The sequence below is a fragment of the Triturus cristatus genome, chromosome 12 (genome assembly GCF_964204655.1).
Source record: "Triturus cristatus chromosome 12, aTriCri1.1, whole genome shotgun sequence".
Classification (NCBI taxonomy): domain Eukaryota; kingdom Metazoa; phylum Chordata; class Amphibia; order Caudata; family Salamandridae; genus Triturus; species Triturus cristatus.
The window spans coordinates 177,647,773-177,719,861 of NC_140595.1; positions in this window are offsets into that span (position 1 = coordinate 177,647,773).

Here is a 72,089-nt window from a genome sequence, read left to right on the forward strand (position 1 = left end):
GGTGGTTATCTCTTCCGTCAAAAATCGGGCGTTTTCGCTTAAACAATAAAGGACTACAAATGTTATTTAATTCACTTCCCGTGGAGGAGAAACACTTTTTAAGGCCTCAGAGTGAGAAAATTGGCCATTTTCATTCACTTTTACCCATTTCTCAAATCTTGTGTTTAGGGCCCCTGGAAGCTTGAAAATCACTTTAAACATCTCAATTTATCTTTAAACATGATTTTCCATGTACAAATGTGAATTGTAGTTCAGAGAGGCAACATTTTAAAATGGACCATTTTTTTAGTTTCTGAAGCATGTCGTAAGGGGGGGGTGGTTATCTCTTTCGTCAAAAATCGGGCGTTTTCGCTTGAACAATAAAGGCCTACAAATGTTATTTAATTCACTTCCCGTGGAGGAGAAACACTTTTTAAGGCCTCAGAGTGAGTAAATTGGCCATTTTCATTCACTTTTACCCATTTCTCAAATCTTGTGTTTAGGGCCCCTGGGAGCTTGAAAATCACTTTAAACATCTAATTTTATCTCTAAAAGTGATTATCCACGTACAAATGTGAATTGTCGTTCAAAGACGCAACATTTGAAAATGGACCATTTTTTTCGTTTCTGAAGCATGTCGTAAGGGGGGGTGGTTATCTCTTTCACCAAAAAACAGGCGTTTTTGATTGAACAATAAAGGCCTCGAAATATTATTTTATTCACTTCCCGTGGAGGAGAAACACTTTTTAAGGCCTCAGAATGAGTAAATTGGCCATTTTCATTCACTTTTAGCCATTCCTCAAATCTCGTGTTTAAGGCCCCTGGAAGCATGAAAATCACTTTAAACATCTCAATTTATCTTTAAAAGTGATTTTCCACGTACAAATGTGAATTGTAGTTCAAAGAGGCGACATATGAAAACGGACCATTTTTTTAGTTTCTGAAGCATGTCGTAAGGGGGGGTGGTTATCTCTTTCATCAAAAATTGGGCGTTTTTGATTGAACAATAAAGGCCTACAAATGTTATTTATTTCACTTTCTGGGGTGGAGAAAAACTTAAGGCCTCAGAGTGAATAAATTGGCCATTTTCATTCACATTTACCCATTCCTCAAATCTTGTGTTTAGGGCCCCTGGAAGCTTGAAAATCACTTTAAACATCTAATTTCATCTCTAAAAGTGATTATCCACGTACAAATGTGAATTGTAGTTCAAAGACGCAACATTTGAAAATGGACCATTTTTTTTCGTTTCTGACGCATGTCGTAAGGGGGGGTGGTTATCTCTTTCACCAAAAAACTGGCATTTTTGATTGAACAATAAAGGCCTCCAAATGTTATTTTATTCACTTCCCGTGGAGGAGAAACACTTTTTAAGGCCGCAGAGAGAGTAAATTGGCCATTTTCATTCACGTTTACCCATTTCTCAAATCTTGTTTTTAGGGCCCCTGGAAGCTTGAAAATCACTTTAAACATCTCATTTTATCTCTAAAAGTGATTATCCACGTACAATGTTAATTGTAATTCAAAGAGGCAAAATTTGAAAACGGACCATTTTTTTAGTTTCTGAAGCATGTCGTAAGGGGGGTGGTTATCTCTTTCGTCAAAAATCGGGCGTTTTGCTTGAACAATAAAGGCCTACAAATGTTATTTTATTCACTTCCCGTGGAGGAGAAACACTTTTTATGGCCTCAGAGTGAGTAAATTGGCCATTTTCATTCACTTTTACCCATTTCTCAAATCTTGTGTTTAGGGCCCCTGGAAGCTTGAAAATCACTTTAAAGATTAATTTTATCTCTAAAAGTGATTATCCACGTACAAATGTGAATTGTCGTTCAAAGACGCAACATTTGAAAATGGACCATTTTTTTCGTTTCTGAAGCAGGTCGTAAGGGGGGGTGGTTATCTCTTTCACAAAAAAAACAGGCGTTTTTGATTGAACAATAAAGGCCTCGAAATATTATTTTATTCACTTCCCGTGGAGGAGAAACACTTTTTAAGGCCGCAGAGTGAGTAAATTGGCCATTTTCATTCACTTTTACCCATTCCTCAAATCTCGTGTTTCAGGCCCCTGGAAGCATGAAAATCACTTTAAACATCTCAATTTATCTTTAAACATGATTTTCCATGTACAAATGTGAATTGTAGTTCAAAGAGGCAACATTTGAAAACGGACCATTTTTTTAGTTTCTGAAGCATGTCGTAAGGGGGGGGTGGTTATCTCTTTCGTAAAAAATCGGGCGTTTTCGCTTGAACAATAAAGGCCTACAAATGTTATTTTATTCACTTCCCGTGGAGGAGAAACACTTTTTATGGCCTCAGAGTGAGTAAATTGGCCATTTTCATTCACTTTTACCCATTTCTCAAATCTTGTGTTTAGGGCCCCTGGAAGCTTGAAAATCACTTTAAACATCTAATTTTATCTCTAAAAGTGATTATCCACGTACAAATGTGAATTGTCAATCAAAGACGCAACATTTGAAAATGGACCATTTTTTTCGTTTCTGAAGCATGTCGTAAGGGGGGGTGGTTATCTCTTTCACCAAAAAACAGGCGTTTTTGATTGAACAATAAAGGCCTCGAAATATTATTTTATTCACTTCCCGTGGAGGAGAAACACTTTTTAAGGCCTCAGAATGAGTAAATTGGCCATTTTCATTCACTTTTAGCCATTCCTCAAATCTCGTGTTTAAGGCCCCTGGAAGCATGAAAATCACTTTAAACATCTCAATTTATCTTTAAAAGTGATTTTCCACGTACAAATGTGAATTGTAGTTCAAAGACGCAACATTTGAAAACGGATCATTTTTTTAGTTTCTGAAGCATGTCGTAAGGGGGGGTGGTTATCTCTTTCATCAAAAATCGGGCGTTTTTGATTGAACAATAAAGGCCTACAAATGTTATTTAATTCACTTTCTGGGGTGGAGAAAAACTTTTTAAGGCCTCAGAGTGAATAAATTGGCCATTTTCATTCACATTTACCCATTCCTCAAATCTTGTGTTTAGGGCCCCTGGAAGCTTGAAAATCACTTTACACATCTCATTTTATCTCTAAAAGTGATTATCCACGTACAATGTTAATTGTAATTCAAAGAGGCAAAATTTGAAAACTGACCATTTTTTTTGTTTCTGAAGCATGTCGTAAGGGGGGTGGTTATCTCTTTCGTCAAAAATCGGGCGTTTTTGCTTGAACAATAAAGGCCTACAAATGTTATTTAATTCACTTCCCGTGGAGGAGAAACACTTTTTAAGGCCTCAGAGTGCGTAAATTGGCCATTTTCATTCACTTTTACCCATTTCTCAAAACTTGTGTTTAGGGCCCCTGGAAGCTTGAAAATCACTTTAAACATCTAATTTTATCTCTAAAAGTGATTATCCACGTACAAATGTGAATTGTCGTTCAAAGACGCAACATTTGAAAATGGACCATTTTTTTCGTTTCTGAAGCATGTCGTAAGGGGGGGAGGTTATCTCTTTCACCAAAAAACAGGCGTTTTTGATTGAACAATAAAGGCCTCGAAATATTATTTTATTCACTTCCCGTGGAGGAGAAACACTTTTTAAGGCCTCAGAATGAGTAAATTGGCCATTTTCATTCACTTTTAGCCATTCCTCAAATCTCGTGTTTAAGGCCCCTGGAAGCATGAAAATCACTTTAAACATCTCAATTTATCTTTAAAAGTGATTTTCCACGTACAAATGTGAATTGTAGTTCAAAGACGCAACATTTGAAAATGGACCATTTTTTTTCGTTTCTGACGCATGTCGTAAGGGGGGGTGGTTATCTCTTTCACCAAAAAACGGGCATTTTTGATTGAACAATAAAGGCCTCCAAATGGTATTTTATTCACTTCCCGTGGAGGAGAAACACTTTTTAAGGCCGCAGAGAGAGTAAATTGGCCAATTTCATTCACGTTTACCCATTTCTCAAATCTTGTGTTTAGGGCCCCTGGAAGCTTGAAAATCACTTTAAACATCTCAATTTATCTTTAAACATGATTTTCCATGTACAAATGTGAATTGTAGTTCAGAGAGGCAACATTTTAAAACGGACCATTTTTTTAGTTTCTGAAGCATGTCGTAAGGGGGGGGTGGTTATCTCTTTCGTCAAAAATCGGGCGTTTTCGCTTGAACAATAAAGGCCTACAAATGTTATTTAATTCACTTCCCGTGGAGGAGAAACACTTTTTAAGGCCTCAGAGTGAGTAAATTGGCCATTTTCATTCACTTTTACCCATTTCTCAAATCTTGTGTTTAGGGCCCCTGGGAGCTTGAAAATCACTTTAAACATCTAATTTTATCTCTAAAAGTGATTATCCACGTACAAATGTGAATTGTCGTTCAAAGACGCAACATTTGAAAATGGACCATTTTTTTCGTTTCTGAAGCATGTCGTAAGGGGAGGTGGTTATCTCTTTCACCAAAAAACAGGCGTTTTTGATTGAACAATAAAGGCCTCGAAATATTATTTTATTCACTTCCCGTGGAGGAGAAACACTTTTTAAGGCCTCAGAATGAGTAAATTGGCCATTTTCATTCACTTTTAGCCATTCCTCAAATCTCGTGTTTAAGGCCCCTGGAAGCATGAAAATCACTTTAAACATCTCAATTTATCTTTAAAAGTGATTTTCCACGTACAAATGTGAATTGTAGTTCAAAGAGGCGACATATGAAAACGGACCATTTTTTTAGTTTCTGAAGCATGTCGTAAGGGGGGGTGGTTATCTCTTTCATCAAAAATTGGGCGTTTTTGATTGAACAATAAAGGCCTACAAATGTTATTTATTTCACTTTCTGGGGTGGAGAAAAACTTAAGGCCTCAGAGTGAATAAATTGGCCATTTTCATTCACATTTACCCATTCCTCAAATCTTGTGTTTAGGGCCCCTGGAAGCTTGAAAATCACTTTAAACATCTAATTTCATCTCTAAAAGTGATTATCCACGTACAAATGTGAATTGTAGTTCAAAGACGCAACATTTGAAAATGGACCATTTTTTTTCGTTTCTGACGCATGTCGTAAGGGGGGGTGGTTATCTCTTTCACCAAAAAACGGGCATTTTTGATTGAACAATAAAGGCCTCCAAATGTTATTTTATTCACTTCCCGTGGAGGAGAAACACTTTTTAAGGCCGCAGAGAGAGTAAATTGGCCATTTTCATTCACGTTTACCCATTTCTCAAATCTTGTTTTTAGGGCCCCTGGAAGCTTGAAAATCACTTTAAACATCTCATTTTATCTCTAAAAGTGATTATCCACGTACAATGTTAATTGTAATTCAAAGAGGTAAAATTTGAAAACGGACCATTTTTTTAGTTTCTGAAGCATGTCGTAAGGGGGGTGGTTATCTCTTTCGTCAAAAATCAGGCGTTTTGCTTGAACAATAAAGGCCTACAAATGTTATTTTATTCACTTCCCGTGGAGGAGAAACACTTTTTATGGCCTCAGAGTGAGTAAATTGGCCATTTTCATTCACTTTTACCCATTTCTCAAATCTTGTGTTTAGGGCCCCTGGAAGCTTGAAAATCACTTTAAAGATTAATTTTATCTCTAAAAGTGATTATCCACGTACAAATGTGAATTGTCGTTCAAAGACGCAACATTTGAAAATGGACCATTTTTTTCGTTTCTGAAGCATGTCGTAAGGGGGGGTGGTTATCTCTTTCACAAAAAAAACAGGCGTTTTTGATTGAACAATAAAGGCCTCGAAATATTATTTTATTCACTTCCCGTGGAGGAGAAACACTTTTTAAGGCCGCAGAGTGAGTAAATTGGCCATTTTCATTCACTTTTACCCATTCCTCAAATCTCGTGTTTCAGGCCCCTGGAAGCATGAAAATTACTTTAAACATCTCAATTTATCTTTAAACATGATTTTCCATGTACAAATGTGAATTGTAGTTCAAAGAGGCAACATTTGAAAACGGACCATTTTTTTAGTTTCTGAAGCATGTCGTAAGGGGGGGGTGGTTATCTCTTTCGTCAAAAATCGGGCGTTTTCGCTTGAACAATAAAGGCCTACAAATGTTATTTTATTCACTTCCTGTGGAGGAGAAACACTTTTTATGGCCTCAGAGTGAGTAAATTGGCCATTTTCATTCACTTTTACCCATTTCAAAAATCTTGTGTTTAGGGCCCCTGGAAGCTTGAAAATCACTTTAAACATCTAATTTTATCTCTAAAAGTGATTATCCACGTACAAATGTGAATTGTTGTTCAAAGACGCAACATTTGAAAATGGACTATTTTTTTCGTTTCTGAAGCATGTCGTAAGGGGGGGTGGTTATCTCTTTCACCAAAAAACAGGTGTTTTTGATTGAACAATAAAGACCTCCAAATGTTATTTAATTCACTTCCCGTGGAGGAGAAACACTTTTTAAGGCCTCAGAGTGAGTAAATTGGCCATTTTCATTCACTTTTACCCATTTCTCAAATCTTGTGTTTAGGGCCCCTGGAAGCTTGAAAATCACTTTAAACATCTAATTTTATCTCTAAAAGTGATTATCCACGTACAAATGTGAATTGTCAATCAAAGACGCAACATTTGAAAATGGACCATTTTTTTCGTTTCTGAAGCATGTCGTAAGGGGGGGTGGTTATCTCTTTCACCAAAAAACAGGCGTTTTTGATTGAACAATAAAGGCCTCGAAATATTATTTTATTCACTTCCCGTGGAGGAGAAACACTTTTTAAGGCCTCAGAATGAGTAAATTGGCCATTTTCATTCACTTTTAGCCATTCCTCAAATCTCGTGTTTAAGGCCCCTGGAAGCATGAAAATCACTTTAAACATCTCAATTTATCTTTAAAAGTGATTTTCCACGTACAAATGTGAATTGTAGTTCAAAGACGCAACATTTGAAAATGGACCATTTTTTTCCGTTTCTGACGCATGTCGTAAGGGGGATGGTTATCTCTTTCGTCAAAAATCGGGCGTTTTGCTTGAACAATAAAGGCCTACAAATGTTATTTTATTCACTTCCCGTGGAGGAGAAACACTTTTTAAGGCCGCAGAGAGAGTAAATTGGCCATTTTCATTCACGTTTACCCATTTCTCAAATCTTGTGTTTAGGGCCCCTGGAAGCTTGAAAATCACTTTACACATCTCATTTTATCTCTAAAAGTGATTATCCACGTACAATGTTAATTGTAATTCAAAGAGGCAAAATTTGAAAACTGACCATTTTTTTGTTTCTGAAGCATGTCGTAAGGGGGGTGGTTATCTCTTTCGTCAAAAATCGGGCGTTTTTGCTTGAACAATAAAGGCCTACAAATGTTATTTAATTCACTTCCCGTGGAGGAGAAACACTTTTTAAGGCCTCAGAGTGCGTAAATTGGCCATTTTCATTCACTTTTACCCATTTCTCAAAACTTGTGTTTAGGGCCCCTGGAAGCTTGAAAATCACTTTAAACATCTAATTTTATCTCTAAAAGTGATTATCCACGTACAAATGTGAATTGTCGTTCAAAGACGCAACATTTGAAAATGGACCATTTTTTTCGTTTCTGAAGCATGTCGTAAGGGGGGGAGGTTATCTCTTTCACCAAAAAACAGGCGTTTTTGATTGAACAATAAAGGCCTCGAAATATTATTTTATTCACTTCCCGTGGAGGAGAAACACTTTTTAAGGCCTCAGAATGAGTAAATTGGCCATTTTCATTCACTTTTAGCCATTCCTCAAATCTCGTGTTTAAGGCCCCTGGAAGCATGAAAATCACTTTAAACATCTCAATTTATCTTTAAAAGTGATTTTCCACGTACAAATGTGAATTGTAGTTCAAAGACGCAACATTTGAAAATGGACCATTTTTTTTCGTTTCTGACGCATGTCGTAAGGGGGGGTGGTTATCTCTTTCACCAAAAAACGGGCATTTTTGATTGAACAATAAAGGCCTCCAAATGGTATTTTATTCACTTCCCGTGGAGGAGAAACACTTTTTAAGGCCGCAGAGAGAGTAAATTGGCCAATTTCATTCACGTTTACCCATTTCTCAAATCTTGTGTTTAGGGCCCCTGGAAGCTTGAAAATCACTTTAAACATCTCAATTTATCTTTAAACATGATTTTCCATGTACAAATGTGAATTGTAGTTCAAAGAGGCAACATTTGAAAACGGACTATTTTTTTAGTTTCTGAAGCATGTCGTAAGGGGGGGTGGTTATCTCTTTCGTCAAAAATCGGGCGTTTTCGCTTAAACAATAAAGGACTACAAATGTTATTTAATTCACTTCCCGTGGAGGAGAAACACTTTTTAAGGCCTCAGAGTGAGAAAATTGGCCATTTTCATTCACTTTTACCCACTTCTCAAATCTTGTGTTTAGGGCCCCTGGAAGCTTGAAAATCACTTTAAACATCTCAATTTATCTTTAAACATGATTTTCCATGTACAAATGTGAATTGTAGTTCAGAGAGGCAACATTTTAAAACGGACCATTTTTTTAGTTTCTGAAGCATGTCGTAAGGGGGGTGGTTATCTCTTTCGTCAAAAATCGGGCGTTTTCGCTTGAACAATAAAGGCCTACAAATGTTATTTAATTCACTTCCCGTGGAGGAGAAACACTTTTTAAGGCCTCAGAGTGAGTAAATTGGCCATTTTCATTCACTTTTACCCATTTCTCAAATCTTGTGTTTAGGGCCCCTGGAAGCTTGAAAATCACTTTAAACATCTAATTTTATCTCTAAAAGTGATTATCCACGTACAAATGTGAATTGTCGTTCAAAGACGCAACATTTGAAAATGGACCATTTTTTTTGTTTCTGAAGCATGTCGTAAGGGGGGGTGGTTATCTCTTTCACCAAAAAACAGGCGTTTTTGATTGAACAATAAAGGCCTCAAAATATTATTTTATTCACTTCCCGTGGAGAAGAAACACTTTTTAAGGCCGCAGAGTGAGTAAATTGGCCACTTTCATTCACGCTTACCCATTTCTCAAATCTTGTGTTTAGGGCCCCTGGAAGCTTGAAAATCACTTTAAACATCTCATTTTATCTCTAAAAGTGATTATCCACGTACAATGTTAATTGGAGTGCAAAGATGCAACATTTGAAAATGAACCATTTTTTTAGTTTCAGAAGCATGTTGTAAGGGGGGGTGGTTATCTCTTTCATCAAAAATCGGGCGTTTTTGATTGGACAATAAAGGCCTACAAATGTTATTTAATTCACTTTCTGGGGTGGAGAAAAACTTTTTAAGGCCACAGAGTGAATAAATTGGCCATTTTCATTCACATTTACCCATTTCACAAATCTTGTGTTTAGGGCCCCTGGAAGCTTGAAAATCACTTTAAACATCTAATTTTATCTCTAAAAGTGATTATCCACGTACAAATGTAAATTGTAGTTCAAAGACGCAACATTTGAAAACTGACCATTTTTTTCGTTTCTGAAGCATGTCGTAATGAGGGGTGGTTATTTCTTTCACCAAAAAACAGGCGTTTTTGATTGAACAATAAAGGCCTCGAAATATTATTTCATTCACTTCCCGTGGAGGAGAAACACTTTTTAAGGCCTCAGAATGAGTAAATTGGCCATTTTCATTCACTTTTAGCCATTCCTCAAATCTCGTGTTTAAGGCCCCTGGAAGCATGAAAATCACTTTAAACATCTAATTTCATCTCTAAAAGTGATTATCCACGTACAAATGTGAATTGTAGTTCAAAGGCGCAACATTTGAAAATGGACCATTTTTTTTCGTTTCTGACGCATGTCGTAAGGGGGGGTGGTTATCTCTTTCACCAAAAAACGGGCATTTTTGATTGAACAATAAAGGCCTCCAAATGTTATTTTATTCACTTCCCGTGGAGGAGAAACACTTTTTAAGGCCGCAGAGAGAGTAAATTGGCCATTTTCATTCACGTTTACCCATTTCTCCAATCTTGTGTTTAGGGCCCCTGGAAGCTTGAAAATCACTTTAAACATCTCATTTTATCTCTAAAAGTGATTATCCACGTACAATGTTAATTGTAATTCAAAGAGGCAAAATTTGAAAACGGACCATTTTTTTAGTTTCTGAAGCATGTCGTAAGGGGGGTGGTTATCTCTTTCGTCAAAAATCGGGCATTTTGCTTGAACAATAAAGGCCTACAAATGTTATTTTATTCACTTCCCGTGGAGGAGAAACACTTTTTATGGCCTCAGAGTGAGTAAATTGGCCATTTTCATTCACTTTTACCCATTTCAAAAATCTTGTGTTTAGGGCCCCTGGAAGCTTGAAAATCACTTTAAAGATCTCATTTTATCTCTAAAAGTGATTATCCACGTACAATGTTAATTGGAGTTCAAAGAGGCAAAATTTGAAAACGAACCATTTTTTTAGTTTCTGAGGCATGTCGTAAGGGGGGTGGTTATCTCTTTCACCAAAAACCAGGCGTTTTTGATTGAACAATAAAGGCCTCGAAATATTATTTTATTCACTTCCCGTGGAGGAGAAACACTTTTTAAGGCCGCAGAGTGAGTAAATTGGCCATTTTCATTCACTTTTACCCATTCCTCAAATCTCGTGTTTCAGGCCCCTGGAAGCATGAAAATCCCTTTAAACATCTCAATTTATCTTTAAACATGATTTTCCATGTACAAATGTGAATTGTAGTTCAAAGAGGCAACATTTGAAAATGGACCATTTTTTTCGTTTCTGAAGCATGTCGTAAGTGGGTGTGGTTATCTCTTTCACCAAAAAACAGGCAATTTTGATTGAACAATAAAGGCCTCGAAATATTATTTTATTCACTTCCCGTGGAGGAGAAACACTTTTTAAGGCCTCAGAATGAGTAAATTGGCCATTTTCATTCACTTTTAGCCATTCCTCAAATCTCGTGTTTAAGGCCCCTGGAAGCATGAAAATCACTTTAAACATCTCAATTTATCTTTAAAAGTGATTTTCCACGTACAAATGTGAATTGTAGTTCAAAGACGCAACATTTGAAAATGGACCATTTTTTTTCGTTTCTGACGCATGTCGTAAGGGGGGGTGGTTATCTCTTTCACCAAAAAACGGGCATTTTTGATTGAATAATAAAGGCCTCCAAATGTTATTTTATTCACTTCCCGTGGAGGAGAAACACTTTTTAAGGCCGCAGAGAGAGTAAATTGGCCAATTTCATTCACGTTTACCCATTTCTCAAATCTTGTGTTTAGGGCCCCTGGAAGCTTGAAAATCACTTTAAACATCTCAATTTATCTTTAAACATGATTTTCCATGTACAAATGTGAATTGTCGTTCAAAGACGCAACATTTGAAAATGGACTATTTTTTTCGTTTCTGAAGCATGTCGTAAGGGGGGGTGGTTATTTCTTTCACCAAAAACAGGTGTTTTTGATTGAACAATAAAGACCTCCAAATGTTATTTAATTCACTTCCCGTGGAGGAGAAACACTTTTTAAGGCCTCAGAGTGAGTAAATTGGCCATTTTCATTCACTTTTACCCATTTTTCAAATCTTGTGTTTAGGGCCCCTGGAAGCTTGAAAATCACTTTAAACATCTAATTTTATCTCTAAAAGTGATTATCCACGTACAAATGTGAATTGTCGTTCAAAGACGCAACATTTGAAAATTGACCATTTTTTTCGTTTCTGAAGCATGTCGTAAGGGGGGGTGGTTATCTCTTTCACCAAAAAACAGGTGTTTTTGATTGAACAATAAAGGCCTCGAAATATTATTTTATTCACTTCCCGTGGAGGAGAAACACTTTTTAAGCCCTCAGAATGAGTAAATTGGCCATTTTCATTCACTTTTAGCCATTCCTCAAATCTCGTGTTTAAGGCCCCTGGAAGCATGGAAATCACTTTAAACATCTCAATTTATCTTTAAAAGTGATTTTCCACGTACAAATGTGAATTGTAGTTCAAAGAGGCGACATTTGAAAACGGATCATTTTTTTAGTTTCTGAAGCATGTCGTAAGGGGGGGTGGTTATCTCTTTCATCAAAAATCGGGCGTTTTTGATTGAACAATAAAGGCCTACAAATGTTATTTAATTCACTTTCTGGGGTGGAGAAAAACTTTTTAAGGCCTCAGAGTGAATAAATTGGCCATTTTCATTCACATTTACCCATTCCTCAAATCTTGAGTTTAGGGCCCCTGGAAGCTTGAAAATCACTTTAAACATCTAATTTCATCTCTAAAAGTGATTATCCACGTACAAATGTGAATTGTAGTTCAAAGACGCAACATTTGAAAATGGACCATTTTTTTCCGTTTCTGACGCATGTCGTAAGGGGGGTGGTTATCTCTTTCGTCAAAAATCGGGCGTTTTGCTTGAACAATAAAGGCCTACAAATGTTATTTTATTCACTTCCCGTGGAGGAGAAACACTTTTTAAGGCCGCAGAGAGAGTAAATTGGCCATTTTCATTCACGTTTACCCATTTCTCAAATCTTGTGTTTAGGGCCCCTGGAAGCTCGAAAATCACTTTAAACATCTCATTTTATCTCTAAAAGTGATTATCCACGTACAATGGTAATTGGAGTTCAAAGAGGCAAAATTTGAAAACGGACCATTTTTTTAGTTTCTGAAGCATGTCGTAAGGGGGGTGGTTATCTCTTTCACCAAAAACCAGGCGTTTTTGATTGAACAATAAAGGCCTCGAAATATTATTTTATTCACTTCCCGTGGAGGAGAAACACTTTTTAAGGCCGCAGAGTGAGTAAATTGGCCATTTTCATTCACTTTTACCCATTCCTCAAATCTCGTGTTTCAGGCCCCTGGAAGCATGAAAATCCCTTTAAACATCTCAATTTATCTTTAAACATGATTTTCCATGTACAAATGTGAATTGTAGTTCAAAGAGGCAACATTTGAAAACGGACCATTTTTTTAGTTTCTGAAGCATGTCGTAAGGGGGGGTGGTTATCTCTTTCGTCAAAAATCGGGCGTTTTCGCTTGAACAATAAAGGCCTACAAATGTTATTTAATTCACTTCCCGTGGAGGAGAAACACTTTTTAAGGCCTCAGAGTGAGTAAATTGGCCATTTTCATTCACTTTTACCCATTTCTCAAATCTTGTGTTTAGGGCCCCTGGAAGCTTGAAAATCACTTTAAACATCTAATTTTATCTCTAAAAGTGATTATCCACGTACAAATGTGAATTGTCGTTCAAAGACGCAACATTTGAAAATGGACCATTTTTTTCGTTTCTGAAGAATGTCGTAAGGGGGGGTGGTTATCTCTTTCACCAAAAAACAGGCGTTTTTGATTGAACAATAAAGGCCTCGAAATATTATTTTATTCACTTCCCGTGGAGGAGAAACACTTTTTAAGGCCTCAGAATGAGTAAATTGGCCATTTTCATTCACTTTTAGCCATTCCTCAAATCTCGTGTTTAAGGCCCCTGGAAGCATGAAAATCACTTTAAACATCTCAATTTATCTTTAAAAGTGATTTTCCACGTACAAATGTGAATTGTAGTTCAAAGAGGCGACATTTGAAAACGGACCATTTTTTTAGTTTCTGAAGCATGTCGTAAGGGGGGGTGGTTATCTCTTTCGTCAAAAATCGGGCGTTTTCGCTTGAACAATAAAGGCCTACAAATGTTATTTAATTCACTTCCCGTGGAGGAGAAACACTTTTTAAGGCCTCAGAGTGCGTAAATTGGCCATTTTCATTCACTTTTACCCATTTCTCAAAACTTGTGTTTAGGGCCCCTGGAAGCTTGAAAATCACTTTAAACATCTAATTTTATCTCTAAAAGTGATTATCCACGTACAAATGTGAATTGTCGTTCAAAGACGCAACATTTGAAAATGGACCATTTTTTTCGTTTCTGAAGCATGTCATAAGTGGGGGTGGTTATCTCTTTCACCAAAAAACAGGCGTTTTTGATTGAACAATAAAGGCCTCGAAATATTATTTTATTCACTTCCCGTCGAGGAGAAACACTTTTTAAGGCCTCAGAATGAGTAAATTGGCCATTTTCATTCACTTTTAGCCATTCCTCAAATCTCGTGTTTAAGGCCCCTGGAAGCATGAAAATCACTTTAAACATCTCAATTTATCTTTAAACATGATTTTCCATGTACAAATGTGAATTGTAGTTCAAAGAGGCAACATTTGAAAACGGACCATTTTTTTCGTTTCTGAAGCATGTCGTAAGGGGGGGTGGTTATCTCTTTCGTCAAAAATCGGGCGTTTTCGCTTAAACAATAAAGGACTACAAATGTTATTTAATTCACTTCCCGTGGAGGAGAAACACTTTTTAAGGCCTCAGAGTGAGAAAATTGGCCATTTTTATTCACTTTTACCCATTTCTGAAATCTTGTGTTTAGGGCCCCTGGAAGCTTGAAAATCACTTTAAACATCTCAATTTATCTTTAAACATGATTTTCCATGTACAAATGTGAATTGTAGTTCAGAGAGGCAACATTTGAAAACGGATCATTTTTTTAGTTTCTGAAGCATGTCGTAAGGGGGGGTGGTTATCTCTTTCGTCAAAAATCGGGCGTTTTCGCTTGAACAATAAAGACCTCCAAATGTTATTTAATTCACTTCCCGTGGAGGAGAAACACTTTTTATGGCCTCAGAGTGAGTAAATTGGCCATTTTCATTCACTTTTATCCATTTCTCAAAACTTGTGTTTAGGGCCCCTGGAAGCTTGAAAATCACTTTAAACATCTCAATTTATCTTTAAACATGATTTTCCATGTACAAATGTGAATTGTAGTTCAAAGAGGCAACATTTGAAAACGGACAATTTTTTTAGTTTCTGAAGCATGTCGTAAGGGGGGGTGGTTATCTCTTTCACCAAAAAACAGGCGTTTTTGATTGAACAATAAAGGCCTCGAAATATTATTTTATTCACTTCCCGTGGAGGAGAAACACTTTTTAAGGCCTCAGAATGAGTAAATTGGCCATTTTCATTCACTTTTAGCCATTCCTCAAATCTCGTGTTTAAGGCCCCTGGAAGCATGAAAATCACTTTAAACATCTCAATTTATCTTTAAAAGTGATTTTCCACGTACAAATGTGAATTGTAGTTCAAAGAGGCGACATTTGAAAACGGACCATTTTTTTAGTTTCTGAAGCATGTCGTAAGGGGGGGTGGTTATCTCTTTCGTCAAAAATCGGGCGTTTTCGCTTGAACAATAAAGGCCTACAAATGTTATTTAAGTCACTTCCCGTGGAGGAGAAACACTTTTTAAGGCCTCAGAGTGAGTAAATTGGCCATTTTCATTCACTTTTACCCATTTCTCAAATCTTGTGTTTAGGGCCCCTGGAAGCTTGAAAATCACTTTAAACATCTAATTTTATCTCTAAAAGTGATTATCCACGTACAAATGTGAATTGTCGTTCAAAGACGCAACATTTGAAAATGGACCATTTTTTTCGTTTCTGAAGCATGTCGTAAGGGGGGGTGGTTATCTCTTTCACCAAAAAACAGGCGTTTTTGATTGAACAATAAAGGCCTCGAAATATTATTTTATTCACTTCCCGTGGAGGAGAAACACTTTTTAAGGCCTCAGAATGAGTAAATTGGCCATTTTCATTCACTTTTAGCCATTCCTCAAATCTCGTGTTTAAGGCCCCTGGAAGCATGAAAATCACTTTAAACATCTCAATTTATCTTTAAAAGTGATTTTCCACGTACAAATGTGAATTGTGGTTCAAAGAGGCGACATTTGAAAACAGACCATTTTTTTCCGTTTCTGACGCATGTCGTAAGGGGGGGTGGTTATCTCTTTCACCAAAAAACGGGCATTTTTGATTGAACAATAAAGGCCTCCAAATGTTATTTTATTCACTTCCCGTGGAGGAGAAACACTTTTTAAGGCCGCAGAGAGAGTAAATTGGCCATTTTCATTCACGTTTACCCATTTCTCAAATCTTGTGTTTAGGGCCCCTGGAAGCTTGAAAATCACTTTAAACATCTCATTTTATCTCTAAAAGTGATTATCAACGTACAATGTTAATTGTAATTCAAAGAGGCAAAATTTGAAAACGGACCATTTTTTTAGTTTCTGAAGCATGTCGTAAGGGGGGTGGTTATCTCTTTCGTCAAAAATCGGGCATTTTGCTTGAACAATAAAGGCCTACAAATGTTATTTTATTCACTTCCCGTGGAGGAGAAACACTTTTTATGGCCTCAGAGTGAGTAAATTGGCCATTTTCATTCACTTTTAGCCATTCCTCAAATCTCGTGTTTCAGGCCCCTGGAAGCATGAAAATCACTTTAAACATCTCAATGTATCTTTAAACATGATTTTCCATGTACAAATGTGAATTGTAGTTCAAAGAGGCAACATTTGAAAACGGACCATTTTTTTAGTTTCTGAAGCATGTCGTAAGGGGGGGTGGTTATCTCTTTCGTCAAAAATCGGGCGTTTTCGCTTGAACAATAATGGCCTACAATTGTTATTTATTTCACTTCCCGTGGAGGAGAAACACTTTTTAAGGCCTCAGAGTGAGTAAATTGGCCATTTTCATTCACTTTTACCCATTTCTCAAATCTTGTGTTTAGGGCCCCTGGAAGCTTGAAAATCACTTTAAACATCTAATTTTATCTCTAACAGTGATTATCCACGTACAAATGTGAATTGTCGTTCAAAGACGCAACATTTGAAAATGGACCATTTTTTTCGTTTCTGAAGCATGTCGTAAGGGGGGGTGGTTATCTCTTTCACCAAAAAACAGGCATTTTTGATTGAACAATAAAGGCCTCGAAATATTATTTTATTCACTTCCCGTGGAGGAGAAACACTTTTTAAGGCCGCAGAGTGAGTAAATTGGCCACTTTCATTCACGCTTACCCATTTCTCAAATCTTGTGTTTAGGGCCCCTGGAAGCTTGAAAATCACTTTAAACATCTCATTTTATCTCTAAAAGTGATTATCCACGTACAATGTTAATTGGAGTTCAAAGATGCAACATTTGAAAATGAACCATTTTTTTAGTTTCAGAAGCATGTCGTAAGGGGGGGTGGTTATCTCTTTCATCAAAAATCGGGCGTTTTTGATTGGACAATAAAGGCCTACAAATGTTATTTTATTCACTTTCTGGGGTGGAGAAAAACTTTTTAAGGCCACAGAGAGAATAAATTGGCCATTTTCATTCACATTTACCCATTTCACAAATCTTGTGTTTAGGGCCCCTGGAAGCTTGAAAATCACTTTAAACATCTAATTTTATCTCTAAAAGTGATTATCCATGTACAAATGTGAATTGTAGTTCAAAGACGCAACATTTGAAAACTGACCATTTTTTTCGTTTCTGAAGCATGTCGTAAGGGGGGGTGGTTATCTCTTTCGTCAAAAATCGTGCGTTTTCGCTTGAACAATAAAGGCCTCCAAATGTTATTTAATTCACTTCCCGTGGAGGAGAAACACTTTTTAAGGCCTCAGAGTGAATAAATTGGCCATTTTCATTCACATTTACCCATTCCTCAAATCTTGTGTTTAGGGCCCCTGGAAGCTTGAAAATCACTTTAAACATCTAATTTCATCTCTAAAAGTGATTATCCAAGTACAAATGTGAATTGTAGTTCAAAGACGCAACATTTGAAAATGGACCATTTTTTTTCGTTTCTGACGCATGTCGTAAGGAGGGGTGGTTATCACTTTCACCAAAAAACGGGCATTTTTGATTGAACAATAAAGGCCTCCAAATGTTATTTTATTAACTTCCCGTGGAGGAGAAACACTTTTTAAGGCCGCAGAGAGAGTAAATTGGCCATTTTCATTCACGTTTACCCATTTCTCAAATCTTGTGTTTAGGGCCCCTGGAAGCTCGAAAATCACTTTAAACATCTCATTTTATCTCTAAAAGTGATTATCCACGTACAATGTTAATTGTAGTTCAAAGAGGCAAAATTTGAAAACGGACCATTTTTTTAGTTTCTGAAGCATGTCGTAAGGGGGGTGGTTATCTCTTTCGTCAAAAATCGGGCGTTTCGCTTGAACAATAAAGGCCTACAAATGTTATTTTATTCACTTCCCGTGGAGGAGAAACACTTTTTATGGCCTCATAGTGAGTAAATTGGCCATTTTCATTCACTTTTACCCATTTCTCAAATCTTGTGTTTAGGGCCCCTGGAAGCTTGAAAATCACTTTAAACATCTAATTTTATCTCTAAAAGTGATTATCCACGTACAAATGTGAATTGTCGTTCAAAGACACAACATTTGAAAATGGACCATTTTTTTCGTTTCTGAAGCATGTCGTAAGGGGGGGTGGTTATCTCTTTCACCAAAAAACAGGCGTTTTTGATTGAACAATAAAGGCCTCGAAATAATATTTTATTCACTTCCCGTGGAGGAGAAACACTTTTTAAGGCCGCAGAGTGAGTAAATTGGCCATTTTCATTCACTTTTACCCATTCCTCAAATCTCGTGTTTCAGGCCCCTGGAAGCATGAAAATCCCTTTAAACATCTCAATTTATCTTTAAACATGATTTTCCATGTACAAATGTGAATTGTAGTTCAAAGACGCAACATTTGAAAATGGACTATTTTTTTCGTTTCTGAAGCATGTCGTAAGGGGGGGTGGTTATCTCTTTCACCAAAAAACAGGCGTTTTTGATTGAAAAATAAAGGCCTCCAAATGTTATTTAATTCACTTCCCGTGGAGGAGAAACACTTTTTAAGGCCTCAGAGTGAGTAAATTGGCCATTTTCATTCACTTTTACCCATTTCTCAAATCTTGTGTTTAGGGCCCCTGGAAGCTTGAAAATCACTTTAAACATCAAATTTTATCTCTAAAAGTGATTATCCACGTACAAATGTGAATTGTCGTTCAAAGACGCAACATTTGAAAATGGACCATTTTTTTAGTTTCTGAAGCATGTCGTAAGGGGGGGTGGTTATCTCTTTCACCAAAAAACAGGCGTTTTTGATTGAACAATAAAGGCCTCGAAATATTATTTTATTCACTTCCTGTGGAGGAGAAACACTTTTTAAGGCCTCAGAATGAGTAAATTGGCCATTTTCATTCACTTTTAGCCTTTCCTCAAATCTCGTGTTTAAGGCCCCTGGAAGCATGAAAATCACTTTAAACATCTCAATTTATCTTTAAAAGTGATTTTCCACGTACAAATGTGAATTGTAGTTCAAAGAGGCGACATTTGAAAACGGACCATTTTTTTAGTTTCTGAAGCATGTCGTAAGGGGGGGTGGTTATCTCTTTCATCAAAAATCGGGCGTTTTTGATTGAACAATAAAGGCCTACAAATGTTATTTAATTCACTTTCTGGGGTGGAGAAAAACTTTTTAAGGCCTCAGAGTGAATAAATTGGCCATTTTCATTCACATTTACCCATTCCTCAAATCTTGTGTTTAGGGCCCCTTTAAGCTTGAAAATCACTTTAAACATCTAATTTCATCTCTAAAAGTGATTATCCACGTACAAATGTGAATTGTAGTTCAAAGACGCAACATTTGAAAATGGACCATTTTTTTCCGTTTCTGACGCATGTCGTAAGGGGGGGTGGTTATCTCTTGCACCAAAAAACGGGCATTTTTGATTGAACAATAAAGGCCTCCAAATGTTATTTTATTCACTTCCCGTGGAGGAGAAACACTTTTTAAGGCCGCAGAGAGAGTAAATTGGCCAATTTCATTCACGTTTACCCATTTCTCAAATCTTGTGTTTAGGGCCCCTGGAAGCTTGAAAATCACTTTAAACATCTCAATTTATCTTTAAACATGATTTTCCATGTACAAATGTGAATTGTAGTTCAAAGAGGCAACATTTGAAATCGGACCATTTTTTTAGTTTCTGAAGCATGTCGTAAGGGGGGGTGGTTATCTCTTTCGTCAAAAATCGGGGGTTTTCGCTTGAACAATAAAGGCCTACAAATGTTATTTAATTCACTTCCCGTGGAGGAGAAACACTTTTTAAGGCCTCAGAGTGCGTAAATTGGCCATTTTCATTCACTTTTACCCATTTCTCAAAACTTGTGTTTAGGGCCCCTGGAAGCTTGAAAATCACTTTAAACATCTAATTTTATCTCTAAAAGTGATTATCCACGTACAAATGTGAATTGTCGTTCAAAGACGCAACATTTGAAAATGGACCATTTTTTTCGTTTCTGAAGCATGTCATAAGTGGGGGTGGTTATCTCTTTCACCAAAAAACAGGCGTTTTTGATTGAACAATAAAGGCCTCGAAATATTATTTTATTCACTTCCCGTGGAGGAGAAACACTTTTTAAGGCCTCAGAATGAGTAAATTGGCCATTTTCATTCACTTTTAGCCATTCCTCAAATCTCGTGTTTAAGGCCCCTGGAAGCATGAAAATCACTTTAAACATCTCAATTTATCTTTAAACATGATTTTCCATGTACAAATGTGAATTGTAGTTCAAAGACGCAACATTTGAAAATGGACTATTTTTTTCGTTTCTGAAGCATGTCGTAAGGGGGGGTGGTTATCTCTTTCACCAAAAAACAGGCGTTTTTGATTGAACAATAAAGGCCTCCAAATGTTATTTAATTCACTTCCCGTGGAGGAGAAACACTTTTTAAGGCCTCAGAGTGAGTAAATTGGCCATTTTCATTCACTTTTACCCATTTCTCAAATCTTGTGTTTAGGGCCCCTGGAAGCTTGAAAATCACTTTAAACATCTAATTTTATCTCTAAAAGTGATTATCCACGTACAAATGTGAATTGTCGTTCAAAGACGCAACATTTGAAAATGGACCATTTTTTTCGTTTCTGAAGCATGTCGTAAGGGGGGGTGGTTATCTCTTTCACCAAAAAACAGGCGTTTTTGATTGAACAATAAAGGCCTCGAAATATTATTTCATTCACTTCCCGTGGAGGAGAAACACTTTTTAAGGCCTCAGAATGAGTAAATTGGCCATTTTCATTCACTTTTAGCCATTCCTCAAATCTCGTGTTTAAGGCCCCTGGAAGCATGAAAATCACTTTAAACATCTCAATTTATCTTTAAAAGTGATTTTCCACGTACAAATGTGAATTGTAGTTCAAAGAGGCGACATTTGAAAACGGACCATTTTTTGTAGTTTCTGAAGCATGTCGTAAGGGGGGGTGGTTATCTCTTTCATCAAAAATCGGGCGTTTTTGATTGAACAATAAAGGCCTACAAATGTTATTTAATTCACTTTCTGGGGTGGAGAAAAACTTTTTAAGGCCTCAGAGTGAATAAATTGGCCATTTTCATTCACATTTACCCATTCCTCAAATCTTGTGTTTAGGGCCCCTTTAAGCTTGAAAATCACTTTAAACATCTAATTTCATCTCTAAAAGTGATTATCCACGTACAAATGTGAATTGTAGTTCAAAGACGCAACATTTGAAAATGGACCATTTTTTTTCGTTTCTGACGCATGTCGTAAGGGGGGGTGGTTATCTCTTTCGTCAAAAATCGGGCGTTTTCGCTTGAACAATAAAGGCCTACAAATGTTATTTAATTCACTTCCCGTGGAGGAGAAACACTTTTTAAGGCCTCAGAGTGCGTAAATTGGCCATTTTCATTCACTTTTACCCATTTCTCAAATCTTGTGTTTAGGGCCCCTGGAAGCTTGAAAATCACTTTAAACATCTAATTTTATCTCTAAAAGTGATTATCCACGTACAAATGTGAATTGTCGTTCAAAGACGCAACATTTGAAAATGGACCATTTTTTTCGTTTCTGAAGCATGTCGTAAGTGGGTGTGGTTATCTCTTTCACCAAAAAACAGGCAATTTTGATTGAACAATAAAGGCCTCGAAATATTATTTTATTCACTTCCCGTGGAGGAGAAACACTTTTTAAGGCCTCAGAATGAGTAAATTGGCCATTTTCATTCACTTTTAGCCATTCCTCAAATCTCGTGTTTAAGGCCCCTGGAAGCATGAAAATCACTTTAAACATCTCAATTTATCTTTAAAAGTGATTTTCCACGTACAAATGTGAATTGTAGTTCAAAGACGCAACATTTGAAAATGGACCATTTTTTTTCGTTTCTGACGCATGTCGTAAGGGGGGGTGGTTATCTCTTTCACCAAAAAACGGGCATTTTTGATTGAACAATAAAGGCCTCCAAATGTTATTTTATTCACTTCCCGTGGAGGAGAAACACTTTTTAAGGCCGCAGAGAGAGTAAATTGGCCAATTTCATTCACGTTTACCCATTTCTCAAATCTTGTGTTTAGGGCCCCTGGAAGCTTGAAAATCACTTTAAACATCTCAATTTATCTTTAAACATGATTTTCCATGTACAAATGTGAATTGTCGTTCAAAGACGCAACATTTGAAAATGGACTATTTTTTTCGTTTCTGAAGCATGTCGTAAGGGGGGGTGGTTATCTCTTTCACCAAAAAACAGGTGTTTTTGATTGAACAATAAAGACCTCCAAATGTTATTTAATTCACTTCCCGTGGAGGAGAAACACTTTTTAAGGCCTCAGAGTGAGTAAATTGGCCATTTTCATTCACTTTTACCCATTTTTCAAATCTTGTGTTTAGGGCCCCTGGAAGCTTGAAAATCACTTTAAACATCTAATTTTATCTCTAAAAGTGATTATCCACGTACAAATGTGAATTGTCGTTCAAAGACGCAACATTTGAAAATTGACCATTTTTTTCGTTTCTGAAGCATGTCGTAAGGGGGGGTGGTTATCTCTTTCACCAAAAAACAGGTGTTTTTGATTGAACAATAAAGGCCTCGAAATATTATTTTATTCACTTCCCGTGGAGGAGAAACACTTTTTAAGCCCTCAGAATGAGTAAATTGGCCATTTTCATTCACTTTTAGCCATTCCTCAAATCTCGTGTTTAAGGCCCCTGGAAGCATGGAAATCACTTTAAACATCTCAATTTATCTTTAAAAGTGATTTTCCACGTACAAATGTGAATTGTAGTTCAAAGAGGCGACATTTGAAAACGGATCATTTTTTTAGTTTCTGAAGCATGTCGTAAGGGGGGGTGGTTATCTCTTTCATCAAAAATCGGGCGTTTTTGATTGAACAATAAAGGCCTACAAATGTTATTTAATGCACTTTCTGGGGTGGAGAAAAACTTTTTAAGGCCTCAGAGTGAATAAATTGGCCATTTTCATTCACATTTACCCATTCCTCAAATCTTGAGTTTAGGGCCCCTGGAAGCTTGAAAATCACTTTAAACATCTAATTTCATCTCTAAAAGTGATTATCCACGTACAAATGTGAATTGTAGTTCAAAGACGCAACATTTGAAAATGGACCATTTTTTTCCGTTTCTGACGCATGTCGTAAGGGGGGTGGTTATCTCTTTCGTCAAAAATCGGGCGTTTTGCTTGAACAATAAAGGCCTACAAATGTTATTTTATTCACTTCCCGTGGAGGAGAAACACTTTTTAAGGCCGCAGAGAGAGTAAATTGGCCATTTTCATTCACGTTTACCCATTTCTCAAATCTTGTGTTTAGGGCCCCTGGAAGCTTGAAAATCACTTTAAACATCTCATTTTATCTCTAAAAGTGATTATCCACGTACAATGGTAATTGGAGTTCAAAGAGGCAAAATTTGAAAACGGACCATTTTTTTAGTTTCTGAAGCATGTCGTAAGGGGGGTGGTTATCTCTTTCACCAAAAACCAGGCGTTTTTGATTGAACAATAAAGGCCTCGAAATATTATTTTATTCACTTCCCGTGGAGGAGAAACACTTTTTAAGGCCGCAGAGTGAGTAAATTGGCCATTTTCATTCACTTTTACCCATTCCTCAAATCTCGTGTTTCAGGCCCCTGGAAGCATGAAAATCCCTTTAAACATCTCAATTTATCTTTAAACATGATTTTCCATGTACAAATGTGAATTGTAGTTCAAAGAGGCAACATTTGAAAACGGACCATTTTTTTAGTTTCTGAAGCATGTCGTAAGGGGGGGTGGTTATCTCTTTCGTCAAAAATCGGGCGTTTTCGCTTGAACAATAAAGGCCTACAAATGTTATTTAATTCACTTCCCGTGGAGGAGAAACACTTTTTAAGGCCTCAGAGTGAGTAAATTGGCCATTTTCATTCACTTTTACCCATTTCTCAAATCTTGTGTTTAGGGCCCCTGGAAGCTTGAAAATCACTTTAAACATCTAATTGTATCTCTAAAAGTGATTATCCACGTACAAATGTGAATTGTCGTTCAAAGACGCAACATTTGAAAATGGACTATTTTTTTCGTTTCTGAAGCATGTCGTAAGGGGGGGTGGTTATCTCTTTCACCAAAAAACAGGCGTTTTTGATTGAACAATAAAGGCCTCCAAATGTTATTTAATTCACTTCCCGTGGAGGAGAAACACTTTTTAAGGCCTCAGAGTGCGTAAATTGGCCATTTTCATTCACTTTTACCCATTTCTCAAAACTTGTGTTTAGGGCCCCTGGAAGCTTGAAAATCACTTTAAACATCTAATTTTATCTCTAAAAGTGATTATCCACGTACAAATGTGAATTGTCGTTCAAAGACGCAACATTTGAAAATGGACCATTTTTTTCGTTTCTGAAGCATGTCATAAGTGGGGGTGGTTATCTCTTTCACCAAAAAACAGGCGTTTTTGATTGAACAATAAAGGCCTCGAAATATTATTTTATTCACTTCCCGTGGAGGAGAAACACTTTTTAAGGCCTCAGAATGAGTAAATTGGCCATTTTCATTCACTTTTAGCCATTCCTCAAATCTCGTGTTTAAGGCCCCTGGAAGCATGAAAATCACTTTAAACATCTCAATTTATCTTTAAACATGATTTTCCATGTACAAATGTGAATTGTAGTTCAAAGAGGCAACATTTGAAAACGGACCATTTTTTTAGTTTCTGAAGCATGTCGTAAGGGGGGGTGGTTATCTCTTTCGTCAAAAATCGGGCGTTTTCGCTTAAACAATAAAGGACTACAAATGTTATTTAATTCACTTCCCGTGGAGGAGAAACACTTTTTAAGGCCTCAGAGTGAGAAAATTGGCCATTTTTATTCACTTTTACCCATTTCTGAAATCTTGTGTTTAGGGCCCCTGGAAGCTTGAAAATCACTTTAAACATCTCAATTTATCTTTAAACATGATTTTCCATGTACAAATGTGAATTGTAGTTCAGAGAGGCAACATTTGAAAACGGATCATTTTTTTAGTTTCTGAAGCATGTCGTAAGGGGGGGTGGTTATCTCTTTCGTCAAAAATCGGGCGTTTTCGCTTGAACAATAAAGACCTCCAAATGTTATTTAATTCACTTCCCGTGGAGGAGAAACACTTTTTATGGCCTCAGAGTGAGTAAATTGGCCATTTTCATTCACTTTTATCCATTTCTCAAAACTTGTGTTTAGGGCCCCTGGAAGCTTGAAAATCACTTTAAACATCTCAATTTATCTTTAAACATGATTTTCCATGTACAAATGTGAATTGTAGTTCAAAGAGGCAACATTTGAAAACGGACAATTTTTTTAGTTTCTGAAGCATGTCGTAAGGGGGGGTGGTTATCTCCTTCGTCAAAAATCGGGCGTTTTCGCTTGAACAATAAAGGCCTACAAATGTTATTTAATTCACTTCCGGTGGAGGAGAAACACTTTTTAAGGCCTCAGAGTGAGTAAATTGGCCATTTTCATTCACTTTTACCCATTTCTCAAATCTTGTGTTTAGGGCCCCTGGAAGCTTGAAAATCACTTTAAACATCTAATTTTATCTCTAAAAGTGATTATCCACGTACAAATGTGAATTGTCGTTCAAAGACGCAACATTTGAAAATGGACCATTTTTTTCGTTTCTGAAGCATGTCGTAAGGGGGGGTGGTTATCTCTTTCACCAAAAAACAGGCGTTTTTGATTGAACAATAAAGGCCTCGAAATATTATTTTATTCACTTCCCGTGGAGGAGAAACACTTTTTAAGGCCTCAGAATGAGTAAATTGGCCATTTTCATTCACTTTTAGCCATTCCTCAAATCTCGTGTTTAAGGCCCCTGGAAGCATGAAAATCACTTTAAACATCTCAATTTATCTTTAAAAGTGATTTTCCACGTACAAATGTGAATTGTAGTTCAAAGAGGCGACATTTGAAAACGGACCATTTTTTTAGTTTCTGAAGCATGTCGTAAGGGGGGGTGGTTATCTCTTTCGTCAAAAATCGGGCGTTTTCGCTTGAACAATAAAGGCCTACAAATGTTATTTAAGTCACTTCCCGTGGAGGAGAAACACTTTTTAAGGCCTCAGAGTGAGTAAATTGGCCATTTTCATTCACTTTTACCCATTTCTCAAATCTTGTGTTTAGGGCCCCTGGAAGCTTGAAAATCACTTTAAACATCTAATTTTATCTCTAAAAGTGATTATCCACGTACAAATGTGAATTGTCGTTCAAAGACGCAACATTTGAAAATGGACCATTTTTTTCGTTTCTGAAGCATGTCGTAAGTGGGTGTGGTTATCTCTTTCACCAAAAAACAGGCAATTTTGATTGAACAATAAAGGCCTCGAAATATTATTTTATTCACTTCCCGTGGAGGAGAAACACTTTTTAAGGCCTCAGAATGAGTAAATTGGCCATTTTCATTCACTTTTAGCCATTCCTCAAATCTCGTGTTTAAGGCCCCTGGAAGCATGAAAATCACTTTAAACATCTCAATTTATCTTTAAAAGTGATTTTCCACGTACAAATGTGAATTGTGGTTCAAAGAGGCGACATTTGAAAACAGACCATTTTTTTCCGTTTCTGACGCATGTCGTAAGGGGGGGTGGTTATCTCTTTCACCAAAAAACGGGCATTTTTGATTGAACAATAAAGGCCTCCAAATGTTATTTTATTCACTTCCTGTGGAGGAGAAACACTTTTTAAGGCCGCAGAGAGAGTAAATTGGCCATTTTCATTCACGTTTACCCATTTCTCAAATCTTGTGTTTAGGGCCCCTGGAAGCTTGAAAATCACTTTAAACATCTCATTTTATCTCTAAAAGTGATTATCAACGTACAATGTTAATTGTAATTCAAAGAGGCAAAATTTGAAAACAGACCATTTTTTTAGTTTCTGAAGCATGTCGTAAGGGGGTGGTTATCTCTTTCGTCAAAAATCGGGCATTTTGCTTGAACAATAAAGGCCTACAAATGTTATTTTATTCACTTCCCGTGGAGGAGAAACACTTTTTATGGCCTCAGAGTGAGTAAATTGGCCATTTTCATTCACTTTTAGCCATTCCTCAAATCTCGTGTTTCAGGCCCCTGGAAGCATGAAAATCACTTTAAACATCTCAATGTATCTTTAAACATGATTTTCCATGTACAAATGTGAATTGTAGTTCAAAGAGGCAACATTTGAAAACGGACCATTTTTTTAGTTTCTGAAGCATGTCGTAAGGGGGGGTGGTTATCTCTTTCGTCAAAAATCGGGCGTTTTCGCTTGAACAATAATGGCCTACAAATGTTATTTATTTCACTTCCCGTGGAGGAGAAACACTTTTTAAGGCCTCAGAGTGAGTAAATTGGCCATTTTCATTCACTTTTACCCATTTCTCAAATCTTGTGTTTAGGGCCCCTGGAAGCTTGAAAATCACTTTAAACATCTAATTTTATCTCTAACAGTGATTATCCACGTACAAATGTGAATTGTCGTTCAAAGACGCAACATTTGAAAATGGACCATTTTTTTCGTTTCTGAAGCATGTCGTAAGGGGGGGTGGTTATCTCTTTCACCAAAAAACAGGCATTTTTGATTGAACAATAAAGGCCTCGAAATATTATTTTATTCACTTCCCGTGGAGGAGAAACACTTTTTAAGGCCGCAGAGTGAGTAAATTGGCCACTTTCATTCACGCTTACCCATTTCTCAAATCTTGTGTTTAGGGCCCCTGGAAGCTTGAAAATCACTTTAAACATCTCATTTTATCTCTAAAAGTGATTATCCACGTACAATGTTAATTGGAGTTCAAAGATGCAACATTTGAAAATGAACCATTTTTTTAGTTTCAGAAGCATGTCGTAAGGGGGGGTGGTTATCTCTTTCATCAAAAATCGGGCGTTTTTGATTGGACAATAAAGGCCTACAAATGTTATTTTATTCACTTTCTGGGGTGGAGAAAAACTTTTTAAGGCCACAGAGAGAATAAATTGGCCATTTTCATTCACATTTACCCATTTCACAAATCTTGTGTTTAGGGCCCCTGGAAGCTTGAAAATCACTTTAAACATCTAATTTTATCTCTAAAAGTGATTATCCATGTACAAATGTAAATTGTAGTTCAAAGACGCAACATTTGAAAACTGACCATTTTTTTCGTTTCTGAAGCATGTCGTAAGGGGGGGTGGTTATCTCTTTCGTCAAAAATCGTGCGTTTTCGCTTGAACAATAAAGGCCTCCAAATGTTATTTAATTCACTTCCCGTGGAGGAGAAACACTTTTTAAGGCCTCAGAGTGAATAAATTGGCCATTTTCATTCACATTTACCCATTCCTCAAATCTTGTGTTTAGGGCCCCTGGAAGCTTGAAAATCACTTTAAACATCTAATTTCATCTCTAAAAGTGATTATCCACGTACAAATGTGAATTGTAGTTCAAAGACGCAACATTTGAAAATGGACCATTTTTTTTCGTTTCTGACGCATGTCGTAAGGAGGGGTGGTTATCACTTTCACCAAAAAACGGGCATTTTTGATTGAACAATAAAGGCCTCCAAATGTTATTTTATTAACTTCCCGTGGAGGAGAAACACTTTTTAAGGCCGCAGAGAGAGTAAATTGGCCATTTTCATTCACGTTTACCCATTTCTCAAATCTTGTGTTTAGGGCCCCTGGAAGCTCGAAAATCACTTTAAACATCTCATTTTATCTCTAAAAGTGATTATCCACGTACAATGTTAATTGTAGTTCAAAGAGGCAAAATTTGAAAACGGACCATTTTTTTAGTTTCTGAAGCATGTCGTAAGGGGGGTGGTTATCTCTTTCGTCAAAAATCGGGCGTTTCGCTTGAACAATAAAGGCCTACAAATGTTATTTTATTCACTTCCCGTGGAGGAGAAACACTTTTTATGGCCTCATAGTGAGTAAATTGGCCATTTTCATTCACTTTTACCCATTTCTCAAATCTTGTGTTTAGGGCCCCTGGAAGCTTGAAAATCACTTTAAACATCTAATTTTATCTCTAAAAGTGATTATCCACGTACAAATGTGAATTGTCGTTCAAAGACACAACATTTGAAAATGGACCATTTTTTTCGTTTCTGAAGCATGTCGTAAGGGGGGGTGGTTATCTCTTTCACCAAAAAACAGGCGTTTTTGATTGAACAATAAAGGCCTCGAAATAATATTTTATTCACTTCCCGTGGAGGAGAAACACTTTTTAAGGCCGCAGAGTGAGTAAATTGGCCATTTTCATTCACTTTTACCCATTCCTCAAATCTCGTGTTTCAGGCCCCTGGAAGCATGAAAATCCCTTTAAACATCTCAATTTATCTTTAAACATGATTTTCCATGTACAAATGTGAATTGTAGTTCAAAGACGCAACATTTGAAAATGGACTATTTTTTTCGTTTCTGAAGCATGTCGTAAGGGGGGGTGGTTATCTCTTTCACCAAAAAACAGGCGTTTTTGATTGAACAATAAAGGCCTCCAAATGTTATTTAATTCACTTCCCGTGGAGGAGAAACACTTTTTAAGGCCTCAGAGTGAGTAAATTGGCCATTTTCATTCACTTTTACCCATTTCTCAAATCTTGTGTTTAGGGCCCCTGGAAGCTTGAAAATCACTTTAAACATCAAATTTTATCTCTAAAAGTGATTATCCACGTACAAATGTGAATTGTCGTTCAAAGACGCAACATTTGAAAATGGACCATTTTTTTAGTTTCTGAAGCATGTCGTAAGGGGGGGTGGTTATCTCTTTCACCAAAAAACAGGCGTTTTTGATTGAACAATAAAGGCCTCGAAATATTATTTTATTCACTTCCTGTGGAGGAGAAACACTTTTTAAGGCCTCAGAATGAGTAAATTGGCCATTTTCATTCACTTTTAGCCTTTCCTCAAATCTCGTGTTTAAGGCCCCTGGAAGCATGAAAATCACTTTAAACATCTCAATTTATCTTTAAAAGTGATTTTCCACGTACAAATGTGAATTGTAGTTCAAAGAGGCGACATTTGAAAACGGACCATTTTTTTAGTTTCTGAAGCATGTCGTAAGGGGGGGTGGTTATCTCTTTCATCAATAATCGGGCGTTTTTGATTGAACAATAAAGGCCTACAAATGTTATTTAATTCACTTTCTGGGGTGGAGAAAAACTTTTTAAGGCCTCAGAGTGAATAAATTGGCCATTTTCATTCACATTTACCCATTCCTCAAATCTTGTGTTTAGGGCCCCTTTAAGCTTGAAAATCACTTTAAACATCTAATTTCATCTCTAAAAGTGATTATCCACGTACAAATGTGAATTGTAGTTCAAAGACGCAACATTTGAAAATGGACCATTTTTTTCCGTTTCTGACGCATGTCGTAAGGGGGGGTGGTTATCTCTTGCACCAAAAAACGGGCATTTTTGATTGAACAATAAAGGCCTCCAAATGTTATTTTATTCACTTCCCGTGGAGGAGAAACACTTTTTAAGGCCGCAGAGAGAGTAAATTGGCCAATTTCATCCACGTTTACCCATTTCTCAAATCTTGTGTTTAGGGCCCCTGGAAGCTTGAAAATCACTTTAAACATCTCAATTTATCTTTAAACATGATTTTCCATGTACAAATGTGAATTGTAGTTCAAAGAGGCAACATTTGAAATCGGACCATTTTTTTAGTTTCTGAAGCATGTCGTAAGGGGGGGTGGTTATCTCTTTCGTCAAAAATCGGGCGTTTTCGCTTGAACAATAAAGGCCTACAAATGTTATTTAATTCACTTTCCGTGGAGGAGAAACACTTTTTAAGGCCTCAGAGTGAGTAAATTGGCCATTTTCATTCACTTTTACCCATTTCTCAAAACTTGTGTTTAGGGCCCCTGGAAGCTTGAAAATCACTTTAAACATCTAATTTTATCTCTAAAAGTGATTATCCACGTACAAATGTGAATTGTCGTTCAAAGACGCAACATTTGAAAATGGACCATTTTTTTCGTTTCTGAAGCATGTCATAAGTGGGGGTGGTTATCTCTTTCACCAAAAAACAGGCGTTTTTGATTGAACAATAAAGGCCTCGAAATATTATTTTATTCACTTCCCGTGGAGGAGAAACACTTTTTAAGGCCTCAGAATGAGTAAATTGGCCATTTTCATTCACTTTTAGCCATTCCTCAAATCTCGTGTTTAAGGCCCCTGGAAGCATGAAAATCACTTTAAACATCTCAATTTATCTTTAAACATGATTTTCCATGTACAAATGTGAATTGTAGTTCAAAGAGGCAACATTTGAAAACGGACCATTTTTTTAGTTTCTGAAGCATGTCGTAAGGGGGGGTGGTTATCTCTTTCGTCAAAAATCGGGCGTTTTCGCTTAAACAATAAAGGACTACAAATGTTATTTAATTCACTTCCCGTGGAGGAGAAACACTTATTAAGGCCTCAGAGTGAGAAAATTGGCCATTTTTATTCACTTTTACCCATTTCTGAAATCTTGTGTTTAGGGCCCCTGGAAGCTTGAAAATCACTTTAAACATCTCAATTTATCTTTAAACATGATTTTCCATGTACAAATGTGAATTGTAGTTCAGAGAGGCAACATTTGAAAACGTATCATTTTTTTAGTTTCTGAAGCATGTCGTAAGGGGGGGTGGTTATCTCTTTCGTCAAAAATCGGGTGTTTTCGCTTGAACAATAAAGACCTCCAAATGTTATTTAATTCACTTCCCGTGGAGGAGAAACACTTTTTATGGCCTCAGAGTGAGTAAATTGGCCATTTTCATTCACTTTTATCCATTTCTCAAAACTTGTGTTGAGGGCCCCTGGAAGCTTGAAAATCACTTTAAACATCTCAATTTATCTTTAAACATGATTTTCCATGTACAAATGTGAATTGTAGTTCAAAAAGGCAACATTTGAAAACGGACAATTTGTTTAGTTTCTGAAGCATGTCGTAAGGGGGGGTGGTTATCTCCTTCGTCAAAAATCGGGCGTTTTCGCTTGAACAATAAAGGCCTACAAATGTTATTTAAGTCACTTCCCGTGGAGGAGAAACACTTTTTAAGGCCTCAGAGTGAGTAAATTGGCCATTTTCATTCACTTTTACCCATTTCTCAAATCTTGTGTTTAGGGCCCCTGGAAGCTTGAAAATCACTTTAAACATCTAATTTTATCTCTAAAAGTGATTATCCACGTACAAATGTGAATTGTCGTTCAAAGACGCAACATTTGAAAATGGACCATTTTTTTCGTTTCTGAAGCATGTCGTAAGGGGGGGTGGTTATCTCTTTCACCAAAAAACAGGCGTTTTTGATTGAACAATAAAGGCCTCGAAATATTATTTTATTCACTTCCCGTGGAGGAGAAACACTTTTTAAGGCCTCAGAATGAGTAAATTGGCCATTTTCATTCACTTTTAGCCATTCCTCAAATCTCGTGTTTAAGGCCCCTGGAAGCATGAAAATCACTTTAAACATCTCAATTTATCTTTAAAAGTGATTTTCCACGTACAAATGTGAATTGTAGTTCAAAGAGGCGACATTTGAAAACAGACCATTTTTTTCCGTTTCTGACGCATGTCGTAAGGGGGGGTGGTTATCTCTTTCACCAAAAAACGGGCATTTTTGATTGAACAATAAAGGCCTCCAAATGTTATTTTATTCACTTCCCGTGGAGGAGAAACACTTTTTAAGGCCGCAGAGAGAGTAAATTGGCCATTTTCATTCACGTTTACCCATTTCTCAAATCTTGTGTTTATGGCCCCTGGAAGCTTGAAAATCACTTTAAACATCTCATTTTATCTCTAAAAGTGATTATCAACGTACAATGTTAATTGTAATTCAAAGAGGCAAAATTTGAAAACGGACCATTTTTTTAGTTTCTGAAGCATGTCGTAAGGGGGGTGGTTATCTCTTTCGTCAAAAATCGGGCATTTTGCTTGAACAATAAAGGCCTACAAATGTTATTTTATTCACTTCCCGTGGAGGAGAAACACTTTTTATGGCCTCAGAGTGAGTAAATTGGCCATTTTCATTCACTTTTAGCCATTCCTCAAATCTCGTGTTTCAGGCCCCTGGAAGCATGAAAATCACTTTAAACATCTCAATGTATCTTTAAACATGATTTTCCATGTACAAATGTGAATTGTAGTTCAAAGAGGCAACATTTGAAAACGGACCATTTTTTTAGTTTCTGAAGCATGTCGTAAGGGGGGGTGGTTATCTCTTTCGTCAAAAATCGGGCGTTTTCGCTTGAACAATAATGGCCTACAAATGTTATTTATTTCACTTCCCGTGGAGGAGAAACACTTTTTAATGCCTCAGAGTGAGTAAATTGGCCATTTTCATTCACTTTTACCCATTTCTCAAATCTTGTGTTTAGGGCCCCTGGAAGCTTGAAAATCACTTTAAACATCTAATTTTATCTCTATCAGTGATTATCCACGTACAAATGTGAATTGTCGTTCAAAGACGCAACATTTGAAAATGGACCATTTTTTTCGTTTCTGAAGCATGTCGTAAGGGGGGGTGGTTATCTCTTTCACCAAAAAACAGGCATTTTTGATTGAACAATAAAGGCCTCGAAATATTATTTTATTCACTTCCCGTGGAGGAGAAACACTTTTTAAGGCCGCAGAGTGAGTAAATTGGCCACTTTCATTCACGCTTACCCATTTCTCAAATCTTGTGTTTAGGGCCCCTGGAAGCTTGAAAATCACTTTAAACATCTCATTTTATCTCTAAAAGTGATTATCCACGTACAATGTTAATTGGAGTTCAAAGATGCAACATTTGAAAATGAACCATTTTTTTAGTTTCAGAAGCATGTCGTAAGGGGGGGTGGTTATCTCTTTCATCAAAAATCGGGCGTTTTTGATTGGACAATAAAGGCCTACAAATGTTATTTTATTCACTTTCTGGGGTGGAGAAAAACTTTTTAAGGCCACAGAGAGAATAAATTGGCCATTTTCATTCACATTTACCCATTTCACAAATCTTGTGTTTAGGGCCCCTGGAAGCTTGAAAATCACTTTAAACATCTAATTTTATCTCTAAAAGTGATTATCCATGTACAAATGTAAATTGTAGTTCAAAGACGCAACATTTGAAAACTGACCATTTTTTTCGTTTCTGAAGCATGTCGTAAGGGGGGGTGGTTATCTCTTACGTCAAAAATCGTGCGTTTTCGCTTGAACAATAAAGGCCTCCAAATGTTATTTAATTCACTTCCCGTGGAGGAGAAACACTTTTTAAGGCCTCAGAGTGAATAAATTGGCCATTTTCATTCACATTTACCCATTCCTCAAATCTTGTGTTTAGGGCCCCTGGAAGCTTGAAAATCACTTTAAACATCTAATTTCATCTCTAAAAGTGATTATCCACGTACAAATGTGAATTGTAGTTCAAAGACGCAACATTTGAAAATGGACCATTTTTTTTCGTTTCTGACGCATGTCGTAAGGAGGGGTGGTTATCACTTTCACCAAAAAACGGGCATTTTTGATTGAACAATAAAGGCCTCCAAATGTTATTTTATTAACTTCCCGTGGAGGAGAAACACTTTTTAAGGCCGCAGAGAGAGTAAATTGGCCATTTTCATTCACGTTTACCCATTCCTCAAATCTCGTGTTTAAGGCCCCTGGAAGCATGAAAATCACTTTAAACATCTCAATTTATCTTTAAACATGATTTTCCATGTACAAATGTGAATTGTAGTTCAAAGAGGCAACATTTGAAAACGGACCATTTTTTTAGTTTCTGAAGCATGTCGTAAGGGGGGTGGTTATCTCTTTCGTCAAAAATCGGGCGTTTTCGCTTAAACAATAAAGGACTACAAATGTTATTTAATTCACTTCCCGTGGAGGAGAAACACTTTTTAAGGCCTCAGAGTGAGAAAATTGGCCATTTTTATTCACTTTTACCCATTTCTGAAATCTTGTGTTTAGGGCCCCTGGAAGCTTGAAAATCACTTTAAACATCTCAATTTATCTTTAAACATGATTTTCCATGTACAAATGTGAATTGTAGTTCAGAGAGGCAACATTTGAAAACGGATCATTTTTTTAGTTTCTGAAGCATGTCGTAAGGGGGGGTGGTTATCTCTTTCGTCAAAAATCGGGCGTTTTCGCTTGAACAATAAAGACCTCCAAATGTTATTTAATTCACTTCCCGTGGAGGAGAAACACTTTTTATGGCCTCAGAGTGAGTAAATTGGCCATTTTCATTCACTTTTATCCATTTCTCAAAACTTGTGTTTAGGGCCCCTGGAAGCTTGAAAATCACTTTAAACATCTCAATTTATCTTTAAACATGATTTTCCATGTACAAATGTGAATTGTAGTTCAAAGAGGCAACATTTGAAAACGGACAATTTTTTTAGTTTCTGAAGCATGTCGTAAGGGGGGGTGGTTATCTCCTTCGTCAAAAATCGGGCGTTTTCGCTTGAACAATAAAGGCCTACAAATGTTATTTAATTCACTTCCGGTGGAGGAGAAACACTTTTTAAGGCCTCAGAGTGAGTAAATTGGCCATTTTCATTCACTTTTACCCATTTCTCAAATCTTGTGTTTAGGGCCCCTGGAAGCTTGAAAATCACTTTAAACATCTAATTTTATCTCTAAAAGTGATTATCCACATACAAATGTGAATTGTCGTTCAAAGACGCAACATTTGAAAATGGACCATTTTTATCGTTTCTGAAGCATGTCGTAAGGGGGGGTGGTTATCTCTTTCGTCAAAAATCGGGCGTTTTCGCTTGAACAATAAAGGCCTACAAATGTTATTTAAGTCACTTCCCGTGGAGGAGAAACACTTTTTAAGGCCTCAGAGTGAGTAAATTGGCCATTTTCATTCACTTTTACCCATTTCTCAAATCTTGTGTTTAGGGCCCCTGGAAGCTTGAAAATCACTTTAAACATCTAATTTTATCTCTAAAAGTGATTATCCACGTACAAATGTGAATTGTCGTTCAAAGACGCAACATTTGAAAATGGACCATTTTTTTCGTTTCTGAAGCATGTCGTAAGGGGGGGTGGTTATCTCTTTCACCAAAAAACAGGCGTTTTTGATTGAACAATAAAGGCCTCGAAATATTATTTTATTCACTTCCCGTGGAGGAGAAACACTTTTTAAGGCCTCAGAATGAGTAAATTGGCCATTTTCATTCACTTTTAGCCATTCCTCAAATCTCGTGTTTAAGGCCCCTGGAAGCATGAAAATCACTTTAAACATCTCAATTTATCTTTAAAAGTGATTTCCACGTACAAATGTGAATTGTAGTTCAAAGAGGCGACATTTGAAAACGGACCATTTTTTTAGTTTCTGAAGCATGTCGTAAGGGGGGGTGGTTATCTCTTTCGTCAAAAATCGGGCGTTTTCGCTTGAACAATAAAGGCCTACAAATGTTATTTAAGTCACTTCCCGTGGAGGAGAAACACTTTTTAAGGCCTCAGAGTGAGTAAATTGGCCATTTTCATTCACTTTTACCCATTTCTCAAATCTTGTGTTTAGGGCCCCTGGAAGCTTGAAAATCACTTTAAACATCTAATTTTATCTCTAAAAGTGATTATCCACGTACAAATGTGAATTGTCGTTCAAAGACGCAACATTTGAAAATGGACCATTTTTTTCGTTTCTGAAGCATGTCGTAAGGGGGGGTGGTTATCTCTTGCACCAAAAAACGGGCATTTTTGATTGAACAATAAAGGCCTCCAAATGTTATTTTATTCACTTCCCGTGGAGGAGAAACACTTTTTAAGGCCGCAGAGAGAGTAAATTGGCCAATTTCATTCACGTTTACCCATTTCTCAAATCTTGTGTTTAGGGCCCCTGGAAGCTTGAAAATCACTTTAAACATCTCAATTTATCTTTAAACATGATTTTCCATGTACAAATGTGAATTGTAGTTCAAAGAGGCAACATTTGAAATCGGACCATTTTTTTAGTTTCTGAAGCATGTCGTAAGGGGGGGTGGTTATCTCTTTCGTCAAAAATCGGGCGTTTTCGCTTGAACAATAAAGGCCTACAAATGTTATTTAATTCACTTCCCGTGGAGGAGAAACACTTTTTAAGGCCTCAGAGTGCGTAAATTGGCCATTTTCATTCACTTTTACCCATTTCTCAAAACTTGTGTTTAGGGCCCCTGGAAGCTTGAAAATCACTTTACACATCTAATTTTATCTCTAAAAGTGATTATCCATGTACAAATGTGAATTGTCGTTCAAAGACGCAACATTTGAAAATGGACCATTTTTTTCGTTTCTGAAGCATGTCATAAGTGGGGGTGGTTATCTCTTTCACCAAAAAACAGGCGTTTTTGATTGAACAATAAAGGCCTCGAAATATTATTTTATTCACTTCCCGTGGAGGAGAAACACTTTTTAAGGCCTCAGAATGAGTAAATTGGCCATTTTCATTCACTTTTAGCCATTCCTCAAATCTCGTGTTTAAGGCCCCTGGAAGCATGAAAATCACTTTAAACATCTCAATTTATCTTTAAACATGATTTTCCATGTACAAATGTGAATTGTAGTTCAAAGAGGCAACATTTGAAAATGGACCATTTTTTTAGTTTCTGAAGCATGTCGTAAGGGGGGGTGGTTATCTCTTTCGTCAAAAATCGGGCGTTTTCGCTTAAACAATAAAGGACTACAAATGTTATTTAATTCACTTCCCGTGGAGGAGAAACACTTTTTAAGGCCTCAGAGTGAGAAAATTGGCCATTTTTTTTCACTTTTACCCATTTCTGAAATCTTGTGTTTAGGGCCCCTGGAAGCTTGAAAATCACTTTAAACATCTCAATTTATCTTTAAACATGATTTTCCATGTACAAATGTGAATTGTAGTTCAGAGAGGCAACATTTGAAAACGGATCATTTTTTTAGTTTCTGAAGCATGTCGTAAGGGGGGGTGGTTATCTCTTTCGTCAAAAATCGGGCGTTTTCGCTTGAACAATAAAGACCTCCAAATGTTGTTTAATTCACTTCCCGTGGAGGAGAAACACTTTTTATGGCCTCAGAGTGAGTAAATTGGCCATTTTCATTCACTTTTATCCATTTCTCAAAACTTGTGTTTAGGGCCCCTGGAAGCTTGAAAATCACTTTAAACATCTCAATTTATCTTTAAACATGATTTTCCATGTACAAATGTGAATTGTAGTTCAAAGAGGCAACATTTGAAAACGGACAATTTTTTTAGTTTCTGAAGCATGTCGTAAGGGGGGGTGGTTATCTCCTTCGTCAAAAATCGGGCGTTTTCGCTTGAACAATAAAGGCCTACAAATGTTATTTAATTCACTTCCGGTGGAGGAGAAACACTTTTTAAGGCCTCAGAGTGAGTAAATTGGCCATTTTCATTCACTTTTACCCATTTCTCAAATCTTGTGTTTAGGGCCCCTGGAAGCTTGAAAATCACTTTAAACATCTAATTTTATCTCTAAAAGTGATTATCCACATACAAATGTGAATTGTCGTTCAAAGACGCAACATTTGAAAATGGACCATTTTTATCGTTTCTGAAGCATGTCGTAAGGGGGGGTGGTTATCTCTTTCGTCAAAAATCGGGCGTTTTCGCTTGAACAATAAAGGCCTACAAATGTTATTTAAGTCACTTCCCGTGGAGGAGAAACACTTTTTAAGGCCTCAGAGTGAGTAAATTGGCCATTTTCATTCACTTTTACCCATTTCTCAAATCTTGTGTTTAGGGCCCCTGGAAGCTTGAAAATCACTTTAAACATCTAATTTTATCTCTAAAAGTGATTATCCACGTACAAATGTGAATTGTCGTTCAAAGACGCAACATTTGAAAATGGACCATTTTTTTCGTTTCTGAAGCATGTCGTAAGGGGGGGTGGTTATCTCTTTCACCAAAAAACAGGCGTTTTTGATTGAACAATAAAGGCCTCGAAATATTATTTTATTCACTTCCCGTGGAGGAGAAACACTTTTTAAGGCCTCAGAATGAGTAAATTGGCCATTTTCATTCACTTTTAGCCATTCCTCAAATCTCGTGTTTAAGGCCCCTGGAAGCATGAAAATCACTTTAAACATCTCAATTTATCTTTAAAAGTGATTTTCCACGTACAAATGTGAATTGTAGTTCAAAGAGGCGACATTTGAAAACGGACCATTTTTTTAGTTTCTGAAGCATGTCGTAAGGGGGGGTGGTTATCTCTTTCGTCAAAAATCGGGCGTTTTCGCTTGAACAATAAAGGCCTACAAATGTTATTTAAGTCACTTCCCGTGGAGGAGAAACACTTTTTAAGGCCTCAGAGTGAGTAAATTGGCCATTTTCATTCACTTTTACCCATTTCTCAAATCTTGTGTTTAGGGCCCCTGGAAGCTTGAAAATCACTTTAAACATCTAATTTTATCTCTAAAAGTGATTATCCACGTACAAATGTGAATTGTCGTTCAAAGACGCAACATTTGAAAATGGACCATTTTTTTCGTTTCTGAAGCATGTCGTAAGGGGGGGTGGTTATCTCTTTCACCAAAAAACAGGCGTTTTTGATTGAACAATAAAGGCCTCGAAATATTATTTTATTCACTTCCCGTGGAGGAGAAACACTTTTTAAGGCCTCAGAATGAGTAAATTGGCCATTTTCATTCACTTTTAGCCATTCCTCAAATCTCGTGTTTAAGGCCCCTGGAAGCATGAAAATCACTTTAAACATCTCAATTTATCTTTAAAAGTGATTTTCCACGTACAAATGTGAATTGTAGTTCAAAGAGGCGACATTTGAAAACAGACCATTTTTTTCCGTTTCTGACGCATGTCGTAAGGGGGGGTGGTTATCTCTTTCACCAAAAAACGGGCATTTTTGATTGAACAATAAAGGCCTCCAAATGTTATTTTATTCACTTCCCGTGGAGGAGAAACACTTTTTAAGGCCGCAGAGAGAGTAAATTGGCCATTTTCATTCACGTTTACCCATTTCTCAAATCTTGTGTTTAGGGCCCCCTGGAAGCTTGAAAATCACTTTAAACATCTCATTTTATCTCTAAAAGTGATTATCAACGTACAATGTTAATTGTAATTCAAAGAGGCAAAATTTGAAAACGGACCATTTTTTTAGTTTCTGAAGCATGTCGTAAGGGGGGTGGTTATCTCTTTCGTCAAAAATCGGGCATTTTGCTTGAACAATAAAGGCCTACAAATGTTATTTTATTCACTTCCCGTGGAGGAGAAACACTTTTTATGGCCTCAGAGTGAGTAAATTGGCCATTTTCATTCACTTTTAGCCATTCCTCAAATCTCGTGTTTCAGGCCCCTGGAAGCATGAAAATCACTTTAAACATCTCAATGTATCTTTAAACATGATTTTCCATGTACAAATGTGAATTGTAGTTCAAAGAGGCAACATTTGAAAACGGACCATTTTTTTAGTTTCTGAAGCATGTCGTAAGGGGGGGTGGTTATCTCTTTCGTCAAAAATCGGGCGTTTTCGCTTGAACAATAATGGCCTACAAATGTTATTTATTTCACTTCCCGTGGAGGAGAAACACTTTTTAAGGCCTCAGAGTGAGTAAATTGGCCATTTTCATTCACTTTTACCCATTTCTCAAATCTTGTGTTTAGGGCCCCTGGAAGCTTGAAAATCACTTTAAACATCTAATTTTATCTCTAACAGTGATTATCCACGTACAAATGTGAATTGTCGTTCAAAGACGCAACATTTGAAAATGGACCATTTTTTTCGTTTCTGAAGCATGTCGTAAGGGGGGGTGGTTATCTCTTTCACCAAAAAACAGGCATTTTTGATTGAACAATAAAGGCCTCGAAATATTATTTTATTCACTTCCCGTGGAGGAGAAACACTTTTTAAGGCCGCAGAGTGAGTAAATTGGCCACTTTCATTCACGCTTACCCATTTCTCAAATCTTGTGTTTAGGGCCCCTGGAAGCTTGAAAATCACTTTAAACATCTCATTTTATCTCTAAAAGTGATTATCCACGTACAATGTTAATTGGAGTTCAAAGATGCAACATTTGAAAATGAACCATTTTTTTAGTTTCAGAAGCATGTCGTAAGGGGGGGTGGTTATCTCTTTCATCAAAAATCGGGCGTTTTTGATTGGACAATAAAGGCCTACAAATGTTATTTTATTCACTTTCTGGGGTGAGAAAAACTTTTTAAGGCCACAGAGAGAATAAATTGGCCATTTTCATTCACATTTACCCATTTCACAAATCTTGTGTTTAGGGCCCCTGGAAGCTTGAAAATCACTTTAAACATCTAATTTTATCTCTAAAAGTGATTATCCATGTACAAATGTAAATTGTAGTTCAAAGACGCAACATTTGAACACTGACCATTTTTTTCGTTTCTGAAGCATGTCGTAAGGGGGGGTGGTTATCTCTTTCGTCAAAAATCGTGCGTTTTCGCTTGAACAATAAAGGCCTCCAAATGTTATTTAATTCACTTCCCGTGGAGGAGAAACACTTTTTAAGGCCTCAGAGTGAATAAATTGGCCATTTTCATTCACATTTACCCATTCCTCAAATCTTGTGTTTAGGGCCCCTGGAAGCTTGAAAATCACTTTAAACATCTAATTTCATCTCTAAAAGTGATTATCCACGTACAAATGTGAATTGTAGTTCAAAGACGCAACATTTGAAAATGGACCATTTTTTTTCGTTTCTGACGCATGTCGTAAGGAGGGGTGGTTATCACTTTCACCAAAAAACGGGCATTTTTGATTGAACAATAAAGGCCTCCAAATGTTATTTTATTAACTTCCCGTGGAGGAGAAACACTTTTTAAGGCCGCAGAGAGAGTAAATTGGCCATTTTCATTCACGTTTACCCATTTCTCAAATCTTGTGTTTAGGGCCCCTGGAAGCTCGAAAATCACTTTAAACATCTCATTTTATCTCTAAAAGTGATTATCCACGTACAATGTTAATTGTAGTTCAAAGAGGCAAAATTTGAAAACGGACCATTTTTTTAGTTTCTGAAGCATGTCGTAAGGGGGGTGGTTATCTCTTTCGTCAAAAATCGGGCGTTTCGCTTGAACAATAAAGGCCTACAAATGTTATTTTATTCACTTCCCGTGGAGGAGAAACACTTTTTATGGCCTCATAGTGAGTAAATTGGCCATTTTCATTCACTTTTACCCATTTCTCAAATCTTGTGTTTAGGGCCCCTGGAAGCTTGAAAATCACTTTAAACATCTAATTTTATCTCTAAAAGTGATTATCCACGTACAAATGTGAATTGTCGTTCAAAGACACAACATTTGAAAATGGACCATTTTTTTCGTTTCTGAAGCATGTCGTAAGGGGGGGTGGTTATCTCTTTCACCAAAAAACAGGCGTTTTTGATTGAACAATAAAGGCCTCGAAATAATATTTTATTCACTTCCCGTGGAGGAGAAACACTTTTTAAGGCCGCAGAGTGAGTAAATTGGCCATTTTCATTCACTTTTACCCATTCCTCAAATCTCGTGTTTCAGGCCCCTGGAAGCATGAAAATCCCTTTAAACATCTCAATTTATCTTTAAACATGATTTTCCATGTACAAATGTGAATTGTAGTTCAAAGACGCAACATTTGAAAATGGACTATTTTTTTCGTTTCTGAAGCATGTCGTAAGGGGGGGTGGTTATCTCTTTCACCAAAAAACAGGCGTTTTTGATTGAACAATAAAGGCGTCCAAATGTTATTTAATTCACTTCCCGTGGAGGAGAAACACTTTTTAAGGCCTCAGAGTGAGTAAATTGGCCATTTTCATTCACTTTTACCCATTTCTCAAATCTTGTGTTTAGGGCCCCTGGAAGCTTGAAAATCACTTTAAACATCAAATTTTATCTCTAAAAGTGATTATCCACGTACAAATGTGAATTGTCGTTCAAAGACGCAACATTTGAAAATGGACCATTTTTTTAGTTTCTGAAGCATGTCGTAAGGGGGGGTGGTTATCTCTTTCACCAAAAAACAGGCAATTTTGATTGAACAATAAAGGCCTCGAAATATTATTTTATTCACTTCCTGTGGAGGAGAAACACTTTTTAAGGCCTCAGAATGAGTAAATTGGCCATTTTCATTCACTTTTAGCCTTTCCTCAAATCTCGTGTTTAAGGCCCCTGGAAGCATGAAAATCACTTTAAACATCTCAATTTATCTTTAAAAGTGATTTTCCACGTACAAATGTGAATTGTAGTTCAAAGAGGCGACATTTGAAAACGGACCATTTTTTTAGTTTCTGAAGCATGTCGTAAGGGGGGGTGGTTATCTCTTTCATCAAAAATCGGGCGTTTTTGATTGAACAATAAAGGCCTACAAATGTTATTTAATTCACTTTCTGGGGTGGAGAAAAACTTTTTAAGGCCTCAGAGTGAATAAATTGGCCATTTTCATTCACATTTACCCATTCCTCAAATCTTGTGTTTAGGGCCCCTGGAAGCTTGAAAATCACTTTAAACATCTAATTTCATCTCTAAAAGTGATTATCCACGTACAAATGTGAATTGTAGTTCAAAGACGCAACATTTGAAAATGGACCATTTTTTTCCGTTTCTGACGCATGTCGTAAGGGGGGTGGTTATCTCTTTCGTCAAAAATCGGGCGTTTTGCTTGAACAATAAAGGCCTACAAATGTTATTTTATTCACTTCCCGTGGAGGAGAAACACTTTTTAAGGCCGCAGAGAAAGTAAATTGGCCATTTTCATTCACGTTTACCCATTTCTCAAATCTTGTGTTTAGGGCCCCTGGAAGCTTGAAAATCACTTTAAACATCTCATTTTATCTCTAAAAGTGATTATCCACGTACAATGTTAATTGTAATTCAAAGAGGCAAAATTTGAAAACGGACCATTTTTTTAGTTTCTGAAGCATGTCGTAAGGGGGGTGGTTATCTCTTCCGTCAAAAATCGGGCGTTTTGCTTGAACAATAAAGGCCTCGAAATATTATTTTATTCACTTCCCGTGGAGGAGAAACACTTTTTAAGGCCGCAGAGTGAGTAAATTGGCCATTTTCATTCACTTTTACCCATTCCTCAAATCTCGTGTTTCAGGCCCCTGGAAGCATGAAAATCCCTTTAAACATCTCAATTTATCTTTAAACATGATTTTCCATGTACAAATGTGAATTGTAGTTCAAAGAGGCAACATTTGAAAACGGACCATTTTTTTAGTTTCTGAAGCATGTCGTAAGGGGGGGTGGTTATCTCTTTCGTCAAAAATCGGGCGTTTTCGCTTGAACAATAAAGGCCTACAAATGTTATTTAATTCACTTCCCGTGGAGGAGAAACACTTTTTAAGGCCTCAGAGTGAGTAAATTGGCCATTTTCATTCACTTTTACCCATTTCTCAAATCTTGTGTTTAGGGCCCCTGGAAGCTTGAAAATCACTTTAAACATCTAATTTTATCTCTAAAAGTGATTATCCACGTACAAATGTGAATTGTCGTTCAAAGACGCAACATTTGAAAATGTACTATTTTTTTCGTTTCTGAAGCATGTCGTAAGGGGGGGTGGTTATCTCTTTCACCAAAAAACAGGTGTTTTTGATTGAACAATAAAGGCCTCGAAATATTATTTTATTCACTTCCCGTGGAGGAGAAACACTTTTTAAGGCCTCAGAATGAGTAAATTGGCCATTTTCATTCACTTTTAGCCATTCCTCAAATCTCGTGTTTAAGGCCCCTGGAAGCATGAAAATCACTTTAAACATCTCAATTTATCTTTAAAAGTGATTTTCCACGTACAAATGTGAATTGTAGTTCAAAGAGGCGACATTTGAAAACGGACCATTTTTTTAGTTTCTGAAGCATGTCATAAGGGGGGGTGGTTATCTCTTTCATCAAAAATCGGGCATTTTTGATTGAACAATAAAGGCCTACAAATGTTATTTAATTCACTTTCTGGGGTGGAGAAAAACTTTTTAAGGCCTCAGAGTGAATAAATTGGCCATTTTCATTCACATTTACCCATTCCTCAAATCTTGTGTTTAGGGCCCCTGGAAGCTTGAAAATCACTTTAAACATCTCAATTTATCTTTAAACATGATTTTCCATGTACAAATGTGAATTGTCGTTCAAAGACGCAACATTTGAAAACTGACCATTTTTTTAGTTTCTGAAGCATGTCGTAAGGGGGGTGGTTATCTCTTTCGTCAAAAATCGGGCGTTTTCGCTTGAACAATAAAGGCCTACAAATGTTATTTAATTCACTTCCCGTGGAGGAGAAACACTTTTTAAGGCCTCAGAGTGAGTAAATTGGCCATTTTCATTCACTTTTACCCATTTCTCAAATCTTGTGTTTAGGGCCCCTGGAAGCTTGAAAATCACTTTAAACATCTAATTTTATCTCTAAAAGTGATTATCCACGTACAAATGTGAATTGTCGTTCAAAGACGCAACATTTGAAAATGGACCATTTTTTTCGTTTCTGAAGCATGTCGTAAGGGGGGGTGGTTATCTCTTTCACCAAAAAACAGGCGTTTTTGATTGAACAATAAAGGCCTCGAAATATTATTTTATTCACTTCCCGTTGAGGAGAAACACTTTTTAATTCCTCAGAATGAGTAAATTGGCCATTTTCATTCACTTTTAGCCATTCCTCAAATCTCGTGTTTAAGGCCCCTGGAAGCATGAAAATCACTTTAAACATCTCAATTTATCTTTAAAAGTGATTTTCCACGTACAAATGTGAATTGTCGTTCAAAGACGCAACATTTGAAAATGGACCATTTTTTTCGTTTCTGACGCATGTCGTAAGGGGGGGTGGTTATCTCTTTCACCAAAAAACTGGCATTTTTGATTGAACAATAAAGGCCTCCAAATGTTATTTTATTCACTTCCCGTGGAGGAGAAACACTTTTTAAGGCCGCAGAGTGAGTAAATTGGCCAATTTCATTCACGTTTACCCATTTCTCAAATCTTGTGTTTAGGGCCCCTGGAAGCTTGAAAATCACTTTAAACATCTCAATTTATCTTTAAACATGATTTTCCATGTACAAATGTGAATTGTAGTTCAAAGAGGCAACATTTGAAAACGGACCATTTTTTTAGTTTCTGAAGCATGTCGTAAGGGGGGGTGGTTATCTCTTCCGTCAAAAATCGGGCGTTTTCGCTTAAACAATAAAGGACTACAAATGTTATTTAATTCACTTCCCGTGGAGGAGAAACACTTTTTAAGGCCTCAGAGTGAGAAAATTGGCCATTTTCATTCACTTTTACCCATTTCTCAAATCTTGTGTTTAGGGCCCCTGGAAGCTTGAAAATCACTTTAAACATCTCAATTTATCTTTAAACATGATTTTCCATGTACAAATGTGAATTGTAGTTCAGAGAGGCAACATTTTAAAATGGACCATTTTTTTAGTTTCTGAAGCATGTCGTAAGGGGGGGGTGGTTATCTCTTTCGTCAAAAATCGGGCGTTTTCGCTTGAACAATAAAGGCCTACAAATGTTATTTAATTCACTTCCCGTGGAGGAGAAACACTTTTTAAGGCCTCAGAGTGAGTAAATTGGCCATTTTCATTCACTTTTACCCATTTCTCAAATCTTGTGTTTAGGGCCCCTGGGAGCTTGAAAATCACTTTAAACATCTAATTTTATCTCTAAAAGTGATTATCCACGTACAAATGTGAATTGTCGTTCAAAGACGCAACATTTGAAAATGGACCATTTTTTTCGTTTCTGAAGCATGTCGTAAGGGGGGGTGGTTATCTCTTTCACCAAAAAACAGGCGTTTTTGATTGAACAATAAAGGCCTCGAAATATTATTTTATTCACTTCCCGTGGAGGAGAAACACTTTTTAAGGCCTCAGAATGAGTAAATTGGCCATTTTCATTCACTTTTAGCCATTCCTCAAATCTCGTGTTTAAGGCCCCTGGAAGCATGAAAATCACTTTAAACATCTCAATTTATCTTTAAAAGTGATTTTCCACGTACAAATGTGAATTGTAGTTCAAAGAGGCGACATATGAAAACGGACCATTTTTTTAGTTTCTGAAGCATGTCGTAAGGGGGGGTGGTTATCTCTTTCATCAAAAATTGGGCGTTTTTGATTGAACAATAAAGGCCTACAAATGTTATTTATTTCACTTTCTGGGGTGGAGAAAAACTTAAGGCCTCAGAGTGAATAAATTGGCCATTTTCATTCACATTTACCCATTCCTCAAATCTTGTGTTTAGGGCCCCTGGAAGCTTGAAAATCACTTTAAACATCTAATTTCATCTCTAAAAGTGATTATCCACGTACAAATGTGAATTGTAGTTCAAAGACGCAACATTTGAAAATGGACCATTTTTTTTCGTTTCTGACGCATGTCGTAAGGGGGGGTGGTTATCTCTTTCACCAAAAAACGGGCATTTTTGATTGAACAATAAAGGCCTCCAAATGTTATTTTATTCACTTCCCGTGGAAGAGAAACACTTTTTAAGGCCGCAGAGAGAGTAAATTGGCCATTTTCATTCACGTTTACCCATTTCTCAAATCTTGTTTTTAGGGCCCCTGGAAGCTTGAAAATCACTTTAAACATCTCATTTTATCTCTAAAAGTGATTATCCACGTACAATGTTAATTGTAATTCAAAGAGGCAAAATTTGAAAACGGACCATTTTTTTAGTTTCTGAAGCATGTCGTAAGGGGGGTGGTTATCTCTTTCGTCAAAAATCGGGCGTTTTGCTTGAACAATAAAGGCCTACAAATGTTATTTTATTCACTTCCCGTGGAGGAGAAACACTTTTTATGGCCTCAGAGTGAGTAAATTGGCCATTTTCATTCACTTTTACCCATTTCTCAAATCTTGTGTTTAGGGCCCCTGGAAGCTTGAAAATCACTTTAAAGATTAATTTTATCTCTAAAAGTGATTATCCACGTACAAATGTGAATTGTCGTTCAAAGACGCAACATTTGAAAATGGACCATTTTTTTCGTTTCTGAAGCATGTCGTAAGGGGGGGTGGTTATCTCTTTTACAAAAAAAACAGGCGTTTTTGATTGAACAATAAAGGCCTCGAAATATTATTTTATTCACTTCCCGTGGAGGAGAAACACTTTTTAAGGCCGCAGAGTGAGTAAATTGGCCATTTTCATTCACTTTTACCCATTCCTCAAATCTCGTGTTTCAGGCCCCTGGAAGCATGAAAATCACTTTAAACATCTCAATTTATCTTTAAACATGATTTTCCATGTACAAATGTGAATTGTAGTTCAAAGAGGCAACATTTGAAAACGGACCATTTTTTTAGTTTCTGAAGCATGTCGTAAGGGGGGGGTGGTTATCTCTTTCGTGAAAAATCGGGCGTTTTCGCTTGAACAATAAAGGCCTACAAATGTTATTTTATTCACTTCCCGTGGAGGAGAAACACTTTTTATGGCCTCAGAGTGAGTAAATTGGCCATTTTCATTCACTTTTACCCATTTCTCAAATCTTGTGTTTAGGGCCCCTGGAAGCTTGAAAATCACTTTAAACATCTAATTTTATCTCTAAAAGTGATTATCCACGTACAAATGTGAATTGTCAATCAAAGACGCAACATTTGAAAATGGACCATTTTTTTCGTTTCTGAAGCATGTCGTAAGGGGGGGTGGTTATCTCTTTCACCAAAAAACAGGCGTTTTTGATTGAACAATAAAGGCCTCGAAATATTATTTTATTCACTTCCCGTGGAGGAGAAACACTTTTTAAGGCCTCAGAATGAGTAAATTGGCCATTTTCATTCACTTTTAGCCATTCCTCAAATCTCGTGTTTAAGGCCCCTGGAAGCATGAAAATCACTTTAAACATCTCAATTTATCTTTAAAAGTGATTTTCCACGTACAAATGTGAATTGTAGTTCAAAGACGCAACATTTGAAAACGGATCATTTTTTTAGTTTCTGAAGCATGTCGTAAGGGGGGGTGGTTATCTCTTTCATCAAAAATCGGGCGTTTTTGATTGAACAATAAAGGCCTACAAATGTTATTTAATTCACTTTCTGGGGTGGAGAAAAACTTTTTAAGGCCTCAGAGTGAATAAATTGGCCATTTTCATTCACATTTACCCATTCCTCAAATCTTGTGTTTAGGGCCCCTGGAAGCTTGAAAATCACTTTACACATCTCATTTTATCTCTAAAAGTGATTATCCACGTACAATGTTAATTGTAATTCAAAGAGGCAAAATTTGAAAACTGACCATTTTTTTTGTTTCTGAAGCATGTCGTAAGGGGGGTGGTTATCTCTTTCGTCAAAAATCGGGCGTTTTTGCTTGAACAATAAAGGCCTACAAATGTTATTTAATTCACTTCCCGTGGAGGAGAAACACTTTTTAAGGCCTCAGAGTGCGTAAATTGGCCATTTTCATTCACTTTTACCCATTTCTCAAAACTTGTGTTTAGGGCCCCTGGAAGCTTGAAAATCACTTTAAACATCTAATTTTATCTCTAAAAGTGATTATCCACGTACAAATGTGAATTGTCGTTCAAAGACGCAACATTTGAAAATGGACCATTTTTTTCGTTTCTGAAGCATGTCGTAAGGGGGGGAGGTTATCTCTTTCACCAAAAAACAGGCGTTTTTGATTGAACAATAAAGGCCTCGAAATATTATTTTATTCACTTCCCGTGGAGGAGAAACACTTTTTAAGGCCTCAGAATGAGTAAATTGGCCATTTTCATTCACTTTTAGCCATTCCTCAAATCTCGTGTTTAAGGCCCCTGGAAGCATGAAAATCACTTTAAACATCTCAACCTATCTTTAAAAGTGATTTTCCACGTACAAATGTGAATTGTAGTTCAAAGACGCAACATTTGAAAATGGACCATTTTTTTTCGTTTCTGACGCATGTCGTAAGGGGGGGTGGTTATCTCTTTCACCAAAAAACGGGCATTTTTGATTGAACAATAAAGGCCTCCAAATGGTATTTTATTCACTTCCCGTGGAGGAGAAACACTTTTTAAGGCCGCAGAGAGAGTAAATTGGCCAATTTCATTCACGTTTACCCATTTCTCAAATCTTGTGTTTAGGGCCCCTGGAAGCTTGAAAATCACTTTAAACATCTCAATTTATCTTTAAACATGATTTTCCATGTACAAATGTGAATTGTAGTTCAGAGAGGCAACATTTTAAAACGGACCATTTTTTTAGTTTCTGAAGCATGTCGTAAGGGGGGGGTGGTTATCTCTTTCGTCAAAAATCGGGCGTTTTCGCTTGAACAATAAAGGCCTACAAATGTTATTTAATTCACTTCCCGTGGAGGAGAAACACTTTTTAAGGCCTCAGAGTGAGTAAATTGGCCATTTTCATTCACTTTTACCCATTTCTCAAATCTTGTGTTTAGGGCCCCTGGGAGCTTGAAAATCACTTTAAACATCTAATTTTATCTCTAAAAGTGATTATCCACGTACAAATGTGAATTGTCGTTCAAAGACGCAACATTTGAAAATGGACCATTTTTTTCGTTTCTGAAGCATGTCGTAAGGGGGGGTGGTTATCTCTTTCACCAAAAAACAGGCGTTTTTGATTGAACAATAAAGGCCTCGAAATATTATTTTATTCACTTCCCGTGGAGGAGAAACACTTTTTAAGGCCTCAGAATGAGTAAATTGGCCATTTTCATTCACTTTTAGCCATTCCTCAAATCTCGTGTTTAAGGCCCCTGGAAGCATGAAAATCACTTTAAACATCTCAATTTATCTTTAAAAGTGATTTTCCACGTACAAATGTGAATTGTAGTTCAAAGAGGCGACATATGAAAACGGACCATTTTTTTAGTTTCTGAAGCATGTCGTAAGGGGGGGTGGTTATCTCTTTCATCAAAAATTGGGCGTTTTTGATTGAACAATAAAGGCCTACAAATGTTATTTATTTCACTTTCTGGGGTGGAGAAAAACTTAAGGCCTCAGAGTGAATAAATTGGCCATTTTCATTCACATTTACCCATTCCTCAAATCTTGTGTTTAGGGCCCCTGGAAGCTTGAAAATCACTTTAAACATCTAATTTCATCTCTAAAAGTGATTATCCACGTACAAATGTGAATTGTAGTTCAAAGACGCAACATTTGAAAATGGACCATTTTTTTTCGTTTCTGACGCATGTCGTAAGGGGGGGTGGTTATCTCTTTCACCAAAAAACGGGCATTTTTGATTGAACAATAAAGGCCTCCAAATGTTATTTTATTCACTTCCCGTGGAGGAGAAACACTTTTTAAGGCCGCAGAGAGAGTAAATTGGCCATTTTCATTCACGTTTACCCATTTCTCAAATCTTGTTTTTAGGGCCCCTGGAAGCTTGAAAATCACTTTAAACATCTCATTTTATCTCTAAAAGTGATTATCCACGTACAATGTTAATTGTAATTCAAAGAGGTAAAATTTGAAAACGGACCATTTTTTTAGTTTCTGAAGCATGTCGTAAGGGGGGTGGTTATCTCTTTCGTCAAAAATCAGGCGTTTTGCTTGAACAATAAAGGCCTACAAATGTTATTTTATTCACTTCCCGTGGAGGAGAAACACTTTTTATGGCCTCAGAGTGAGTAAATTGGCCATTTTCATTCACTTTTACCCATTTCTCAAATCTTGTGTTTAGGGCCCCTGGAAGCTTGAAAATCACTTTAAAGATTAATTTTATCTCTAAAAGTGATTATCCACGTACAAATGTGAATTGTCATTCAAAGACGCAACATTTGAAAATGGACCATTTTTTTCGTTTCTGAAGCATGTCGTAAGGGGGGGTGGTTATCTCTTTCACAAAAAAAACAGGCGTTTTTGATTGAACAATAAAGGCCTCGAAATATTATTTTATTCACTTCCCGTGGAGGAGAAACACTTTTTAAGGCCGCAGAGTGAGTAAATTGGCCATTTTCATTCACTTTTACCCATTCCTCAAATCTCGTGTTTCAGGCCCCTGGAAGCATGAAAATTACTTTAAACATCTCAATTTATCTTTAAACATGATTTTCCATGTACAAATGTGAATTGTAGTTCAAAGAGGCAACATTTGAAAACGGACCATTTTTTTAGTTTCTGAAGCATGTCGTAAGGGGGGGGTGGTTATCTCTTTCGTCAAAAATCGGGCGTTTTCGCTTGAACAATAAAGGCCTACAAATGTTATTTTATTCACTTCCTGTGGAGGAGAAACACTTTTTATGGCCTCAGAGTGAGTAAATTGGCCATTTTCATTCACTTTTACCCATTTCAAAAATCTTGTGTTTAGGGCCCCTGGAAGCTTGAAAATCACTTTAAACATCTAATTTTATCTCTAAAAGTGATTATCCACGTACAAATGTGAATTGTCGTTCAAAGACGCAACATTTGAAAATGGACTATTTTTTTCGTTTCTGAAGCATGTCGTAAGGGGGGGTGGTTATCTCTTTCACCAAAAAACAGGTGTTTTTGATTGAACAATAAAGACCTCCAAATGTTATTTAATTCACTTCCCGTGGAGGAGAAACACTTTTTAAGGCCTCAGAGTGAGTAAATTGGCCATTTTCATTCACTTTTACCCATTTCTCAAATCTTGTGTTTAGGGCCCCTGGAAGCTTGAAAATCACTTTAAACATCTAATTTTATCTCTAAAAGTGATTATCCACGTACAAATGTGAATTGTCAATCAAAGACGCAACATTTGAAAATGGACCATTTTTTTCGTTTCTGAAGCATGTCGTAAGGGGGGGTGGTTATCTCTTTCACCAAAAAACAGGCGTTTTTGATTGAACAATAAAGGCCTACAAATGTTATTTTATTCACTTCCCGTGGAGGAGAAACACTTTTTAAGGCCTCAGAATGAGTAAATTGGCCATTTTCATTCACTTTTAGCCATTCCTCAAATCTCGTGTTTAAGGCCCCTGGAAGCATGAAAATCACTTTAAACATCTCAATTTATCTTTAAAAGTGATTTTCCACGTACAAATGTGAATTGTAGTTCAAAGACGCAACATTTGAAAATGGACCATTTTTTTCCGTTTCTGACGCATGTCGTAAGGGGGATGGTTATCTCTTTCGTCAAAAATCGGGCGTTTTGCTTGAACAATAAAGGCCTACAAATGTTATTTTATTCACTTCCCGTGGAGGAGAAACACTTTTTAAGGCCGCAGAGAGAGTAAATTGGCCATTTTCATTCACGTTTACCCATTTCTCAAATCTTGTGTTTAGGGCCCCTGGAAGCTTGAAAATCACTTTACACATCTCATTTTATCTCTAAAAGTGATTATCCACGTACAATGTTAATTGTAATTCAAAGAGGCAAAATTTGAAAACTGACCATTTTTTTGTTTCTGAAGCATGTCGTAAGGGGGGTGGTTATCTCTTTCGTCAAAAATCGGGCGTTTTTGCTTGAACAATAAAGGCCTACAAATGTTATTTAACCCCTTCCATGCTGCGCAGATTCCGCCGCTGTGCTGACGGAATCTTGCGCGGGCGTGGTCATGACGGAACGGTTCCGTCATGAGCACAGCTCAACCGTGGCTCATGACGGAACCGTTCCGTCATGAGCACCGAAGGGGTTAATTCACTTCCCGTGGAGGAGAAACACTTTTTAAGGCCTCAGAGTGCGTAAATTGGCCATTTTCATTCACTTTTACCCATTTCTCAAAACTTGTGTTTAGGGCCCCTGGAAGCTTGAAAATCACTTTAAACATCTAATTTTATCTCTAAAAGTGATTATCCACGTACAAATGTGAATTGTCGTTCAAAGACGCAACATTTGAAAATGGACCATTTTTTTCGTTTCTGAAGCATGTCGTAAGGGGGGGAGGTTATCTCTTTCACCAAACAACAGGCGTTTTTGATTGAACAATAAAGGCCTCGAAATATTATTTTATTCACTTCCCGTGGAGGAGAAACACTTTTTAAGGCCTCAGAATGAGTAAATTGGCCATTTTCATTCACTTTTAGCCATTCCTCAAATCTCGTGTTTAAGGCCCCTGGAAGCATGAAAATCACTTTAAACATCTCAATTTATCTTTAAAAGTGATTTTCCACGTACAAATGTGAATTGTAGTTCAAAGACGCAACATTTGAAAATGGACCATTTTTTTTCGTTTCTGACGCATGTCGTAAGGGGGGGTGGTTATCTCTTTCACCAAAAAACGGGCATTTTTGATTGAACAATAAAGGCCTCCAAATGGTATTTTATTCACTTCCCGTGGAGGAGAAACACTTTTTAAGGCCGCAGAGAGAGTAAATTGGCCAATTTCATTCACGTTTACCCATTTCTCAAATCTTGTGTTTAGGGCCCCTGGAAGCTTGAAAATCACTTTAAACATCTCAATTTATCTTTAAACATGATTTTCCATGTACAAATGTGAATTGTAGTTCAAAGAGGCAACATTTGAAAACGGACTATTTTTTTAGTTTCTGAAGCATGTCGTAAGGGGGGGTGGTTATCTCTTTCGTCAAAAATCGGGCGTTTTCGCTTAAACAATAAAGGACTACAAATGTTATTTAATTCACTTCCCGTGGAGGAGAAACACTTTTTAAGGCCTCAGAGTGAGAAAATTGGCCATTTTCATTCACTTTTACCCACTTCTCAAATCTTGTGTTTAGGGCCCCTGGAAGCTTGAAAATCACTTTAAACATCTCAATTTATCTTTAAACATGATTTTCCATGTACAAATGTGAATTGTAGTTCAGAGAGGCAACATTTTAAAACGGACCATTTTTTTAGTTTCTGAAGCATGTCGTAAGGGGGGTGGTTATCTCTTTCGTCAAAAATCGGGCGTTTTCGCTTGAACAATAAAGGCCTACAAATGTTATTTAATTCACTTCCCGTGGAGGAGAAACACTTTTTAAGGCCTCAGAGTGAGTAAATTGGCCATTTTCATTCACTTTTACCCATTTCTCAAATCTTGTGTTTAGGGCCCCTGGAAGCTTGAAAATCACTTTAAACATCTAATTTTATTTCTAAAAGTGATTATCCACGTACAAATGTGAATTGTCGTTCAAAGACGCAACATTTGAAAATGGACCATTTTTTTTGTTTCTGAAGCATGTCGTAAGGGGGGGTGGTTATCTCTTTCACCAAAAAACAGGCGTTTTTGATTGAACAATAAAGGCCTCAAAATATTATTTTATTCACTTCCCGTGGAGAAGAAACACTTTTTAAGGCCGCAGAGTGAGTAAATTGGCCACTTTCATTCACGCTTACCCATTTCTCAAATCTTGTGTTTAGGGCCCCTGGAAGCTTGAAAATCACTTTAAACATCTCTTTTTATCTCTAAAAGTGATTATCCACGTACAATGTTAATTGGAGTGCAAAGATGCAACATTTGAAAATGAACCATTTTTTTAGTTTCAGAAGCATGTTGTAAGGGGGGGTGGTTATCTCTTTCATCAAAAATCGGGCGTTTTTGATTGGACAATAAAGGCCTACAAATGTTATTTAATTCACTTTCTGGGGTGGAGAAAAACTTTTTAAGGCCACAGAGTGAATAAATTGGCCATTTTCATTCACATTTACCCATTTCACAAATCTTGTGTTTAGGGCCCCTGGAAGCTTGAAAATCACTTTAAACATCTAATTTTATCTCTAAAAGTGATTATCCACGTACAAATGTAAATTGTAGTTCAAAGACGCAACATTTGAAAACTGACCATTTTTTTCGTTTCTGAAGCATGTCGTAATGAGGGGTGGTTATCTCTTTCACCAAAAAAGAGGCGTTTTTGATTGAACAATAAAGGCCTCGAAATATTATTTCATTCACTTCCCGTGGAGGAGAAACACTTTTTAAGGCCTCAGAATGAGTAAATTGGCCATTTTCATTCACTTTTAGCCATTCCTCAAATCTCGTGTTTAAGGCCCCTGGAAGCATGAAAATCACTTTAAACATCTAATTTCATCTCTAAAAGTGATTATCCACGTACAAATGTGAATTGTAGTTCAAAGGCGCAACATTTGAAAATGGACCATTTTTTTTCGTTTCTGACGCATGTAGTAAGGGGGGGTGGTTATCTCTTTCACCAAAAAACGGGCATTTTTGATTGAACAATAAAGGCCTCCAAATGTTATTTTATTCACTTCCCGTGGAGGAGAAACACTTTTTATGGCCTCAGAGTGAGTAAATTGGCCATTTTCATTCACTTTTACCCATTTCAAAAATCTTGTGTTTAGGGCCCCTGGAAGCTTGAAAATCACTTTAAAGATCTCATTTTATCTCTAAAAGTGATTATCCACGTACAATGTTAATTGGAGTTCAAAGAGGCAAAATTTGAAAACGAACCATTTTTTTAGTTTCTGAGGCATGTCGTAAGGGGGGTGGTTATCTCTTTCACCAAAAACCAGGCGTTTTTGATTGAACAATAAAGGCCTCGAAATATTATTTTATTCACTTCCCGTGGAGGAGAAACACTTTTTAAGGCCGCAGAGTGAGTAAATTGGCCATTTTCATTCACTTTTACCCATTCCTCAAATCTCGTGTTTCAGGCCCCTGGAAGCATGAAAATCCCTTTAAACATCTCAATTTATCTTTAAACATGATTTTCCATGTACAAATGTGAATTGTAGTTCAAAGAGGCAACATTTGAAAATGGACCATTTTTTTCGTTTCTGAAGCATGTCGTAAGTGGGTGTGGTTATCTCTTTCACCAAAAAACAGGCAATTTTGATTGAACAATAAAGGCCTCGAAATATTATTTTATTCACTTCCCGTGGAGGAGAAACACTTTTTAAGGCCTCAGAATGAGTAAATTGGCCATTTTCATTCACTTTTAGCCATTCCTCAAATCTCGTGTTTAAGGCCCCTGGAAGCATGAAAATCACTTTAAACATCTCAATTTATCTTTAGAAGTGATTTTCCACGTACAAATGTGAATTGTAGTTCAAAGACGCAACATTTGAAAATGGACCATTTTTTTTCGTTTCTGACGCATGTCGTAAGGGGGGGTGGTTATCTCTTTCACCAAAAAACGGGCATTTTTGATTGAATAATAAAGGCCTCCAAATGTTATTTTATTCACTTCCCGTGGAGGAGAAACACTTTTTAAGGCCGCAGAGAGAGTAAATTGGCCAATTTCATTCACGTTTACCCATTTCTCAAATCTTGTGTTTAGGGCCCCTGGAAGCTTGAAAATCACTTTAAACATCTCAATTTATCTTTAAACATGATTTTCCATGTACAAATGTGAATTGTCGTTCAAAGACGCAACATTTGAAAATGGACTATTTTTTTCGTTTCTGAAGCATGTCGTAAGGGGGGGTGGTTATCTCTTTCACCAAAAAACAGGTGTTTTTGATTGAACAATAAAGACCTCCAAATGTTATTTAATTCACTTCCCGTGGAGGAGAAACACTTTTTAAGGCCTCAGAGTGAGTAAATTGGCCATTTTCATTCACTTTTACCCATTTTTCAAATCTTGTGTTTAGGGCCCCTGGAAGCTTGAAAATCACTTTAAACGTCTAATTTTATCTCTAAAAGTGATTATCCACGTACAAATGTGAATTGTCGTTCAAAGACGCAACATTTGAAAATTGACCATTTTTTTCGTTTCTGAAGCATGTCGTAAGGGGGGGTGGTTATCTCTTTCACCAAAAAACAGGTGTTTTTGATTGAACAATAAAGGCCTCGAAATATTATTTTATTCACTTCCCGTGGAGGAGAAACACTTTTTAAGCCCTCAGAATGAGTAAATTGGCCATTTTCATTCACTTTTAGCCATTCCTCAAATCTCGTGTTTAAGGCCCCTGGAAGCATGGAAATCACTTTAAACATCTCAATTTATCTTTAAAAGTGATTTTCCACGTACAAATGTGAATTGTAGTTCAAAGAGGCGACATTTGAAAACGGATCATTTTTTTAGTTTCTGAAGCATGTCGTAAGGGGGGGTGGTTATCTCTTTCATCAAAAATCGGGCGTTTTTGATTGAACAATAAAGGCCTACAAATGTTATTTAATTCACTTTCTGGGGTGGAGAAAAACTTTTTAAGGCCTCAGAGTGAATAAATTGGCCATTTTCATTCACATTTACCCATTCCTCAAATCTTGAGTTTAGGGCCCCTGGAAGCTTGAAAATCACTTTAAACATCTAATTTCATCTCTAAAAGTGATTATCCACGTACAAATGTGAATTGTAGTTCAAAGACGCAACATTTGAAAATGGACCATTTTTTTCCGTTTCTGACGCATGTCGTAAGGGGGGTGGTTATCTCTTTCGTCAAAAATCGGGCGTTTTGCTTGAACAATAAAGGCCTACAAATGTTATTTTATTCACTTCCCGTGGAGGAGAAACACTTTTTAAGGCCGCAGAGAGAGTAAATTGGCCATTTTCATTCACGTTTACCCATTTCTCAAATCTTGTGTTTAGGGCCCCTGGAAGCTCGAAAATCACTTTAAACATCTCATTTTATCTCTAAAAGTGATTATCCACGTACAATGGTAATTGGAGTTCAAAGAGGCAAAATTTGAAAACGGACCATTTTTTTAGTTTCTGAAGCATGTCGTAAGGGGGGTGGTTATCTCTTTCACCAAAAACCAGGCGTTTTTGATTGAACAATAAAGGCCTCGAAATATTATTTTATTCACTTCCCGTGGAGGAGAAACACTTTTTAGGGCTGCAGAGTGAGTAAATTGGCCATTTTCATTCACTTTTACCCATTCCTCAAATCTCGTGTTTCAGGCCCCTGGAAGCATGAAAATCCCTTTAAACATCTCAATTTATCTTTAAACATGATTTTCCATGTACAAATGTGAATTGTAGTTCAAAGAGGCAACATTTGAAAACGGACCATTTTTTTAGTTTCTGAAGCATGTCGTAAGGGGGGGTGGTTATCTCTTTCGTCAAAAATCGGGCGTTTTCGCTTGAACAATAAAGGCCTACAAATGTTATTTAATTCACTTCCCGTGGAGGAGAAACACTTTTTAAGGCCTCAGAGTGAGTAAATTGGCCATTTTCATTCACTTTTACCCATTTCTCAAATCTTGTGTTTAGGGCCCCTGGAAGCTTGAAAATCACTTTAAACATCTAATTTTATCTCTAAAAGTGATTATCCACGTACAAATGTGAATTGTCGTTCAAAGACGCAACATTTGAAAATGGACCATTTTTTTCGTTTCTGAAGAATGTCGTAAGGGGGGGTGGTTATCTCTTTCACCAAAAAACAGGCGTTTTTGATTGAACAATAAAGGCCTCGAAATATTATTTTATTCACTTCCCGTGGAGGAGAAACACTTTTTAAGGCCTCAGAATGAGTAAATTGGCCATTTTCATTCACTTTTAGCCATTCCTCAAATCTCGTGTTTAAGGCCCCTGGAAGCATGAAAATCACTTTAAACATCTCAATTTATCTTTAAAAGTGATTTTCCACGTACAAATGTGAATTGTAGTTCAAAGAGGCGACATTTGAAAACGGACCATTTTTTTAGTTTCTGAAGCATGTCGTAAGGGGGGGTGGTTATCTCTTTCGTCAAAAATCGGGCGTTTTCGCTTGAACAATAAAGGCCTACAAATGTTATTTAATTCACTTCCCGTGGAGGAGAAACACTTTTTAAGGCCTCAGAGTGCGTAAATTGGCCATTTTCATTCACTTTTACCCATTTCTCAAAACTTGTGTTTAGGGCCCCTGGAAGCTTGAAAATCACTTTAAACATCTAATTTTATCTCTAAAAGTGATTATCCACGTACAAATGTGAATTGTCGTTCAAAGACGCAACATTTGAAAATGGACCATTTTTTTCGTTTCTGAAGCATGTCATAAGTGGGGGTGGTTATCTCTTTCACCAAAAAACAGGCGTTTTTGATTGAACAATAAAGGCCTCGAAATATTATTTTATTCACTTCCCGTCGAGGAGAAACACTTTTTAAGGCCTCAGAATGAGTAAATTGGCCATTTTCATTCACTTTTAGCCATTCCTCAAATCTCGTGTTTAAGGCCCCTGGAAGCATGAAAATCACTTTAAACATCTCAATTTATCTTTAAACATGATTTTCCATGTACAAATGTGAATTGTAGTTCAAAGAGGCAACATTTGAAAACGGACCATTTTTTTCGTTTCTGAAGCATGTCGTAAGGGGGGGTGGTTATCTCTTTCGTCAAAAATCGGGCGTTTTCGCTTAAACAATAAAGGACTACAAATGTTATTTAATTCACTTCCCGTGGAGGAGAAACACTTTTTAAGGCCTCAGAGTGAGAAAATTGGCCATTTTTATTCACTTTTACCCATTTCTGAAATCTTGTGTTTAGGGCCCCTGGAAGCTTGAAAATCACTTTAAACATCTCAATTTATCTTTAAACATGATTTTCCATGTACAAATGTGAATTGTAGTTCAGAGAGGCAACATTTGAAAACGGATCATTTTTTTAGTTTCTGAAGCATGTCGTAAGGGGGGGTGGTTATCTCTTTCGTCAAAAATCGGGCGTTTTCGCTTGAACAATAAAGACCTCCAAATGTTATTTAATTCACTTCCCGTGGAGGAGAAACACTTTTTATGGCCTCAGAGTGAGTAAATTGGCCATTTTCATTCACTTTTATCCATTTCTCAAAACTTGTGTTTAGGGCCCCTGGAAGCTTGAAAATCACTTTAAACATCTCAATTTATCTTTAAACATGATTTTCCATGTACAAATGTGAATTGTAGTTCAAAGAGGCAACATTTGAAAACGGACAATTTTTTTAGTTTCTGAAGCATGTCGTAAGGGGGGGTGGTTATCTCTTTCACCAAAAAACAGGCGTTTTTGATTGAACAATAAAGGCCTCGAAATATTATTTTATTCACTTCCCGTGGAGGAGAAACACTTTTTAAGGCCTCAGAATGAGTAAATTGGCCATTTTCATTCACTTTTAGCCATTCCTCAAATCTCGTGTTTAAGGCCCCTGGAAGCATGAAAATCACTTTAAACATCTCAATTTATCTTTAAAAGTGATTTTCCACGTACAAATGTGAATTGTAGTTCAAAGAGGCGACATTTGAAAACGGACCATTTTTTTAGTTTCTGAAGCATGTCGTAAGGGGGGGTGGTTATCTCTTTCGTCAAAAATCGGGCGTTTTCGCTTGAACAATAAAGGCCTACAAATGTTATTTAAGTCACTTCCCGTGGAGGAGAAACACTTTTTAAGGCCTCAGAGTGAGTAAATTGGCCATTTTCATTCACTTTTACCCATTTCTCAAATCTTGTGTTTAGGGCCCCTGGAAGCTTGAAAATCACTTTAAACATCTAATTTTATCTCTAAAAGTGATTATCCACGTACAAATGTGAATTGTCGTTCAAAGACGCAACATTTGAAAATGGACCATTTTTTTCGTTTCTGAAGCATGTCGTAAGGGGGGGTGGTTATCTCTTTCACCAAAAAACAGGCGTTTTTGATTGAACAATAAAGGCCTCGAAATACTATTTTATTCACTTCCCGTGGAGGAGAAACACTTTTTAAGGCCTCAGAATGAGTAAATTGGCCATTTTCATTCACTTTTAGCCATTCCTCAAATCTCGTGTTTAAGGCCCCTGGAAGCATGAAAATCACTTTAAACATCTCAATTTATCTTTAAAAGTGATTTTCCACGTACAAATGTGAATTGTGGTTCAAAGAGGCGACATTTGAAAACAGACCATTTTTTTCCGTTTCTGACGCATGTCGTAAGGGGGGGTGGTTATCTCTTTCACCAAAAAACGGGCATTTTTGATTGAACAATAAAGGCCTCCAAATGTTATTTTATTCACTTCCCGTGGAGGAGAAACACTTTTTAAGGCCGCAGAGAGAGTAAATTGGCCATTTTCATTCACGTTTACCCATTTCTCAAATCTTGTGTTTAGGGCCCCTGGAAGCTTGAAAATCACTTTAAACATCTCATTTTATCTCTAAAAGTGATTATCAACGTACAATGTTAATTGTAATTCAAAGAGGCAAAATTTGAAAACGGACCATTTTTTTAGTTTCTGAAGCATGTCGTAAGGGGGGTGGTTATCTCTTTCGTCAAAAATCGGGCATTTTGCTTGAACAATAAAGGCCTACAAATGTTATTTTATTCACTTCCCGTGGAGGAGAAACACTTTTTATGGCCTCAGAGTGAGTAAATTGGCCATTTTCATTCACTTTTAGCCATTCCTCAAATCTCGTGTTTCAGGCCCCTGGAAGCATGAAAATCACTTTAAACATCTCAATGTATCTTTAAACATGATTTTCCATGTACAAATGTGAATTGTAGTTCAAAGAGGCAACATTTGAAAACGGACCATTTTTTTAGTTTCTGAAGCATGTCGTAAGGGGGGGTGGTTATCTCTTTCGTCAAAAATCGGGCGTTTTCGCTTGAACAATAATGGCCTACAAATGTTATTTATTTCACTTCCCGTGGAGGAGAAACACTTTTTAAGGCCTCAGAGTGAGTAAATTGGCCATTTTCATTCACTTTTACCCATTTCTCAAATCTTGTGTTTAGGGCCCCTGGAAGCTTGAAAATCACTTTAAACATCTAATTTTATCTCTAACAGTGATTATCCACGTACAAATGTGAATTGTCGTTCAAAGACGCAACATTTGAAAATGGACCATTTTTTTCGTTTCTGAAGCATGTCGTAAGGGGGGGTGGTTATCTATTTCACCAAAAAACAGGCATTTTTGATTGAACAATAAAGGCCTCGAAATATTATTTTATTCACTTCCCGTGGAGGAGAAACACTTTTTAAGGCCGCAGAGTGAGTAAATTGGCCACTTTCATTCACGCTTACCCATTTCTCAAATCTTGTGTTTAGGGCCCCTGGAAGCTTGAAAATCACTTTAAACATCTCATTTTATCTCTAAAAGTGATTATCCACGTACAATGTTAATTGGAGTTCAAAGATGCAACATTTGAAAATGAACCATTTTTTTAGTTTCAGAAGCATGTCGTAAGGGGGGGTGGTTATCTCTTTCATCAAAAATCGGGCGTTTTTGATTGGACAATAAAGGCCTACAAATGTTATTTTATTCACTTTCTGGGGTGGAGAAAAACTTTTTAAGGCCACAGAGAGAATAAATTGGCCATTTTCATTCACATTTACCCATTTCACAAATCTTGTGTTTAGGGCCCCTGGAAGCTTGAAAATCACTTTAAACATCTAATTTTATCTCTAAAAGTGATTATCCATGTACAAATGTGAATTGTAGTTCAAAGACGCAACATTTGAAAACTGACCATTTTTTTCGTTTCTGAAGCATGTCGTAAGGGGGGGTGGTTATCTCTTTCGTCAAAAATCGTGCGTTTTCGCTTGAACAATAAAGGCCTCCAAATGTTATTTAATTCACTTCCCGTGGAGGAGAAACACTTTTTAAGGCCTCAGAGTGAATAAATTGGCCATTTTCATTCACATTTACCCATTCCTCAAATCTTGTGTTTAGGGCCCCTGGAAGCTTGAAAATCACTTTAAACATCTAATTTCATCTCTAAAAGTGATTATCCACGTACAAATGTGAATTGTAGTTCAAAGACGCAACATTTGAAAATGGACCATTTTTTTTCGTTTCTGACGCATGTCGTAAGGAGGGGTGGTTATCACTTTCACCAAAAAACGGGCATTTTTGATTGAACAATAAAGGCCTCCAAATGTTATTTTATTAACTTCCCGTGGAGGAGAAACACTTTTTAAGGCCGCAGAGAGAGTAAATTGGCCATTTTCATTCACGTTTACCCATTTCTCAAATCTTGTGTTTAGGGCCCCTGGAAGCTCGAAAATCACTTTAAACATCTCATTTTATCTCTAAAAGTGATTATCCACGTACAATGTTAATTGTAGTTCAAAGAGGCAAAATTTGAAAACGGACCATTTTTTTAGTTTCTGAAGCATGTCGTAAGGGGGGTGGTTATCTCTTTCGTCAAAAATCGGGCGTTTCGCTTGAACAATAAAGGCCTACAAATGTTATTTTATTCACTTCCCGTGGAGGAGAAACACTTTTTATGGCCTCATAGTGAGTAAATTGGCCATTTTCATTCACTTTTACCCATTTCTCAAATCTTGTGTTTAGGGCCCCTGGAAGCTTGAAAATCACTTTAAACATCTAATTTTATCTCTAAAAGTGATTATCCACGTACAAATGTGAATTGTCGTTCAAAGACACAACATTTGAAAATGGACCATTTTTTTCGTTTCTGAAGCATGTCGTAAGGGGGGGTGGTTATCTCTTTCACCAAAAAACAGGCGTTTTTGATTGAACAATAAAGGCCTCGAAATAATATTTTATTCACTTCCCGTGGAGGAGAAACACTTTTTAAGGCCGCAGAGTGAGTAAATTGGCCATTTTCATTCACTTTTACCCATTCCTCAAATCTCGTGTTTCAGGCCCCTGGAAGCATGAAAATCCCTTTAAACATCTCAATTTATCTTTAAACATGATTTTCCATGTACAAATGTGAATTGTAGTTCAAAGACGCAACATTTGAAAATGGACTATTTTTTTCGTTTCTGAAGCATGTCGTAAGGGGGGGTGGCTATCTCTTTCACCAAAAAACAGGCGTTTTTGATTGAAAAATAAAGGCCTCCAAATGTTATTTAATTCACTTCCCGTGGAGGAGAAACACTTTTTAAGGCCTCAGAGTGAGTAAATTGGCCATTTTCATTCACTTTTACCCATTTCTCAAATCTTGTGTTTAGGGCCCCTGGAAGCTTGAAAATCACTTTAAACATCAAATTTTATCTCTAAAAGTGATTATCCACGTACAAATGTGAATTGTCGTTCAAAGACGCAACATTTGAAAATGGACCATTTTTTTAGTTTCTGAAGCATGTCGTAAGGGGGGGTGGTTATCTCTTTCACCAAAAAACAGGCTTTTTTGATTGAACAATAAAGGCCTCGAAATATTATTTTATTCACTTCCTGTGGAGGAGAAACACTTTTTAAGGCCTCAGAATGAGTAAATTGGCCATTTTCATTCACTTTTAGCCTTTCCTCAAATCTCGTGTTTAAGGCCCCTGGAAGCATGAAAATCACTTTAAACATCTCAATTTATCTTTAAAAGTGATTTTCCACGTACAAATGTGAATTGTAGTTCAAAGAGGCGACATTTGAAAACGGACCATTTTTTTAGTTTCTGAAGCATGTCGTAAGGGGGGGTGGTTATCTCTTTCATCAAAAATCGGGCGTTTTTGATTGAACAATAAAGGCCTACAAATGTTATTTAATTCACTTTCTGGGGTGGAGAAAAACTTTTTAAGGCCTCAGAGTGAATAAATTGGCCATTTTCATTCACATTTACCCATTCCTCAAATCTTGTGTTTAGGGCCCCTTTAAGCTTGAAAATCACTTTAAACATCTAATTTCATCTCTAAAAGTGATTATCCACGTACAAATGTGAATTGTAGTTCAAAGACGCAACATTTGAAAATGGACCATTTTTTTCCGTTTCTGACGCATGTCGTAAGGGGGGGTGGTTATCTCTTGCACCAAAAAACGGGCATTTTTGATTGAACAATAAAGGCCTCCAAATGTTATTTTATTCACTTCCCGTGGAGGAGAAACACTTTTTAAGGCCGCAGAGAGAGTAAATTGGCCAATTTCATTCACGTTTACCCATTTCTCAAATCTTGTGTTTAGGGCCCCTGGAAGCTTGAAAATCACTTTAAACATCTCATTTTATCTCTAAAAGTGATTATCCACGTACAATGTTAATTGTAATTCAAAGAGGCAAAATTTGAAAACGGACCATTTTTTTAGTTTCTGAAGCATGTCGTAAGGGGGGTGGTTATCTCTTTCGTCAAAAATCGGGCATTTTGCTTGAACAATAAAGGCCTACAAATGTTATTTTATTCACTTCCCGTGGAGGAGAAACACTTTTTATGGCCTCAGAGTGAGTAAATTGGCCATTTTCATTCACTTTTACCCATTTCAAAAATCTTGTGTTTAGGGCCCCTGGAAGCTTGAAAATCACTTTAAAGATCTCATTTTATCTCTAAAAGTGATTATCCACGTACAATGTTAATTGGAGTTCAAAGAGGCAAAATTTGAAAACGGACCATTTTTTTAGTTTCTGAGGCATGTCGTAAGGGGGGTGGTTATCTCTTTCACCAAAAACCAGGCGTTTTTGATTGAACAATAAAGACCTCGAAATATTATTTTATTCACTTCCCGTGGAGGAGAAACACTTTTTAAGGCCGCAGAGTGAGTAAATTGGCCATTTTCATTCACTTTTACCCATTCCTCAAATCTCGTGTTTCAGGCCCCTGGAAGCATGAAAATCCCTTTAAACATCTCAATTTATCTTTAAACATGATTTTCCATGTACAAATGTGAATTGTAGTTCAAAGAGGCAACATTTGAAAACGGACCATTTTTTTAGTTTCTGAAGCATGTCGTAAGGGGGGGTGGTTATCTCTTTCGTCAAAAATCGGGCGTTTTCGCTTGAACAATAAAGGCCTACAAATGTTATTTAATTCACTTCCCGTGGAGGAGAAACACTTTTTAAGGCCTCAGAGTGCGTAAATTGGCCATTTTCATTCACTTTTACCCATTTCTCAAATCTTGTGTTTAGGGCCCCTGGAAGCTTGAAAATCACTTTAAACATCTAATTTTATCTCTAAAAGTGATTATCCACGTACAAATGTGAATTGTCGTTCAAAGACGCAACATTTGAAAATGGACCATTTTTTTCGTTTCTGAAGCATGTCGTAAGTGGGTGTGGTTATCTCTTTCACCAAAAAACAGGCAATTTTGATTGAACAATAAAGGCCTCGAAATATTATTTTATTCACTTCCCGTGGAGGAGAAACACTTTTTAAGGCCTCAGAATGAGTAAATTGGCCATTTTCATTCACTTTTAGCCATTCCTCAAATCTCGTGTTTAAGGCCCCTGGAAGCATGAAAATCACTTTAAACATCTCAATTTATCTTTAAAAGTGATTTTCCACGTACAAATGTGAATTGTAGTTCAAAGACGCAACATTTGAAAATGGACCATTTTTTTTCGTTTCTGACGCATGTCGTAAGGGGGGGTGGTTATCTCTTTCACCAAAAAACGGGCATTTTTGATTGAACAATAAAGGCCTCCAAATGTTATTTTATTCACTTCCCGTGGAGGAGAAACACTTTTTAAGGCCGCAGAGAGAGTAAATTGGCCAATTTCATTCACGTTTACCCATTTCTCAAATCTTGTGTTTAGGGCCCCTGGAAGCTTGAAAATCACTTTAAACATCTCAATTTATCTTTAAACATGATTTTCCATGTACAAATGTGAATTGTCGTTCAAAGACGCAACATTTGAAAATGGACTATTTTTTTCGTTTCTGAAGCATGTCGTAAGGGGGGGTGGTTATCTCTTTCACCAAAAAACAGGTGTTTTTGATTGAACAATAAAGACCTCCAAATGTTATTTAATTCACTTCCCGTGGAGGAGAAACACTTTTTAAGACCTCAGAGTGAGTAAATTGGCCATTTTCATTCACTTTTACCCATTTTTCAAATCTTGTGTTTAGGGCCCCTGGAAGCTTGAAAATCACTTTAAACATCTAATTTTATCTCTAAAAGTGATTATCCACGTACAAATGTGAATTGTCGTTCAAAGACGCAACATTTGAAAATTGACCATTTTTTTCGTTTCTGAAGCATGTCGTAAGGGGGGGTGGTTATCTCTTTCACCAAAAAACAGGTGTTTTTGATTGAACAATAAAGGCCTCGAAATATTATTTTATTCACTTCCCGTGGAGGAGAAACACTTTTTAAGCCCTCAGAATGAGTAAATTGGCCATTTTCATTCACTTTTAGCCATTCCTCAAATCTCGTGTTTAAGGCCCCTGGAAGCATGGAAATCACTTTAAACATCTCAATTTATCTTTAAAAGTGATTTTCCACGTACAAATGTGAATTGTAGTTCAAAGAGGCGACATTTGAAAACGGATCATTTTTTTAGTTTCTGAAGCATGTCGTAAGGGGGGGTGGTTATCTCTTTCATCAAAAATCGGGCGTTTTTGATTGAACAATAAAGGCCTACAAATGTTATTTAATTCACTTTCTGGGGTGGAGAAAAACTTTTTAAGGCCTCAGAGTGAATAAATTGGCCATTTTCATTCACATTTACCCATTCCTCAAATCTTGAGTTTAGGGCCCCTGGAAGCTTGAAAATCACTTTAAACATCTAATTTCATCTCTAAAAGTGATTATCCACGTACAAATGTGAATTGTAGTTCAAAGACGCAACATTTGAAAATGGACCATTTTTTTCCGTTTCTGACGCATGTCGTAAGGGGGGTGGTTATCTCTTTCGTCAAAAATCGGGCGTTTTGCTTGAACAATAAAGGCCTACAAATGTTATTTTATTCACTTCCCGTGGAGGAGAAACACTTTTTAAGGCCGGAGAGAGAGTAAATTGGCCATTTTCATTCACGTTTACCCATTTCTCAAATCTTGTGTTTAGGGCCCCTGGAAGCTTGAAAATCACTTTAAACATCTCATTTTATCTCTAAAAGTGATTATCCACGTACAATGGTAATTGGAGTTCAAAGAGGCAAAATTTGAAAACGGACCATTTTTTTAGTTTCTGAAGCATGTCGTAAGGGGGGTGGTTATCTCTTTCACCAAAAACCAGGCGTTTTTGATTGAACAATAAAGGCCTCGAAATATTATTTTATTCACTTCCCGTGGAGGAGAAACACTTTTTAAGGCCGCAGAGTGAGTAAATTGGCCATTTTCATTCACTTTTACCCATTCCTCAAATCTCGTGTTTCAGGCCCCTGGAAGCATGAAAATCCCTTTAAACATCTCAATTTATCTTTAAACATGATTTTCCATGTACAAATGTGAATTGTAGTTCAAAGAGGCAACATTTGAAAACGGACCATTTTTTTAGTTTCTGAAGCATGTCGTAAGGGGGGGTGGTTATCTCTTTCGTCAAAAATCGGGCGTTTTCGCTTGAACAATAAAGGCCTACAAATGTTATTTAATTCACTTCCCGTGGAGGAGAAACACTTTTTAAGGCCTCAGAGTGAGTAAATTGGCCATTTTCATTCACTTTTACCCATTTCTCAAATCTCGTGTTTAGGGCCCCTGGAAGCTTGAAAATCACTTTAAACATCTCAATTTATCTTTAAACATGATTTTCCATGTACAAATGTGAATTGTAGTTCAAAGAGGCAACATTTGAAAACGGACCATTTTTTTAGTTTCTGAAGCATGTCGTAAGGGGGGTGGTTATCTCTTTCGTCAAAAATCGGGCGTTTTCGCTTGAACAATGAAGGCCTACAAATGTTATTTAATTCACTTCCCGTGGAGGAGAAACACTTTTTAAGGCCTCAGAGTGAGTAAATTGGCCATTTTCATTCACTTTTACCCATTTCTCAAATCTTGTGTTTAGGGCCCCTGGAAGCTTGAAAATCACTTTAAACATCTAATTGTATCTCTAAAAGTGATTATCCACGTACAAATGTGAATTGTCGTTCAAAGACGCAACATTTGAAAATGGACTATTTTTTTCGTTTCTGAAGCATGTCGTAAGGGGGGGTGGTTATCTCTTTCACCAAAAAACAGGCGTTTTTGATTGAACAATAAAGGCCTCCAAATGTTATTTAATTCACTTCCCGTGGAGGAGAAACACTTTTTAAGGCCTCAGAGTGCGTAAATTGGCCATTTTCATTCACTTTTACCCATTTCTCAAAACTTGTGTTTAGGGCCCCTGGAAGCTTGAAAATCACTTTAAACATCTAATTTTATCTCTAAAAGTGATTATCCACGTACAAATGTGAATTGTCGTTCAAAGACGCAACATTTGAAAATGGACCATTTTTTTCGTTTCTGAAGCATGTCATAAGTGGGGGTGGTTATCTCTTTCACCAAAAAACAGGCGTTTTTGATTGAACAATAAAGGCCTCGAAATATTATTTTATTCACTTCCCGTGGAGGAGAAACACTTTTTAAGGCCTCAGAATGAGTAAATTGGCCATTTTCATTCACTTTTAGCCATTCCTCAAATCTCGTGTTTAAGGCCCCTGGAAGCATGAAAATCACTTTAAACATCTCAATTTATCTTTAAACATGATTTTCCATGTACAAATGTGAATTGTAGTTCAAAGAGGCAACATTTGAAAACGGACCATTTTTTTAGTTTCTGAAGCATGTCGTAAGGGGGGGTGGTTATCTCTTTCGTCAAAAATCGGGCGTTTTCGCTTAAACAATAAAGGACTACAAATGTTATTTAATTCACTTCCCGTGGAGGAGAAACACTTTTTAAGGCCTCAGAGTGAGAAAATTGGCCATTTTTATTCACTTTTACCCATTTCTGAAATCTTGTGTTTAGGGCCCCTGGAAGCTTGAAAATCACTTTAAACATCTCAATTTATCTTTAAACATGATTTTCCATGTACAAATGTGAATTGTAGTTCAGAGAGGCAACATTTGAAAACGGATCATTTTTTTAGTTTCTGAAGCATGTCGTAAGGGGGGGTGGTTATCTCTTTCGTCAAAAATCGGGCGTTTTCGCTTGAACAATAAAGACCTCCAAATGTTATTTAATTCACTTCCCGTGGAGGAGAAACACTTTTTATGGCCTCAGAGTGAGTAAATTGGCCATTTTCATTCACTTTTATCCATTTCTCAAAACTTGTGTTTAGGGCCCCTGGAAGCTTGAAAATCACTTTAAACATCTCAATTTATCTTTAAACATGATTTTCCATGTACAAATGTGAATTGTAGTTCAAAGAGGCAACATTTGAAAACGGACAATTTTTTTAGTTTCTGAAGCATGTCGTAAGGGGGGGTGGTTATCTCCTTCGTCAAAAATCGGGCGTTTTCGCTTGAACAATAAAGGCCTACAAATGTTATTTAATTCACTTCCGGTGGAGGAGAAACACTTTTTAAGGCCTCAGAGTGAGTAAATTGGCCATTTTCATTCACTTTTACCCATTTCTCAAATCTTGTGTTTAGGGCCCCTGGAAGCTTGAAAATCACTTTAAACATCTTATTTTATCTCTAAAAGTGATTATCCACATACAAATGTGAATTGTCGTTCAAAGACGCAACATTTGAAAATGGACCATTTTTATCGTTTCTGAAGCATGTCGTAAGGGGGGGTGGTTATCTCTTTCGTCAAAAATCGGGCGTTTTCGCTTGAACAATAAAGGCCTACAAATGTTATTTAAGTCACTTCCCGTGGAGGAGAAACACTTTTTAAGGCCTCAGAGTGAGTAAATTGGCCATTTTCATTCACTTTTACCCATTTCTCAAATCTTGTGTTTAGGGCCCCTGGAAGCTTGAAAATCACTTTAAACATCTAATTTTATCTCTAAAAGTGATTATCCACGTACAAATGTGAATTGTCGTTCAAAGACGCAACATTTGAAAATGGACCATTTTTTTCGTTTCTGAAGCATGTCGTAAGGGGGGGTGGTTATCTCTTTCACCAAAAAACAGGCGTTTTTGATTGAACAATAAAGGCCTCGAAATATTATTTTATTCACTTCCCGTGGAGGAGAAACACTTTTTAAGGCCTCAGAATGAGTAAATTGGCCATTTTCATTCACTTTTAGCCATTCCTCAAATCTCGTGTTTAAGGCCCCTGGAAGCATGAAAATCACTTTAAACATCTCAATTTATCTTTAAAAGTGATTTTCCACGTACAAATGTGAATTGTAGTTCAAAGAGGCGACATTTGAAAACGGACCATTTTTTTAGTTTCTGAAGCATGTCGTAAGGGGGGGTGGTTATCTCTTTCGTCAAAAATCGGGCGTTTTCGCTTGAACAATAAAGGCCTACAAATGTTATTTAAGTCACTTCCCGTGGAGGAGAAACACTTTTTAAGGCCTCAGAGTGAGTAAATTGGCCATTTTCATTCACTTTTACCCATTTCTCAAATCTTGTGTTTAGGGCCCCTGGAAGCTTGAAAATCACTTTAAACATCTAATTTTATCTCTAAAAGTGATTATCCACGTACAAATGTGAATTGTCGTTCAAAGACGCAACATTTGAAAATGGACCATTTTTTTCGTTTCTGAAGCATGTCGTAAGTGGGTGTGGTTATCTCTTTCACCAAAAAACAGGCAATTTTGATTGAACAATAAAGGCCTCGAAATATTATTTTATTCACTTCCCGTGGAGGAGAAACACTTTTTAAGGCCTCAGAATGAGTAAATTGGCCATTTTCATTCACTTTTAGCCATTCCTCAAATCTCGTGTTTAAGGCCCCTGGAAGCATGAAAATCACTTTAAACATCTCAATTTATCTTTAAAAGTGATTTTCCACGTACAAATGTGAATTGTGGTTCAAAGAGGCGACATTTGAAAACAGACCATTTTTTTCCGTTTCTGACGCATGTCGTAAGGGGGGGTGGTTATCTCTTTCACCAAAAAA